Here is a 71,271-nt window from a genome sequence, read left to right as displayed (position 1 = left end):
TACTGGGAATAGTGTTTGCACAGGTGCCTGGGTCAGAGTTGGCAGCCAAAAATGTTAGATTCTCTTGTCCACATCAAAAAGTCTACGCATGAGTGGCTGGGCAACCAAGTGACTCTTAGGTTCACACCAGGCTCTCTGATTTAAAAGCCAGAAAGACTGAATGGGAGGATCCCGGGGACCTCTGTGCTGTCAGAGACTCAACACATCTGCGCCTCGATTACCACGCAGTGAAACCCTGCGGCTTGTACTTCCCCTCCCCATGGACCTATTGCAAACATAGAATTATGTATTAACCAAATTGTTCATTTGTCCTCCCCTTCAGGTAACTGGAGTATTTAAACAAGTGTTCTGGTGCTTGGCTTAAAGATGGCCTGAGCGCTCGGTGGGGAAAGCCTAGAAAACTCTTCCTCCACTAGCAGGAGAAGGAATAAGGCCAGCACTCAGGTGTCCTCATGTCTCTGTAAAATTTGAACTGGGGAGGAAGAAAACACTTCCGGATATACAGGTCATGACCACCCTGATTCGTGCACACACACACACACTCATCAAACCATCCCCTCCAAGGAGACTACACAATTGACCAGTCAATTCCTGGTGACTTCCTAGAGCCCACATCAAAACAGATCCTAATGACTCCCCTCCCCAGTTGTTGACAACGTTGCCAGGTGAAAACTCTGGGTATCCTGGAGGCTCATTTCCTCCCAGTCTAGTAGTTTAACTGACAGCTGAGTTAGTCCAACAGAAGAACAAGCTGTCATCACCGCTGAGCTCTCCCCTCTCCATCCTGGTCACTTTACTGAACAGAAAGCACCCTTTTTCACACAGTCTCATAGTCCCTGTCCCCAGGCCCTTTGCAGATCTTTACAAGGTGAGGCCCCTGCCCAGTAGACCAGGGATTGTGTGGGCTCTATTGCTTCTCTTAACAAGCCATGTGGGGCAACCAGCCCTGCCCTGAAGGTCCCCAGGAGGACACTCTGAGTATTTACTTCTGCTTTGTGCAGTTCTTCTATTTCTTCAGCCTCTTTTTATGGACTCTTCACATTACTGTCATGCTACCTGCTTCAAGCAGTGAGGCCTCCTTTTAAAGGGGCTAATTGGAACCTCTCTGTTTGGGGAAGCCACATACACAAGTGTCAGAAGACACATAGGCTCGTGGAGAGGACCAAAGGCATCCTTTGTGGAAAGACCAAAAAGTCAAGGAAGGAGCAAAGTCCCTCAAAGGCCACCAGCCTTTGAGTGTCTGCAGCTGAGAGAATGTGGGAACATGGGAAACCACAGAGGAGGAGCCACTGGACAATAAGGCGGACCTTTCCAGGGGTTAGTCCAGAGAGCATTGTTCTCCTACGGGAGCGCCGCTTCTCAGTCTCATCCCCCTTTGCTGTAGGAGGAACTTTGTAGAAGGGTGTTTCGTGGAAGCCATTAGAAGAGCCTAGTCTGATGGAGCAGCCACCTAGCGCAAACCCTGCGGTATCCTGCACATCGCACACTAGCCAACAGCAGAGTGAGCCTGGCTGTCAGCAGATGCCACCTCCCACACGGAGTGGGCACACAGTCACAGGTTAGTGAATGAAAGAGTGAGGACACAGGCAATGAGAGTGCTAGAGACCCAGTTAATGGAGTTTATGGGATTTTGTGTGTAGGACTCAGTCCATGTAAGATGATCATTGAGCAATGCGCAGTAACTAGTATAACAGCTAAATTGAAAGTGTGATACAAAAGGGATCATGTGAGATGCAGAAGCCATCAAGGTCAAACCAAAGAAGAGGACCAGCTGGGACAGACACACTGCCACAGCTCCCTAGGGCAGCAAATGTCAGAGGACATACTGGTAGTGAATGTCAAGATGAGTCTACACACGTGCATTATTACAATCGGACATACACATAGAGTGTGGACTTGTGACCATCTGAACTTGAATCTCAAATCTCTTTGTAGTTATTATAAAGTCCTGAGCCCAAGGACTTCCTCAGGTACTCATGAGGAGGCATAGCTGAACAGTGTGGTGGCAATGTCTGTAGGCCCACCCAGGGCATACAGAGAGCAGTCCAAGAGAGCAGCGGCCTCAAAAATGGGTCCTGAACGGGGCCGATTCACATCTGCAGGTCCTCCTGCATCTTACACAGGGATGTTATAACGCCGCAGTAGCCAGCCTCCAAGATGACCCTCCCACACCAAACAAGCCTCATCTTCTAGTATTTATGTCCTTGTCTCTAAACTATTCAATCAGGGCTGACCTGAGGACATGACAGTAGGTAGATGATTCCCAAGGCTAAATTATAAACGGCATAGCAACTTTCACTATGGCCTTTGGGATCACACACTCTAAAGGAAGCAAGCGGCCAAGTCATGAATTCATTCAAGCTGTCCTGTGGGGAGTGTACATGGGGATGAACTGAGGTCCCCTGCTGACAGCCAGCATCAACTTTCCAGCCACAAGTCATCATGGAAGCCAATCTTCCAGCCCCAGTCAAGCCCTAAGATGACAGCAGCCCTGGCTGCAACCCCATGAAAGACCTGAGCCAGTATGTAATTGAAATCATATGGTATGCTGGCTCAACGATTTCATTTATATGCAAAATCGAAGGGACAAAAAGAACAAACTAATCGAAAACAGACTTGCAAATGTAGAGGACAATCTGATGACTGCCAGAGGAGAGGACCTTGCGGGTCTGGGAGAATGGGGTGAAGGGTTAAAGAAGTGCAAATTAGTAGTTGATAGATGTTCACAGGGATGGGGAACACAGCATAGGGAATGCAGTCAGCATTAATGTAACGGCTAGTTGGAGAGCCAGAGGAGAGAAAGAGCAACTAGGGGGATTATTTTATAAACCACATAAATGTCTAAACAATGTACTGTATACTTGAAACTAATAATAAAAATAATTTTTTTTTAAAAAAGGCCTGAGCCAGCACAGCCAAATACTCCTGCCTTGCTGGCTGTGAGCTAATACATGATTATCATGTATTAGTTCTGAATTTTCAGAACTGAATTTTCAGAAATTTGTTAAAGATCAATAGACAAGTAGGACAACACGTATTTTAGCCATCCAGAACATATTTTTCACCCCATTTCAGACCCTTACCTCTATTCTGAATAGTTGAGAGTGGCAAATAAGTGATCCATGAGCCCACTACCCCAACCCTCCTCATACTTAAAAAATATAGGAGACAATTTTTTGGAAAACAAAACCAAAAACCTAAACAATATATTTATGTCCCCATAATCAACCTCATTTTATTAGTTTGCCTCAAATGGACTTTAAAAATAAACTCCCTCTAGTTAAAGTCCTCCGCTGAGGGAAGAAATGACAATCTAATTATTTAATATTTGCTTAAGCTCCTCGGCTTTGGTAAAACATGAATATTTACATTCCAGAAGTGTTTTGTTTTTTTTTTGTTGTTTTTTTTTTTTGAAGAATGCCAGCCAGCTCTGACTCAACAGTGGCTTTCAAAAGCACTGTTTTAGTATCAATGGCCAGCATGAGGCGCGCTTCTGTAAACAAGGCCACTTGATGAGGGATCACAGAAGACTTCACGCATCCTGATCAGCTACTGGCTTCTTTCAGCTGTTGGCCTGAGTCCCAGTTTTTGGTTTGACTTAAAAGGATTTAAATAGTCCCACCCATCCACACAAGCAGGAAGATCTGTTGCATCTATTGGATCTACTGGAAGTGATACCCAGTCTCCCTTTCTGGTCATGGTTAGGGACTGGGAAGTATGTGTGATTGACCTTTAGACATCTCCATTGTTTGGTGGAACAGTACTGAGGGGTTAAAAACACTGTGCAGGCCTCATAGCCAACTTAAACATCTGAGATGGGAAATTGTTTTGAGGCACAACCAACTTCTTAAAGTACTTTAGTCTTTACATGAATCCTTAGAAGGAGCCAGAAAAGAAATTAAAAGGTCTCTAACTCAAATTTTTTGCTTTACAAATAAGAAACATGAAATTTAGCAACATTTAGTGATATGTGGCTAAGATCACACTGTTATCCCTCATACAGCCAGAGAAAGTCAGTCTGGTTAACGAAATAGAAGAGGAATACGTGCATTCAGTAAAACAATGCTTTGAAAAGTGGTACCATTCCCATCCCAGTACACTTGTCCTCCTTCCCAGAGATAGCCACACCTATCATTCTCTTATGCATCCTTTCAGAAATGTTTAAGGCTGACGCACCATCAGTATCTGTAGGTAGGCTTCTCTTCCACAAGTCAATAAGTCTAGGTAATCACTCTGGTTCTAGCCCCAAACAATCTCCACTTGTAAATGCTGACGCAAACTCGTGTTGGCCAGACTCCACCAGGGCCCACACCCACTGCACATATTCACTCGCCTACCAGTCCCTCGTTAGGTGCTGACATGCCGCACGTTCATTCTTGTCTGAAGAACACAGCCCCATCAGCAATACATGTGTCATCTACCTAAAATGGGGCTAAACGGGCTTAAACACGAAAGCCCTGAACCCTGGATGTCAGGAACGGCATCTAGCGATGTTACCCATAAGAGTGTGTGTGGCAACTGTTATTCCACCAAATTAGGGAGAATCCTTTTCAGCTTGGACACTATTCCAGAAGTTATTTCTTCTTCCAAGAGGAGTTGAAAACACCCCTCCATAGCTGGCAGCCAGCACACAGAAGCAGACACGGGGGGCCCAGACAAGGCAGAGAACACAGAGCCTGCAGCCACCTCCAGACAATCTTCTTGCAGCATTAACGAAGCACAGCCAGAGTCCTCCAGAACTGGACAAAACACCTTCCTCAGTTACCATTGACAAGCACTGCCACCGACCTCCACCTCACCATCTAATTGGCTCCTGGACATGATCCCAAATTGCGCCATCTTAAGTCAAACCCCTTTTGCCCATGGTCCATTGTGATGTGAGTTCTGCTCTTGGAAACTCACATGCAATCAAACAAACACCAAACCTAAAAAATAAATAAATAAATAGTACATCTGTGCCTTTACTCCTATTTAAATCAAATCCAATCTAAAAGCAACCTGATAAATGTTTCTTTGTGAGGACTCTTCTGCCGGGTTCGACATACTGAGGTTTCTTTGAAGTCCAGCGACTTCTGGGCTAAAGTCACCTTCTCTTCTCTTCTTTTCCATTGTATCTCCCTGAAGCATAAGCGTATCAGTTCTCATCACTTCAAGAACATTGGAATCACATTCAAAATTTAGGTCAGCTGTCTCAAAAGTTTTACTGCTATTCAGTGCTAAAAAAATAATAATAATAATTAATAATATATGTGGGGAGGTCGAGCCATTCTGTGGCAACATCTACTTTCACTTGACCATTTCCTTGACCTGCCATTGCAGTTCACCACCCAAGTCACCTACAGAGGTAAATAAACAGTCTCATGATCTGAAGGGCCCAGGAAAATTCCCACCAAATCTCGCTCTAAAATTCTAACAGCAGCATTCATTGAAGACGGCTGTCAAAAGGCAAATGCTTTCTACAATGGCGATACGTGAACTTTACCAGCTGGCAAAATCTCAGCTCTCCTCAGGATGAAACTCGTGGTAAAACGAGCAGAAACTGGGCAGGAGCTTGGGATCTTAGTTCTCTGAACTATTTAAACCTCAGTTAAGTGGGTGTAGTAAGAGATGCCCTGCCTTTCACACAAGTTGTTGAATGGATGAATTGAGTTCAGTATAAACTACTGAAGCATAAAAGCATGAGTTCATTACTTTCTTGCCCCTAGCCAAACTATAGGAAAGAAGAAAAGGAAAGACCACCAAGATTTGGAAATAGGGGGCTCGTCTGCTGGACCAAGATTCCAATAGAAAGTAGATGCTCAGAGATAAGGTGACATAGCCTGGAGTGGGCTCGGGTGTGGTGACTCCAGGTCAAAGCTGTGAGACACTGTGGGGATTGTTTTCCCTGAGGGTGACCTTGAAAAGTCCAGGATGTTCCCAGTGATTTCTGATCACACATTGCCACAATGCTCTCTCCCCAACTTCTTCTACATCCTTGGCCAACCCCCTTCTTCAGTTCGTGCCACCCGTGGGGACACGTTCTGCGAGGTCACTCCCTGCTCTGTGGGATCATGTATCATTTTTAAATTTTCCATGATTCTCCTCCTCCAGAAACTGGGGGCAAAGTCCAATTTTACTCTAAAGATATCTTTTTTTAATAGCTTTGCAGAACTGTATTCTCCAGGCGTAGAGTACTAACCACTGGAGCTGTCTTCACACACCCTCCCTAATCTATTCGGCACATAAAAGTCACCATTGGTTTGCAATGAGTAACTGAGGTTATTGCAGCAAGCAAGGCTTGCATCTGGGTAGCGCACATCAGCACCTGCTGTGAGGGGCACTGTGCCCTCCCAGAACCTAGGTTCATAGTGACCCAGGGTTGGAAATCATCACTGATGTCATCTAATAATAACTACAATTTAAGGAGCATTTATTCTGTGACAGACACTCACCGTATATTACCTCATTTAATTTCATCCCCAAAGCCATGTTATGAGAAGCATCATCCTCCTAGTTGGCAGAGATTTTAAGAGCCTGTCCATTGTCACAGTGCCTGAGTGGCTAAGCTGGGATTTGAACCCTGGTACTTAATTAGCCACTGCACACCACATCATCTCCTTGGTCTGGCGCATTCTGGAGAGGTCCAGGAAGTAGATAGAACAGTGAGAGGTGAAGGACAATTTTGAGGCTAAAATTGTTGCCAGGTTTTTTAAAAACGTAAAATGAATTGAGGTAGAAGGAAGAGGCTGTAGGTGCAGAGAAGATCTCAGAGCACAGGGTGTTGTAGAGATGTAAACAAAACCTTTCATCCTCAGTATCTCGCGTATGCCTTCTCCCAGACACTCTGGTCCACCATTCTTGCTCAATGTCTAGTACAGAAATTGCTTCTGAGAGTAATTTTTTTTATTAAAATTTCTATTAAAATCACTATTTTACACTCAGGTTCTTCCAGGATTTGAGGGAAGTCCCTGCTCAGGCAAGAATGTATCACTTTTTAATGTGTTGGCTAAGTGGAAGGCCAGGGGAGGAAGGGAGCAATTAGGGGGATCGTTTTATGAACTATATAGATGTCTAACTAATGTACTGTATACTTGAAACTAATTAAAATAAATAAATTAATTTTTTTAAAAAAGAATGTGTCACTTAGCCACCTCTTTGTTGCTCAGAAGCTGAAAAGTTGACTCAGGAACGACTTGTCTGCCCAAAAACTAACCATCCTGGGCAGGCCAGGCTTGCAGTCCCCTAGGGCATTATCCCCTCAGGGCCATGTTCCAAGGCTCCCCTCAGTCGAGTGGCACCCAATTCTAAACTCACAGGCTGAGGGTTCCAGAGTTTGATGGTATCAATGGCATCCTTTAATGGCATCCTTTAATGGTAGCCATTAAATAGCTGATTCCAAACACTGAACATATTTCATCTGCAAGTTTAATGTGAGAAAGCAAACACCAGAAATTGGGGGGAAATGAGGATGCTATCCACTTTTCTGCCCCGGTCTGCACTCTTAAAAAGCACTTTCTGAGTGATTTCCACTTCCCGGGGTTAGCGGCTCATTGACCTTGAGTTTCTCTGGAAGAAAAATGTCTTCCTAGCAATGGCAAGAGTATGGAGAACTGGGCATCTGCATCACTGCTGGTAGAAATGTAAATAGGTGGTACCTTTCTGAGGACACTTTACCTGACGCCCCTGAAAGGCACAGCAGCTTCATTTCTGGGAATTTAGCATAAAGAAATACAGTAGTTCTTCACTTAACATCGTCAGTAGGTTCTGCAACTTCAAGTGAAAAGACATATTATAAAACCAGTTCTACCACTGGCTAACTGATACGAACAAACATGAATTAACTTCCTACGGCATCTCATCAATGTTATAACGAAACGACATTGTTTGAGGACCTGCTGGAATGAGACAGGTGTCAGAAGAGGCAAGGATATAATTGAAAATATATAATTTCAATTATATATTTCTTTATATAATTGAAAACTGGAAACGACTTGATGCACTATGGTAGTGACTAATTAAATGATTTTTAGCACATCGACCCAAAAGGAATATCATTTGTACCACTAAAAATTATCTTGTAGATATGTATTTATTAACGTGGAAAGAATCACTCAGACTCTATTTGAACCTTTTGGTATTTTGTATGTGCCACCTCTTCATGAATGACTTCCATACATTTCCTTAATGATATTTAAATAATCATTTCATTGTCTTTGTCTCTGTCAAACATCAGGTGGCATCCTCTAGTATGTTCCAGTATGTTGAGTAAATCTGATTTAAATACCTTATGATTGTATATGCTTATCATGCCCATTTTCCCCCTCCCTGAGTAGAAATCCCAAGTTTTGATAAACTACCTCTTCTAGAATTCATCATCTCCCCTGGATTCTAGTCCTGCTTCAGATCTGCCCCAGCTCTAATCTGATGATTTCAAAATACAGCCAGTCTAAGAGTAAGCATTTCACAAGTCTAGACAGGAAATCTGGGGATAAATGAATACTTTCAAGATAAACGAATACGTCTCTATGATCTAAAATGAGGGAGTACGCAGAGAAATCTCTAACTTTGTGGATGACTCTCAATTTTTCCAGCTAATAAAATGTCAAGCTGATGAGCTCCAAGGAGATCTGGCTAAGCAATGAGTAGTGGGCAGGAAATTATAGCTGTACTACTCTGGGAGTGTTTTATGATTATACTTTTTCTTAAAATGACTCCCAGAGAAGTCACCTACACTATTTTTATAAGATAAAGATACCCAACCTACCCATTACAACCCTGAGAAGAAGTGCAACCATTTACAGTGACCATTTCTTGGCAACATTCTCCCACTGTCCCACTGAGTCAAGGGGCAACCAAGCCACTGCTGTCATAAACAAACCATCATCCTGTGTTTACACAAAACTGAAGTTCAGCCATATTTGGGAAACGGAGTGGACTTTGGTGACTACATCTTTAAAAACACAGGTTGAGGCTCAAGGAAGTTTTCAGAAGCAAAAATGATTGATTGTGGAAATGTGTACGGGGGTGGAGAATAAACACTAGACTAAAAGGCAGAGGAGTAGAGTGAAAATCTTCTCGAGGACACTGACCATGGGTGTGTCTGGGTGACCTCTTTCCTTCCGGCCTCTGTTCCCTCCAGAATTGAGAGAATTTGATCAGGTAACGTTCGTGAAAGAGCTTTTCAAGATGGCTGGGACTTATGAAGGCCTCAGGAAAAGCCTATTACCCTTCTAATGGGAGGCATCCTCTGGGAAGGCAGTCCACATGTTGAAGATCTTCCACCAGAAAAGAGTAAAATGCTGGGATTATTAACATTCTCCTAAAAAGCAGGCGAGTATATAGGACCCTTGAGAAACCTCTCTCTCCAGGACCCTTGAGAAACCAACCAGTGCCCTGTCCCACCTCCAGATAGCTAGCATTTGATGGAAAGCACCAAAAGACTCCAGGCCAGTTTAGGGCGAGATGGAGAGCAGTGAAGGCCAGTAGCAAAAGAACACAGGCTGGACAGAGGCAGCTACCCACGGGGCCCTCGAGAGCATCCCCTTTCCCTGCTGCCAGCCCCAGCCGATCCAGAGATGTGAGTTCAGGGGAAACAAAGAGGGTGTGAGATGACAGGCTCACCATATACACAAGCATACAACACACAAACAAACACACACACACACACTCATAACAGTGGATAATTATGAGATTAAAATTTTTTAATGAATAAGATTAAGTCTGAAAAATCAGAACTAAGCTATTCTAATAACCCAATGTTAATGAAAAACTGGAAATGCAATAAAGAGTCATCAGGGGCTCCCTGCTCAGTGAAAAGGGAGTCGGTTCATCAAGACAGAGTTGGCTGTGGTTATCAAAAAAATAAATGAAACTATGCCATGCCTCTGCCCCCAAAAGGGAGACACTTCACTGAATTAATTACACAGTTAGTGCAAGAAGGTGTCTTTTTCCCAACAATACATATGCGACTGAGGTCGGAAGGAACTGTGACGAGGGCACCTGCAAGCTGGTAGCCTTATCTGAACTGCAGTCTCTTCGTGGCATGGGACACCAATGCTTCCTGCTGGAATCCCTCCCCTACCCTTGACATAAACTCTGAAAACCATCTCCTCAACTTCCAAGCACCCAGCTGAGTCTCCTTGAATTCCTGGCCTCTAACTGCAGGCATTCCTGGAGTCTTTGTTCGACTTTCTACTGTGATTTCTCTCCAAAAGCCCATCCATAATCATCGCTTTACTTACCAACACCTTATGGAAATCTCCTCACAATATGTATAATTTCTACTGCTTTGTATTTTTGTGTGTATATAGGTTGACTCTTAAAACTCATGCCCACCACTGAAAATTTAACACTGAGCATGGAGTGTGCTTTCGTTTCCTGGGGTTCTTCAGATGCTTGATCCAAAATTCCTCTGTGACACATGGGTCACAGAGAGAGAGAAAGAGATGTCTAAAGGTCCAAGTAGTTTCCAAATGTGTAAATATTAGAGCTTAGTCCAAAGAGCTGAATTTTAACCCAACATTTTGGCCTAAATTTAAAGATGGTTTATATTCTTCTAAGACAGGAAGGTGTCAGTGACTACAGGAAACAGAAAGTGGTGGCCATGTTCCAGTTGTCTATTGCTGAACAACAAGTTACTCCAAAACTTAGAAACTTAAAATAACTTGTGCGTTACTTTATTGCACAATTTTGTAGGTCAGGAATACAGGCAGCTAAGCGATTCATCTGTTCCATATGGTACCAACAGAGGTTATTTGGTGGCACTCGGCTAGAAGATGGCCTGGTCTGATGCATCTGGCACCTTGACAGGGACAGTCGAAAGGCTGGGCTCAGCTGCTGCTCTCACCTGGAGTGCTTACCTGGAGCCTCTCCATCATGGCAGCCATGGAGCAGCTGGACATCTTCTGTGGCAGCTCGGAGCTCTAAGTACAAGTAATCCAATCAAGCTATACTGGAGCAAAATCTGGGAGGTCCAGAAAGTCTTCTGCTTCGTTCCATTGGTCAAGCAAGTCACTAAGACCAGACCAGGTTTACAGGGAGGAGATTTAAATACCTCTTCGGAGAAGGAGCAAAGAATTTGCGACCAGCATGAATCTACCACAGAGCCTGTTGTGATCCCTTTCACTGTTATGTACTTGAGTTACATTCTCACAGGCCAGCTAGTTTGCTCTGTAGATTGCATAGTGCCATCCCTCACTACCACCCAGCAAGGCCGGACCCATGTCATGTGTAGGTTCTGTACTACAGGGATTCAGCATCACATTTAGGCCCAGACTCCCCTGGGGCCGGGAGAGCCATGTTGCAGAAGTCTGCAGGGAGCCCTGGAAGGGTTTCCAGATAAAGGCATAGACGGGACTGAGGCCCCCTTCCCCCACCTCCCTGCATGGCACCTGGCACCCCAACAGTCACCTTGTAACCCTGAGAAAAGGCCAAACACTCAAGAGTCACTGACTCTGACACCGTTGAACTACCCAATCTCTATACTTCTGGTAAAGTGAGAAAAAAAAAACAAACTATTTTCATTTAAATCATGCTGTTTGTTTTCTATCCCTTGCAGCCAAATGCACTCCTAACAGATCCAGATCTAGAGCTAAGGTGACATTCGGTTGCCATTCCCGTGGCCCTCCACATCAGCGGCACCCACAAGCGGTGTGGCTGGGGAGGCACGTACAAGCTACAGAAATGGTGTTTCCACTCTTGTTCCACAAACTCCCGGGGAGCAAGGAGACGCTGTACCATCCACCAATGGGGCCCTTCCCAAACTCTCACCAAGAGCAGCACCTTGCTCGTGGGAAGCATTTACAATTTTTTAAAAAATAGTTTGTTTCTAAGCAGAAAGAAATAGAGACTCTGCTTTGGGCTATTGGGGGAAAAAATAGTAATTTAAGAAACACTGGAGTCTGTTTTCAGTGAGCATGGAGAGGTTAAGAGACTCATGGTCCCCTCAAGGCCCTCCTCACCCCTACTATGTCACCAGATGCTGGAGATTTAAGGGGTGAGGATACAGAGAAAGGGAGACTGATGGCAACCTCTTCATACATTTTCTCTCCTGAAAGACTGTAATTTCAAGCGTGTCCCAGGAAATCTTTATTTAGAGAAAAACATGCTAAAACAAAAAGCTCCATCTATGTGGTATCTCATCAGAACACTTCACCTTCAGGTTTCTGAAGTCAACTCAGGCTTCTGACTTTGAAAATAAGTCTCCTGAACTTCCTCAAGAGTGGGCACTGCCAAGTAAAAACTGACTCAAAAAGACGTGGCAGAATCGAATGTTTACCAAGAAAAGTGTACTCAGCACTTGACATAATTCCCAAAGGCCTTTACTCTAAAAACATTTTTCTTAATGTCTGAAATAATTTAATCAGAGGTTCTATTAGTCAGAACCCAGCAAGTACCCTGTGTCCAACAGTAATATTCTCTAAAACTTTTAAACAGGAAACTCTAAGTCTGCAGAACAGAAAACATTCAGAACCATGCCAATAATTAGAAAGTTACTCCCTTCTCACACCAAGCTCCCGGTGTTCCCTACCTTATTGGAAAAGATGTAAAATCTATGTTTAGTGTATGTGCTGCCAAAGCAAGCATGAGATGTGAAACCTACAAGTAAAAGAGGGAAATTGAGGGTTCTTTTCACAATAAAACAAAGGAGGTCAAGGCTGAGGATGGAGCTGGCCGAGCCTGGCAGCATTCCATCTTCAAGAAAGAGGACACTCTGATTGCTGAGTGTCAAAGGGAGTGATCCTGGAACAGGACTCCAACCTTCTGCGTTGATTACAGAGAAAAAACATCCTTGTTGGTTCTCAGAACATCCCAGACCCCGGGAACACCAAGCAGTCAGCACAGTTCGCTCATTCATTCATCTGATGCCCTTGACATTGAGAAATCTGTAGACCTCTGCTTTCCGAATAATATTTATAAGGATGGATTCATTTGAGGGGTCCAGTTACACACATGGATAGATTAATGGGCCCTTAGGGGAAAAGGCCATAGGGACACTCCGGGACTAAGTGGCAAGCTTCCTGGATGGATGTGGAGGTGGAAGACAGGGACTTGGCTTTCCTTGTCTATATATGCCCAGAACCTAAAACTGTCTGTGGCTCATTTATTCATTCACTCACTCATTCACCAAGTATCTACTGGATGCTTAATGTGTGTTAAGTCAGTTAACGCATGCTAAGTATGAGTCCGTAGGACAAAGCCAAGGTGTATAAGGTAAAGATTCTACCCTAGGGAGCTTATAATCCATTAGAAAAGACAGACAAGGACACAGACAACTTTGGTGCCCTCAGAAGAACAAGGTCAGGGCTAAGAGTGGAACTAGATAATAGGATTAAAAACCTGCCTCTACCCCTTACTGCCTTTGCAACCAAGACAAGTTACTCGAGCTATTTAAGCCTCAGTTTCCCATATGTAAATTAGGGGTTTTATTAGTAGCTGTATCACAGGTGTGGGAGAATGAATGAGATAATGTCTGAAAAATTACTTAGAAAGAGCCTGGCCTGTCGTCTCAATAAGTGACAACTATTTCAGCTGTGGTGGCTGCCTGGCACTGTGGGGCGCATAGGAAAGGTGTCTTTGCCTGATCTGGGGGCGGTCAGGAAAGGCTTCCCAGGGAATACAAAAACAGGAAGTGGAAGTCAGCCAACTGAACAAGACGGAAAGGAGTTTCCAGATCCAGGAAACAGCACATACCAAAGCCCTGACACAAGAGGGAATGGTGACCTGAGTAGAAAGGCACCTGGTTCAGCATGGTTAGCCCTGGGTGAGGTATTGGCAGGAAATGAAGCTGGAGAGCAAAGCATCCACTCGGTGAATATCTGCTGAGCACATGCACTCTTCCAGACACTGTAAACACAGCAGTGAACAAAACAGATACAAACCCCGGGCTTCATGGAACATACATTTTAGTGTAATAGAGACAGAAGCAGACAAAATAAATGAGATAAGTAAGCGGACTGGAAAAGGCCTCAGTTTGAACTCTGGCATAGAGGCAATAGGCAGCCATTGAAAAGTATGAGGCAGAGGAGTGACTTGATCAGGTTGAGGCTTCGGAAAGATTGTTCTGGCTGCCCTGTGGGAGGTGGGCCAGGGCTGGCACAGAGGGCGGGGCAGCCTGGAGGTAAGGGGCGCAATCCAGTCCTAGACTAGGAAACCTCCAAGTGGGGAAAGACGTAAACCCGGGATGGATCTGGCCTAAAGAAGCAGTGAGACTGGCACACGTAAGTCTTGCTCTTGCTGTCTGGTTCCTGAATGCTCCACTTTGACGCCCCCTAGTGGCTGACTCTCTTGCGAAGCCCATTCAGACTTCAGGAGAGAACCTGATTGGTTCAGCTGGTCTCTGCCCCTATCTTGTAACATTTCTGGGCCCACTCAGGAGTGAGCTTTCTTCTTCAGAGCCTCTGCACGAGTCTTCCACGTGCTCTCTGCTCTAGGATGCTTTGTGGGATGCTTTGGAAAGATAAAGTCAAACCCAGAAACTCCTCTCAAATCACAGCCTTATAGAGAAGAAAAATGTGATTAATGGCATAGAAAGTTGAAAGCGCTAAGTGCTATAATATAGAACCAAATAGAATTCAGGACTGGGAGAGATTATGCCAGTTTGGAAAAGGCTTTGTAGTGGAGATGGCATTTAAGTAGAGCCATGAAGTAGGATTAGGGTTTGGAGAGGAAGGAGAAGCATGAGGAAAGCCAGCTGCAAGAAAGCCAACAGTAGCTGAGAAGCCCCTCTTCTTGCCCCTTCCTCTTAGTCCATGAGCTAGTCACTCATTCATTTATTCAATCAACAAGCACTAACCGATCACTGACTGGTTACCAGGCTGTAAGGTCCTCTTCTTTTCTGAATCTCTATAAACAGCTGCTGGACTATGTAGCTTTGGTACAAATGCCTTTGGCAGACAGAGAGTGAGACCACATCGCACCAGAAATAAGGGCTTGGACAATGTCCTTAGAAAGGCTCTGTCCTGCTTTCTGGGTCCGACCTCCTCGGAGATAGCCCAGTGGGACTCAAACACTGACCAGAACCCAAGCTACTTCACCTGTCCTCTTTCCAGGGAAGAAATTCTTGGTAATGAATAATTGGACGAGACAACAAAAGTTGCAGTATGATTACTAGAAATCACCAAGAATTGCTTATTTTTACAAGGTAAGATTTGGTCATCATTCCTGATGTTTCCTTCCATTTGGACACTCCTGGCCCCTCATCCCTTCACTGGTCCATCCCTGGGTGGTAGTGCGAGTGACCTTACCATGAGTTTCAGAGAGGGGCCAGGTGTGCATTTCTCAATCACGGGCTCCCGTTCTGCCTCTTAGGGGCCAGGCTATGGACAGGTAGCAAGCTTCTATGGGGCTCCTCCATGTCCTAAATTCTCCAGGGCCAGACCCCACACAAAGGAGGCCTGCGGGGCCCCACACTTCCTCGGACTGGGTGCTGGAGCCTGGCCAGCTCAGACATTCACAATCAGGAAGCTCCTTTCCATTCACCTACGACATACCTTCCAACACCAGCTCTGTCAGTGATACAGATGTTTGGGCAGCCCTTCTGACTACTCCTCTGCCTGCTCTTCTGCCCTTTCTCTGAATTGCTGCAGAGCAGCTGGGGAAAATAGAAGTGACAAGTAGTGAAATTTATGGGTAAAATACACACAGAATGATGGAAACGTTTGATGTGGCCAATGGGATGGCTTTCGGGTGCGGTGGCCCAGCTGGCCCTTCCCTTGGTGGCTTGTAGCAGCCCACGTGGGGCCCTGTGGCTGTCTAGGTTGTTTTACACTGGATAGTGGGCCACTTCCATAATGCAGACATAATAGTCTGTTTTGTGCTCTGCCACATGGAATCTTCCCTTTGGGGACCACTGCAGTTCATCAGTGATTGGTTTGCTTGCTTGTTGTTTTGTTTGTTTCTTTGTTTATTCTTTAGCATGTAGTTTTCTACTGAAGATGTTTGAAGTAGGATAGGGCTTGAGCAGGCTGTGGAGTGACCAAAGTAAAGACAAGGAGGGACCTTTGGAAACAGACTGCTACAGCCTGACCTTGAACTGCCTTAGCTGCACATAGATGTGGTTTGATTCCAGGCAAAGCTGAGTGAAACCGGATTAAACCTTTTTAGGTGCTGGGATTAAAATGCAAGGCTGCTGAGTTCCCATGGCACCGAGCGTTTCCAGCTCTGCACTGTCACCCCAGGGCTGAGTTGACAGAGCCAGATTACCTGCCCCAATTTCCGTCTTAGTCCGGGCTAATGAGTGCTAGGGAGGGATGCATCTAAAATTCATGTGGCTTGTCTGTAATCTAAGAGCCATGAAATGGTCAAAGAATTGCTAGGTGTTTCAATGTGACACAGTTCTTGTTAGATGGGGGTGCCAGAACTGTTTGTCTAAGGAATGTGGCTGAAAACTGTATGCAGTTAGGACAGTAATAAAGGGAGGAACACACAGATGAGGTATAGTAAAGAGGAGTCACTAGGATGGTGGTATTGAGGCCAGCCTGGGGTAGATGCTGGCCTGACAGCATATAGGGGGATTATCCAGTCTGGGAGAGAAGGCCAGTGGGCTGCTCTGGCAAGTCCAAACTCACTGATTTTGTAACTCTCACATGGAAGACTCAAAAGAGATGAAAATCCAGAGGGGTATGCTAGGCGAACAAATGAGCGAACGAATGAATGCCTGGTCTGGAGAGCGAACAATGTTAAATGAAGGAAGGCTTTCAGACCCACAGGCACCAGAAAACGAAGAGGTTAAAGCCCGGCCTGCCACTGGTATCACCTGCAGGGCCCAGGCAGCAGCGCCCAGACCACCTGCAGTGGAATCCGTGCAGGTGGGGCCGGCGTCTGCCGGTCATGACTGCTTCAGTGTCCCCAGATGATCCCAGTATGCAGCCCAGGCCGGGAGGCTCCCCCTTACCTGGTACACACACTCTCGACGCATCTCCCTCCACTTCAGAAATGCATTTATGTGGGAGAAGCACCACACAAGGCCTGATCGCTCAAAAGCTGAGGGAGGACCCTGTGCCTAGGAGCACATGGTGGACAGAGCCATGCTCACGGCCCCCAGGGTATGGGGTCTGCTGAGGGTGATTTAGTAGCTGAAGTAGGGTTTGGAGTGTGCTCTTCCTTTGGGAAGGAGGCAGGAGGCCACGGTCGCTGACTCTTTGGCCCAGGACTCCACATGCCTGTTGACCACCCTTTGAGGAAGTTCTGTCACCTGACGAGGCCCAAAGCACAAGACACCCAGGAAAAGACTCGATAAGAAATTCCAAATATGCTGAGTGAGGAAGAAAGGCACCAAAAAGAACCCAGTGCCTGGGAGACTGGGAGGCTCTCCCTGGGAATGCACACATTACTTAAGGAGGCATCGGGGATCCTAGCGCTCAGATGAGATGCACATGTGGGATGTCCCAGATATGGTCAATGTGGTGCTGTCACAAATAGCTGTTGGAGTAATTGGCCAGTAGAGTTTACAATCTCCGATGGTGGATTCTACACAGACATGGTGGGGCTCAAACTCTGAGCACACACCAGAATCCCATGGAGGGCTTGCCATGGGCATGCTTCACCCTATCTCATCGGCAGCTCTGTCATTTCCAATGAGCTCCTGGCAGTGATGATGCTGCTGTTGTGGGGTCTGCACTCAGAACCAGTGACCTCCGCCAATTCCCATCTCCCCTTCTTCCCCCAGGTACCCCCAAGGCTCTGCTGTTGTCACTGCCAACCCTCAGTACTGAGTGCCAGGAGCAACATTTGCCTTTGAAATCCACTCCAGAGGCCAGGAAAAGGCTTACATGTAAAATTCACTGTGAGTGGGGTGAGCGCTGTGATAATCTTGTCTCGACACCTGGGACTTCTTTAAAGGGGACGCGTGAGAGGTCAAGTCTGTGTCTAAGTCCTAAGGAGTGATGCCCTTCCATGCAGGACACTGTAGTTCCCTCTTTTGGACAGAGAAGCCTTCTCGCTGGGACTGAGCAAGAAGGAATTGTGAAGGAGGAAACTCGGGCTTTAATTTCAACATTTTGAAGTGTGGTCATTTTTTTTGTACTGGGACTAATAAGGGGAAAGTAATTTAATCCTTGAACTTCAATGTCTGCCTTAGGAACTTGATAATGGGAAAGGGCTTAAAATCGAATTTAGACTACAGAATATTTTTTTACATCCTTTTTGGATATTGCCAAGGCTACAAATACAAGGCCATGTTTCTATGCAACACCCACCTTCTCCTGCTAACACTTGCCAGATTTGTGGTGAGTGCCTGACCATCATGACTATGCTTGCTAAAGGATATTCGAGATTATCCTTGCAAAATAATAAAACGAAATAAAATTGAGAGCATATCTCTTTTGTTGATTCTTCATTTAATTTTCTTGCAGAATTTCTGATGAGCTGTGTCAGACAAGGCTGGACAATAATTGTATTAACCAAATGTTTCTGACACTTGGACCTCTAGGCCTTGCTGACCCTAAAGTGACTGTCACGCTGTCTTCCCCCAGAGCTAGCCAATTCCTAGAGCACACTTGTCAGATGCAAACCAACTAATCCAGAGCCCAAGCCTCAACCGCCTCCTCTAAGCCACTATCCACCTGCCCTAAGCCAAGCACCAGATAATGAGGACCAGCCGAAATCATTCGAATTCCCAACTCTGAGCCTGTTTCACTGCCTCGCACATTTCTTCCACATAAAGCACAATAAAGGCCCATACATTCCCCTCAGTCCCTCTGCCTCTCAACCCGCTCTGGTGCTTCCCCATGTGGCCCTGCGTGGTGTGGCGCGGCGTGCCCTTGTTACCCACAAGTAACGAACTATCTTTTCAGTGACAGTCATTTCATGATCTTTTGGCCTCACTATACCTGAATAATAATAAAATGCACATTTTAAAACAGTCGTCTGGGACAAGAAATTCATTAGAGTGAATTTTCAGTCTTGAGTATAACACGGTTTTGCAGCGAATTTAATTCACATACCGTTCTGAATCATTTCTGAGCCTTCTGGGGCTAAGTCTTTGTTGCCCACCAGCAGATTCAGAAATATCCTGGAAGCTGTTCCTGAGTCTCCTGGGCGAGCAGCCTCAGGAAGGTGAGAGGGACCATGCTGATTGGCTGCGCATACCCACCCCGGGCTGGCCACCAGCTGGTTGGGGTCTTGCAAGCTGAGAGAATGAGAACTCCCTTACTATAAGGGAGAGAGACCTTTGGGTCCTCTCCTCAGTGCTTCCTTCTCTGTGGATGGACCCTCATTAGAGTCCTTCTTGTCTCCTCGCAGATTCCAGAAGCAACTTTGGTGAGTTTGGAGAGGAACTGGACGTATGCAGCTGGCCTCCTCGGCAGCCAGGCTGCCCCCAGGAAAGCAGACACATGCTCTGCCCCATCCTGTGCTCTCGCCAGGGCCTCACCCCAGCGGGGCCAGCTGTTCTCCAGCTGTGCTGAGTTCTGGAATGTGGTGTCACAAAGCCCTATGCTGCTGCACATCTAAGCCACACTCTCCAGGATGTAATACCCCAAGTAAGCAACCCTCTATTTCTTCATCTCTAAAATGTGGGTTACAATATTCGCCTTTTTTTTTTTTTTTGAGGGTGAAATTGAGTAAAACATACGAACTTTTGCACATCACAGATGTTTAGATGTTGATTTCCTCTTCTTTCTTGCTCTTTTCTTCCCACATGGAAAGTTTCCTCTCCCCTGCCCTGACAGCTGGCTGGGTAGCTTCTAACCCCACGTAGCCAAAGGCCTTGGCCTGGTAACTGTGGGCTGGGCCATTTCTAAAGAACCAGTGGGCAGCACCTTAGGGAGTTTCTTTGCAGGAGGCTTTGTTTTGCCTTGCTTTGGTTTGCTTTGCCTGAAGAAGAATGAGGAAGTGGTTTCAGCAGGCACGTCAGGACAGAGACACACTTTGTGGCTGAGCCCCGTGGGAAAGAGGCTGCAGGCCCACCACCACCACTGTGGCCTCTGGGTGACCACGGGAGCCACAGAAGAGGGAGCTCGGTGAGTGTACAGGGCGGCTCCTGGCTCCAGGGTGACCGAGGCTGCAGCCCAGGGTGGCAAGCGGACACTCCATAACAGTGCCCTCTATGGGGTGACAGTGCTCTCCAGGAGGCCAGTGGCAGCAATGAGGAGCACATGGGTGGCAGATGCCAGTGGGTGGGGATGACAAGAACAAGAAAATCAAAATACGAGGACCATGTATGCGTCCAAGCAAACTATTGGCGGGAGTCATGAAAATAGCCAGTGCGAGTTTGGGAGTAGCAAGGAAACTCGGAAGAGTGCCACCGTTGGGCTTCCATTTGTCCACAGAGGCTAGTGAGTCCTGGGAAAACTCAAAGAACATACAGTTTATCTATCCATTCAGCAGAGCGAATGCTTCCGAAGCCCCTCCTAGGTGGCAGGGCATCATGCTAGGTGCTGGGGATACAATGACAAGCAAGAATAGTTCTGCTCTGGAGGGTCCTACCATTGGGATACAATCCTGTCCTCTCTGAATAGCCCCTGTATATTCCCATAGCATACAAAATACTTGAGACATCAATTTTATTTTTTAGTCCATAAGTTACTGTTGGTGCCTGTCACTCGTGTCCCCTGTCATCCTCAGTTAGTTCTTGGGGAGGTGGTGTTTGATAACACAGGGCTTGTTTTTCCTATAGGCAGTGCATATAGTGTGAAGCTGTCAAACTCCATTTATTGCCCCATCCTCCCTGAATTTGGGGGTCATAAAAAAATCACCTTTAGAAAATTAAATCAATAGAACCAACATAAAATGGATGAGATCGGCCACATTAAGGAAAGAAACCACCTTTTTGCTTTTCATTTATTTAATTTGGACTCAGGTGCACAGAATCAGATTAGTCAGAATCCTTGGTTCAAGACACACACTCTTCATTGGCCCATGAGTGCCCTGTTTCTTAATCTCTTTGATAATAAACAATAACAATCCACTAGTCAACATGAGATGTAGAACTCAATGAAACTTACATATTCCTAACTCATCCTGGTCCCCTACTTGTCACCCGATGTATTCACAATCTTAAATCTTGGGTTTCTCATTCTCTTGCTTTCTTAAAATATAGACAATTTTAAACTCTTACAATCACATGTGTGCCTTTTAAATATACATACATGCATCTGTATATTGTTAAAATATAGTTTTATCTCATATGTGCTCTTAAATATAGATAAATATAGATATACATATATAGAGATGTATGTGTGTATGTAGATAGATAGGTAGATAGGGTTTAGTTTGGGTTTTTTTCCACTTTATATAAAAGGGTATCATGCATTTGCGAGATGTATTATTTACTCAGTAATATATCTCTGAGATTCATCCACAGAATCACGTGTAGCTGTAGTTTGTTCATTCTCGCCACTGCATACAATCCCACTGAGCTATTGTATCTCAGTATATGTACTCATTCTCTTGCTTAGTGGTAGTTGGGTTGTTTCTATGTTGTATTTTTCCTCTGTATTATGGAAATTTTAAATATGCACAAACAGAGAGAGAATGGTATAAGGAACCCCCATCACCCATCACCAGTGTCAACACCTGGCCAATCTTATTTCATCTATACTCCCACCCAACCCGGGGTTACTTTGAGCAAATCTCAACTATGATTCATAAATATTTCCGTATGCCTCCTAGAAAGATAACAACTCTTCTTTCAAAATGTAACAATCCCAATATCACGTGTATTCCTTGATATTATCATAAATCCGGTGTCTGAAATTCCCCAGCATCTCCTATTATTCCTAACAGGATGACCCCACACTTCTGAATTGCTCAGGGGAGAAAATGCTTAAGGGGTGCAGTCAACGGAGCATCTAGAGAGTCATTGGCGGCAGTCAGCTTCTTTTCTAGGTCATTGCTGAAACTGCCAAAATCTGCAGGTGGGGCACTGCAGGAGGAGCCCCAGGAAGGAAGAGAGATGAAAGCTATACGGCACCCAAGCCAGGAGATCCGGAAAGGGCACAAGTACCCAGAGCCACTGTTTGCAAAGTCCTCACCTCTTGCTTTTTCTCAAACCTTGTTTCCACCTCCTTCACAGTTTAAGTTCCTGATTCAATGCTAAAAGTTCTCTGCCTGCCCATTTTTACTTCTCTCTCCATTTTTATATGCTTAGAAAACAGAAGACGAAAGGGAGAGAAGACACTAAATGGGAAATTATAAAGGAGTCAAAAACTGCCCATAATTTCCTTGGTCTAAACCATCAGTCAGCGAACATTTTCTGTAAAGAGTCAGATAGTAAGGATTTCAGACTTTGCTGTCTCAACTACTCAGCTCTGCCTTCAAAGGGCAAAAGGAGCGTGGATGATACGTAAACAAATAGGCCTGGCTGGGCTCTAATAAAACTGAATTCACAGAAACAGGGCAGGCTGGATTTGGGCAGAGAGCTGTAGTTTGTCTACCTTAGGTCGAAACAATACAACTGTTTTACTCCTGTATATTCCTCCTCTGTCTTTGATTATTAAATGCTAGCACTCTGAGATCATTCCTGGTATTATCCTTATTTTTCGGATGAGAAGACTGATGTACTATGAGATCGAAGAACTTGCCCAGGATCACTGAGGCACCGCATGATAGAGTTTGAATTGAACCCAAGAAATCTGTCTTTAAAATCCTTGCTTTTTTCCTCCTTTTCCAGCCGCAAACAAATTTTACTATTGTTGTCACTATGTAAATTGCATAAAACAATGTAGAATGTTTCCTTAACATTACAAATATTTTGGTCTCACATTCTTGATAATTATAATTCATCATTGATGTGTAATTTTTCATCATCGCATTCATGCAGATGCATTGAACCGTTTCATATGTCTAATCATTTCCTTTATTGAATTATTTTCTGAGATTAATTCCTAGAAGTAGCATTACTGGGCATTTCTATGACCCTCGTTAGTGGTGTGCTGGGGAGAGGAGGGCTGACCTGTGGCATTTGCCTATTTCTATGCTGTAAATGCTCCAACAGTGGCTGATTTTAAGCTACCGACATGAAATCTCAAAACTGACCTGGGATGAGATGACACGCTTGGCTCTTGCATGAAGGTGCAAGCTGGACCCAGCACCCCACTGGCTTGATACAAATTGCCTTTTTATTTCCCAGTACAAAATTATAAATGAAATTACACGGTGTGAGAGTGACTGTTTGAAAATGACCTTGAATATCACCTTTTAAAACTTGATAGTGTGTGAGTGCTTTGGTGTCTCAGCGTTGCTTTAATTTATTATATCTCTGATTATTACTGAAACCAATCATTTCCCCTGGTTCTTTCATATGTGTTTCTTCTGCAAATTTCCTGCTCACGTTCTTTCATTTATCAGGGTTATCGTGTCATAGTTATTAATTCCTCAAACTTGACTGACACAATTTCCTTTACATTTTGCTTTTATTATTTTGTCATGCAGAAATTGTAACATCGTGAAGCCTGTCAATCTCTTATTCTGGTGATTTTTCTGTTGGTAAGGAACACAAGAGAATTCATCTCATTTTCATCTATTCTACAAATATTTACTAAATGCCAGTGTAGGGCAGTCATGATTTAAGGTAGTAGAGATACAGCTATGACCAAAATAACATCTCTGTCCTCATGGAGCCCCCACTCCAGTGGAAAAAGCAGACAGAAAATAAGCAAGAAAATATATAATGGAAGGGGTGGTGGTGATAAGTGCTGAAATGCCCCCAAGCAGAGTACAGGGGTAGGAGAAATGGAAAGAGGTGCTCTTCAGAAGGGCCTCTGGGAAGGTCACACTGGAGCAAAGACTTGAGTGGGAGAAGGAGTGAGCCATGCTAGTTTTCCTGAAATTTGATTTTTTAAAATAATTTAATTGGATTTTATTCTTGGTGTATGATATAAGAGGCTCTGGTTATTTTTTTCCCAATGCATATGCAATTATCTCAATGCCCTGCTTTTCTCTTTATTTTCAGAAGCTTTGTTTACAGAGGTGAGGCTATTTCTCAGTTCACTGATATGTTCTAATGTGTATTTTCCTGAAAGTCTACTCTATTTTCATTGCTATTTGGGGGATCATCCTTTTGAAAAAAGTTCACCAATTCTTGCTGATTCTTTTTCTTTTGCATTCCTAAACCATTCTTAGCAATCTCAAAATGAAATTGCATCTTCCCGGAAAGACAAATTATGTCTTAACTATCTTTGTATCTATAACACCTGCCATAGAGCATAGTAGCCAAATAGACTTTTAATATATTTTTTGTTAAATGATGAATAAGTTTTTAGAAGCTTTTACCTCTTATTCAGGTCTAAGGGTACCTCACTCTTTTAAATAGGTCACAAGTTTCACAGAGCTACTTTCCCAACCCATATTTGTTTCTGTCATTCAGTTTCAGAATAAACTTTAATTAGTTCTTCAGTTTTTTCCTACAAATCCACGATAAATGCAGCTGCTATGTTGAAAAACTGAGGAAAAGAACAGGGTTCCTCACCCACTTCCATAAGTAAGAACAGCATTTGTATTTGAATTATTTTATTTCCTTTATGTTACTTGGATAGAATTGAAAGTCTTGATGGCCAGTCTTTAACGCTGTCAAACCATATGCTTTTCCAGTTCTGTGTTTATACCATCTGTGCATCCATATTCCCCCCAAAACGAAGAGGACCAGTGAAAGGGGGGCCAGTGCAATCTCCCAGGAGAATGTGGAGGCTGTAGGAAGAACAAAGTCACGTCAGGGATCAAATGTACTCTCGCCACCCAATAGGACAGTGCAGTGCCGGTTTAAAGGAAAGAAAGCCATTGGAGTTTGTTTTTCCTAAAACATGTGCATTGATTTTTAGAAAGTGTGTCCCTGACACCAAGATCAAAGACATTTGAGAATGATGTCTATGGCATTAGGGAAACAAGCAAAATTGACCAAAAATCCATCAGCAACAAACAACACAGAGTTGAGGAGGCAGCAGGTGTCAAGGGTCTAACTTCGTTCCACCCAGGAAATAGTGTGCAGTACAAGGTTGCCTGCTTAGGTCTCAACAAGCCAATTGTGACATGGCCAGGGTACCATTTGCCCTTTTCCAACAAGGAGATATGTCGTCAAGGTTCAATAAAGCAACAAAGGAAAAGAAAACAAACTTTGAAAAAGGGAGCTTCAGGTGTCGAGGTTATTGTACGGGCCCAACTATTTTATATTCTACTCCTCGGATTCTCTGTGTTATGAAAATATAGGAAGAGACTACAAATAAAAAATTAACAAGCAAACACAAGAATATTGCGTTAATAGACAACTTGATAATGTGGCCATATGTTTAAGCTCATCATAGTCTGTCTAGGCACCAGGAATCAACACAACCTCAGACGATTTTCTCCGAGTGATTCTTATACCTCACAATCCCATGAGTCTTAAAATGAGTGAAGCTTTAATATTCTGAGCAGCCATTTGAATGCACCTGTCGGTCCCGGTGAAAGCCTTTCAGCTGTGCTTTCTACACTCTGTCATGGCCAATCCAGCAAAGACACGCAGAGACACGGCTCGTGCTATAGAAATGTTTAAAGGTTCCCAGCATCAGGCCCACACAAACCGCAGGTTCCTTTTGGTCACTATTCTGAAACCCAACAGTGGATTCTGTCCTCTGTGGACTCCTCCATTTCCAAGACTGAACCACCACCACATATCTGAGCCATCAGCGTTTGCATATGCGTCCTAGGACAAGGGGCCCAAACTTTAGTATGAAAACAGCCTGCTCAGTTGCAATCCCTGGCCTCACCCCAGGAGAATGTGACTGGGTAGATCTGGAGTGTGCCCAGAGATTTGTATTTTCAACAAGTGAGTAATGCTGGAAGTGCACAAACTTCTTTTTGCAGAAAAGTTGTGTAGTGTTGTCATTCTCTGCCCTGAGGCCTCACAAAATCTTCAGCTTTCCAATTAGAAAGATATCTGCAGCTGCCTCCCCAGCAAACATGGAGAACGTGGAGCAATTTGTATTTATTTGGTTGCTGCAGACTGCCCAGAAGGCACAATGGGATTCCAGCTGGGGATGACTTTGGCTTGGCTCTTGGGCTGCCAATGGATCACATTACCTGCGTATCCCTCTCCTGCTCAGTGCTTAAACATTAAGGCATTGATTTGGTCAAAATGATAACGTGGGTTTGTCTTTCCTTCATTTTTTAAACGTCCTTATATGAACACTGGGTTGATTTGTCTTGTACTGTATTTCCTGTTAACTGATGACTTGAAGCCTAAAGCTGCTCTTAGCCCTGGATATCTCTCAGTCTCTGGCTCTTGGAAGATAGGTTTCTTAATTTGGGGGTGAAGAACCTCCCACCCTCCTGGAGGGTCATAAAGGACAGCTGATCCTGCCAATCCACGTAGAACCACCTGGGGTCGCAGGGCTTCTTAGAGTTTACCTCAGAATTATTTTCTCTTTTTCGAAACCCCTTCTTAGAGTTTACCTCAGAATTATTTTCCCTTTTCCAAAACCCCTTCTTAGAGTTTACCTCAGAATTATTTTCTCTTTTCTGAAACCAACTTGCTATTTAAACTTCTATGTGAATATAATCTCCCAAGGCCAGCCACCACCCAACCAAAACAATCATAAAATATGCTCTTAGTGCTCTACTGATAGGAAATGAAAGGGACTTGCTAAATAATCATCTGGAGAACTAGTAGCCTTGTTCAGCATCCGCAGAACAGTCAACATGTTGTTTTCCCCTTTAATGTCCCCAAAATACATACCTTCTTTGACTGTGGTATGCAGCATCTGAAAACTCAGTGTATTATGAACAACACATTTAAAATCCGTGTTCAAATCCTCTCTTATGACTGGATTGAAAATCAGTGGCACTTCAACGTAGTTCTCATTATTTTCTGAGTATTCCCTGAGTGAGGAAATATTTACTTAAACACGATGCATCAAACGCAAGCTTGTCTTTCCATCGCAGACATCCAAAAATTCTCAATTAGAAGGATCCATTGTACTTACATTGATTTCAAGATTCAGAAAGCTATGACCACTTGCCATTGTATTTGTTACTTGTTTGAGAGAATTTCTAAGCCTGTTAGTCACCGTAATAAGACACATGTTACAAGGAGAACCTACTTTGGACCATGGAAAATTTCATTTCTTAAGGCCCTTGATGAACAAAGAACCAATAGTGGGAAGAGAAATGTATGCTTTGGGGAAACTTGCATATTGAAGGCTAGGGAGTTTCCAGGAATCCAGCTTCCAGCAGTGTCCTCCCATCATCTCCAGTGCCAACTCTCATTCTGGAAGTAAGTTCAGAGCACAGGGCTGCAGACAGGCCAGGGAGAATAATTCTCGGCAGACTAACTGCCATTTGTAATGCTATAGGAATCTGAAGATGCTTTACTACGATGTATTAGCATAAATAAAAATGTCATTGATATGGATCCACTAGGACTGTTTTTTTTAATCTATGGGTGGGAAATAGGCTCCTTTAAGTAAATGGATAGTATGAGTAAGCTGACATGGGCACTTTAGTTTTGCAATGAGGACTTGCAAGCAAACAATTGTGCTAATCGTACATAATTTTTATCCGCCCAATTGCATCCAGAAAGATCTTTTTGATAGGTCTTTCAAAGAAGACAAACTTTGGCAAGTCAAATTTCAGGCTAGTTCTGAGTATTGAAACTATAATTTTTAAAATCTGTACTTTATAATTTAGAACATTGAATGGTCTCCCTTCCTCATACACAAATGGTTCCCATTTACAAGGTATGATTGTTCTACATTCAGATTGAGAAAACGTTCTCCAGAGATGAATGTTTACGAGAACAGAATTCTATCTTTTTATAGTAACCTTCCTTAGAGCCTGTGGCAGCCCAGACTTCCCTGAGAAACAGAAGAGGCTCTCAGATACTGTGGCTAAGTTTACTTTTAAGGGTTTGTGAAAATGTTTGACACTCAGGTTGCAGAGTGCGAAATGGAAATAAATTAACTTCAAAGTATTTTTCTTAACTACAACAATCAAGAAATAAATGTTTGATCAAACACTTGGAAATGCAACCTCATTGCCAAGTAGCTGACTGCAACTCAACTCTTACATGAAAAGTCTGACTCTCAAGAACTACTGCTAATTCTTAGCAAATTTCAATTTTATTTTTTAATTCTAAAAATCAAATAGTTTAGAATAGAAAAATTATTTTGAAAGAGGCATGTGTTTCACATCCCCAGATTGGATATGACGTGGTCTCTGAAAAAAAATGCCGATGGAGGTCTCACAACAGCTCCACCTGGAAGACACCTCTAAGCTGACAAACACCTTCATCCACTTACAGGCGCTGCCCCTCAGTCACACGGCCTTCCTGGTAGGCGCTCTCTATGTTGGTGTTATTGGCCATCCACCACAGCACGGTGGTCGAGCATGCGCCAGCTCCCAGAAACACCTTGCACGGGATTGTCAGTCTTGACCCTGTGGATGGCAAGACACAGCAGACTGAATGTCAGAACCAGCTGGGGAACAGGGGTCGCCCCAGCCCCTTGTGTCAAAATCTGAATTTTGTAGGGGAGTCCTTAGCCATCTCCTCAAACACTCCTCACCAGCCAATTCTTTTCTTAGAAGGAAACTTGTTCCCTCCAACAAGTCCCTTCACATAGAGCATCAGTTTTTATCCAGTGTCTCCAGTTCCTTCAACTGGTCTTCATGGTAGATGAAAACCCAAATGGGCTTCCCCAAGGCCCCTTGGCTCCTACAGGGCATTCAGAATTCAGCAGCTGCCTTCTTCCACAATTGATCCTACTCAAGCCCAAAAAATCCAGATTAATACATGGATTCTTGCTCTTAGCCTATTGCTGGTCTCACCTCTCTGTTTCCCCTGGCAACTCTCCATTCCCAGATCATGTTGGTTTAGAATTAACCCTTTAACAAGCCATGTATTGTATATAAATGGTTCCTTCTGTAGTTGTGCACCGTGATGTAGCCGGTGTCCCTGCCTCAGTCACTGTGAGCATGTTTTTTAAGTTATCAAAGAAGAGAAGGCGGGGGGGTGGGGGGAATGAATACATTCTTTCCATATGTTTCTTCCTCATAGGTGCTCATGCCTCCCTGTGGTGTGTCTTTTAACGCATCTAGCCCCACCCTGGCTCAGAATGCCAGCTCTTCTCCTTCCTTTATCACTCCTGAGGACCTGAAAGATTTCTCAGCCAAACGCAACCCATTGAATCCCGCCTTGTGTGACTCTGCCACTTACGTCAGTGGCTTCAAAGCAACAGGGTGGGAAACTCACCTCCACTCAGCTGGGGAACACCGAGAACTGCTCTATGACCACCAATTAAAATTTAAAATAATAAGCCCAACATAAACAGAAGAAACTAAGAGATAGACAGGTAGGTGGGAAGATAGATAGATAGGACTCTGCAGCCATAGTTTAATAATGAGCATAAGACCTAAAAACCATTATACAAAAATAAACCCCAATATGATACAGGCTTCGCAGACACACGGGCCTGAGTCTGAAGCAGGGTCTGACCTGGGCAGCTTTTTGCACTTCTGTGAGCCACCAGGATGCCCCGGGCAGCTTTTCCTTCTGGAAAATGGGAGAAAGAAGACCTTCCTACAGGGTTGCTTGTCGGGCTCGATGGCATCTCACAAGACAAAGTAATGTTCAACCAAAAAGTGCACGCTAGCCCTGATGGCCTGCGGCACAATGGGGAGAAAAACGGAAAGCCTTATCAATCATTTCAATCACCCCACCAGCTGACCAGTTATTTTAGCAACAAGAGACAGTCTCTGAGGGGCTAGCAGTGGCTGGGTTGGCCTCCTTTTCACATGGAGTCTTAGGGAAATGCTGAGCGTCAGCCACGTCTTGATAAAGTGAATTCTTCTAAACATACTCCAGAAGCTGGCTCTGAATGGGAATTATGTCTTTAGACCTTTCCCACAGTAAGTAATGGCTCCCAAAAGGTTCAGATTCTTACATTAAATTTTTGTAGGTAGAGTTTTCATGAAACAAGATAAACCTGCTTCAAACGATGCCATTTCTAACAACATTTGGTGCAGGGAAGTGTTCCCTGACATTTGTTATTTCAGCCTCTCACGCTGGGCTTCTAGGCTCCCCACCCAGGAACACTGCACCCAAAGGCACAGGCGCGGTCACAGACAAAGGCGTCCCGGGGCCCCGTGGCTTTGGCGTCTCAGGCCCCACTGTGGGTTACACATCCTTGCAGGCCTTACCCAGAGAAGCTAAAATGGTCTGGTGGGGGGAGATGATCACAGGAACCGTCTCCTCTTCTTTTTCTGAGAAAGATGTGGGAAAGAGATTCAATTACGAAAGCCTGCATTTCAAGCTGAGGTCCAAGGGCCATTGTTTGGCTAACTAACTGAGTTATCCTTGACAATACGGCCAGTCATTGTGGGATTTGACCTTTTTCTGGCAAAGGAAACAGGCTCTCCACAACTGAGTATCCTGGGTCAATGCCTTTCCCAGAAGAGAGATTACTGGAAGAAGCCACAGTTAACACACATTCCACTCATAGATGTTCTTTGCTCTATGATTAACAATTAACCATTCCCCTCCCTGGCTTCCCCAGTGAATTCTTAATAGGTTTTACCCCACAGTCTGCTTGCCCTAAAATATTTCCCTCTACTCCATCCTCACCTCCCCAAGTGTTTGCCACGGAATACTGATGAGTAACCTCAAAAAAAGAAAAAAAGAAAAAAAAAAGAATCACGGGGGCTTGAGAACAACTTGTTTGTAATGCCCATCCTACACTGAGCGATAGCATGACCAGGTCGGCCACTGCCTTGTTAACTGAGGAACTAACTCTTTGAGGGAGGCAGAGGCGGACATCCTAGGAATCAGAACTCAACTCCCCAATCAACTTGAAGAAATAGGGTACCTGAATTACAGCAAAAAAGACGGGTTGAGGATAGGCAAAGCGTTGCTTGCTCCATAACTGCTTGCTCTGTCCTCACTTCTTCCACTAAGAGCATTCCAAACCCTGACACGAATAAGCATTAGGCAGCCTCACAGTAGAGCCCAAAGTGCAAGTGGCTTCTAGACTGTGACCAGGATCCTCTCCTTCACACGGCTGCTTTTCAGAGGTGAGGGCAACAGAGAGAGGAGACGGACGCTTCAAGGACTTGATGCATCAATGGGTCTCAAACTTGAGGACTCGGCATCACCTGGGGGGCCTGTCAACCACAGAGTGCTTCGCTGCCCTGGGCCCAGTTTCTAATTTAGTAGATCTGGGACAGGGCCTGAGATTTTGTTTGTCTAACTGGCACCCAGGTGATGCGGCTACTGCTGGTGCAAGGATCCCTGAGACGCAGTGTGATCACAACACACCATAGGGTAATATGTGCGTCAGCCGCCCCCTGGTGCTCCTGTGCAGTATCACATAAACAGGATAATTATGGACCCCTGCAAAGTCATAGGAAGTCACAGTGACCCGCTAAGGGGAACCAGGGAGTTGAGATAAACAAATCGCCACAAGACAGTAAAAGAAATCTAAAGTAGAGATTTCAGTTTATGGGAGACACGATGTTTCCCGTAGTAAAATTGCATCTCTGGATTCTCCAAGAAAAAAAGTTAGTCTTTTCTCCTCATGGGCCAATTATTTAACCTTAATATATTTCCAAAGCTCTCTGGAATGCCCTTAATAGACTCCAATTATATAGTTATTCAGTATTTAATAAAAAGTGGCCTACTCCCCAGGTCAGAGTCCAGGGCTTAAACACTTTAATGGCCCTTGCACCAAGGTTGATGTCCAGCACGTAGTAGGTGTTGAACAAATATTAAACATTAATCAATACTGTTCACAACATTATTTTCAAGTAGGAATCATTTAAACCAAAAAGGGCACTCACTACTTATAATCCTGGTTTCAAGGCAACTAGATATGCCTTGGAGAGGACCAAAAAAGGGCAGTTTCTCTGGATGCCAATGCATAGCCTTCTAACTGAAAAACCCAATAAAATCCTAGTATCCTAGAATTACACGTAATGTTACGGCAACCATCTGGGGTGGCTGGCCCTGGAGGCCCAGTTCTCCAAGTGTGACGGTGTTTGGCTCCCTCTAGTGGCGCCCTTAGCCTCAGACTTGAAACCCTATCAACCACCCAGGGGTTGGTCCGCCTTTCCGCAAAGTAACATCTTTCTTTCTACATTCCAAAGTGGCACACGCATGTCTTATTAGTCTGCTGTTTTAAGAAAGTTGACATATCTGTTTTCCTCTCTTACCAAAGACATTCAAGAAATTCTATGTGGACCCTAGTTTGTCCTTTCAGTGCTTGTTATTGACGGCAGGGTGGAGGGGTACCTTGGTCGCGAACACTTACTGTTGATGCGGAGTTTGATGTTCCTAGTGACGTTGTATAGCGTGCCGTTGTGGGCAAATGCCACAACACAGCTGTAATAGCCCCCGTCCTCCACAGACACATTGTGTATGAGTAAGCGCGTCGTCCCTTGCACACTTAGAAACTTCTCGTTGGCTTGATCCAAAAGGACAGAATCCTTAAGGGAAAACGTTGTTCGAAGTTACACGATATATACTAATTTATATCTCAAAAGCTATGCATGGCATCGATTTTATCAATGTTGAATTTTCCCTGTTACTTACTTTGAGAATGTTGTGCTTTGGATAAACTTTTAACTCTATTTTTAGGAGACGGAGTTTGTTAACCTATGAAACAAAATTGCTAGATTTGTTTAACCACAGTGTTTAAAGCATATTTACTTAAGCACAATGGGGGGGGGACCTCTCTTCTTTGACAAAGCAAGCCATTTAAAATACAGATATATTTATGGCCTAACAGCTTCCTATAGATCTTAGAAGACTCGCCAGGAAGAGTACTATTATATAGTCATGGTGACTTAGAACACAATGCTGTAATTACCTTAAAAATTATTTCAAATTTAGGACTCAGTAGAGATGGAGAAAAAATTGTAAGAAAAAAACGAATGTGAGAAACGAAGCCACACTTTCATATGGACAAAAGAAAGATACCGTGGGTTCTGCAGAATAGAACCCTCAAAATCAAGGCCTCCCACAACACAGAAAAAGCTGAATGGGGTTTAAGAAAACACCCTAATGAGCACAAAATGTTCTCAGGGGCATCTCTTTCAAAACCACGATGACCGAAAGCTTGCAATAGTCAAATATAACCTTGAGTCATCTCAGATTCTTACTCCAGATGGGAACACAGACATAACAGGAAGAGTTTGCTTGCCACATGGCTCATAAAGTATTACTTTACAATATATTTCATTAAAAGGAGAGATTTTATTGTTCCTAACGTGAGTGGTCAAATGTGAAAAAAGCCAAATAGGACTCAGCACTACACAGTTCTCCCGAGGCCCGTGAGCCACCAGGGTTGCCTCGCTTGGCAGTGTTATGGGCCCTCCTGGGTTAGGGTTTTGGCTTCACCACCGACCAGCTGCATGGCCTTAGGTTCCTTACCTAAGTTTGTGTATCTCTATTTCCTAATCTGTAGAGGTAATAACAGTCCCTGCTTCACTGGGCTGCATATCAGCCAGTTTAGAATAGACTTGTACATAGTACGTGCTCGGTAATCATTGGCATTCTTAGGAAGGGAACAGACCTTATTAAAGTGCCACCACGATATCCCTGTCCACCCATATTTATTGAGTCCCATTTATGTGTCAGGCCCTGCACTAGGTGCTTCATACACAGTATTCCAGTTAATGTTCCAAACAATCTGAGCCAGTAGGAACAGCTACTTATTACTCTATGGAGGAAGCAGGTCCAAGAGATGAAATAACCTGGCCAAGGGCCACACGGCAAGTCAGTAAGGCAACAGGGTTTTAAGCCAACACTGGCCAACTCCAGATCTCATGCTCTTTCCTCAAAGGGTTCAACCTCTCACGTGTGCCCTTTACACAATTCCTAAAGCAAGAGATAATTCATTCCATAATTGAACTGGCTGATTCACGGGAGCTAGTTACTCTGCTCTACTTTCAGAAAATTGTTTAAAAGTTTCCAACCTTAAATTGATATCTTATCTATATCTTGAAGTTACAATACCAGTCAACTGGCTAACCTATTCTTTTTTTTTTTCTAAAGAGATACATTTTAATAATTATGACAAAATTATAGATAATAATGTTCATTGAGATTATATCGAAAAGTTAGGTTTATATAGATTGAGGAATAACATATATTTCTTAAATGAAAGGAAGTTCCTCATTTTTTTCTTTTACACAGTGGAAATATCTTTACAGCTTTTGCTAATCAGCAAAATAGTATAAAGTCAGATATATATATAATATATAATACTGACTTATAAAAAGTAGGAAATAAGTTCTTCTTTGTCCCCCAAACATGTTTTTAGCATTTCAATGTACATTCATACAGATTTTTAAATACATGTTACCATATTTTACATAAATGGAGAATACAACATACACCATTTAAAGTCTTTTAAAAACTACAACAATATTGTATTTTTCTTTCCATGTAAATACATATAAAATTATCTCATCTTCCTACTGTGCCCATGAGAGAAAATTAGTTTATCCAATCGCTAATGTGAACATTTTCTTGTTTCTACTATCTGTTTATAAACAATGCTGCAGTAAACATGTGAGTGCATAGTGCTACATACTTGTCTTATTATTTCCCTGTAAGTTTTTAAATGCACCTAATTCTTGATCAAGGGGTTAATTTTTATTAATGATTAAACAAATGACTGTACTTTCCAATATCAATCTATGGTCTATATCAGCGGTTTCCGTAAAGGGCCAGATCGATGGTAAGTATTGTAGGCTTACAGTCCACATGGTTTCTGTCCAGCTACCCAACTCTGCCACTACAATGTGAAAGCATGAAAATAAATGAACGTGGCCATGTCCCAGTAAAACTTTATTTATAGACCCAGAAATTTGAGTTTTACGTAACTTCACATATCATAAAATGTTATTCTTCTTTTAATTTTTTTAACCACTTAAAAAAGTAAAAGCTATCCTTAGTTTATGAGCTGTATAAAAACAGGTGGTGAGTTTGGCCACAGGCTGTGGTCCGCCCCGTCCTGGTCTGCATATAGGACCTGATGATTCAACCAGGCAAGACAACAAATTTGTGTTTCCATGTACCCCTTCCATGTAACCCAAAGGTTAGTTATCATGTGCTTTTTAAAAACTCTGTTACGATGTGTGTAAAGTTATCAAGTAAACCAACATTCTTTTCTAAATTTTAATAAACAAATGACAGAGTAAAAAGTGAATTTCTTCAGTTGTTACTTACTGGATTCATTTTATATTGTGAGTGGTCAAATATGAAAAAAGAATATAAGAATTGATGTCTATTTATAGAACATATTTATCCTGGCCCTTTTTTAATTAACTGGTTTAATATATAAATATATTTATATAAGTGAACGTGTTATTTTCAGAATGGGTATTTTATATCTTTCCTATGACTAGTAAAACACATTTTAATTAAATGGCAATTTTTAAAGATGTACCTTGTACCAGTGAATCTTCATGTCAGTTTTGTTACGGGTGAATTCACTCAGTTCAGGGCAAACTAATGACCCAGAAGTTGACAAGGTAAGAATTTGTGGGTATGAGATGAAAGTCAGGGAAGCTTCTGTCTTCTTAAAAACCCTGAGCTCAATGGACATTTCGTCACAGTAAGAGGCATTTCTGATTTAAAAGGGGGGAAAAAAAGATAATAAATGGCAAGGCAAAATAAGAGTAAAACTAAATGAAATTAAGAACAATTCTCCAATCCTATTAAATTCTGCATTCTGCATTTTTTTTTTTTGATTACTATTGCAATACTTCTGTTCCTGATCCTTTTGAATACTTGGAAGAAAAAAAAGCATGATAGCATAATTGTGACATATTTAGCCTTTTAAGCCGAATTTTAACCCCATCGAGAGCCACTAGAACATCCCCACATCCTCTTTGAAAGGGCCTAACCCCTTACAGATTCTGGGGCTCCTTGAGCAAACGTTCCAACTTCCTGGTCCAGGAAACTGTATCCAAATAAAGGAATTGTTTTCTAAAAGCTACTGTCTCCAAATAAAGAAAAGGACAGAGGATATTATTTAAAACTCTTAAGTAGAAAGACGAAAATATAAGTATCTCACTCAGTTCCTGGCTACTTAAGAAACACAGGACATCAACAAAGACAATGAGAATGTGTGTTATATAAGAGGGCACAGAGGGGCAAGAACTTGCATAGCAAAATGGAAAACAGTCTATATCCAAAGAAGAAACGAAATGTGAAAACTATATATGAAAGAAGAGAAAAAAGCTTTCTACCTGACTGCTAAAAGAATTAATTCAAATATATAAATCAATATCTATATTATATTCTATATCCGGTTGATGGACAGAAAAAGGAGATGAACAAACATTTTATGCACAAAGAAATGCAAAAGGTTTACTATAACCCTGAAAAACGCATAATCTTGCAGCAAGTCGCAGAGATGCGAATGAGGACAAATCAAAAGAACAGTACACACCTGATAGTAGTCTTCCTGGCAGGTCCTCGTACTGAGGAGGTGCCTGCCAGGCATGTTCTGGGTGCTCAGCATACATTATTTCATTTAATCTCCAACACTATGAGTTAGAAATTATTAGTATATCATTTTTACATGAGGAAAATTGGGTATACAGAAATTAAGTGATTTTCTAAGGCTGTGTAGCTACTAAGAGATCAAACCAAGGTTGGAAGCCCTTTAGAGTTCTGAGAATACCCTTAAATCAGGGCAATATCTCCAGAACCCAGAAACCAAGCTTACTAGACATACCAAGAGTTACAGACCTGTTCACATTATCGATCTGGTCTTCCCCGTGAGCAAGGTACTCCACGAAAATAACCCAAAAGAAAGAGGAGTGAGGAGTAATTTGAAGACCACGCATATTCCCCACCGCAAAAGGGCATAGTTGTTAGTGCCGTTCACCAAGTCAGCCCAGTTCTCCCGTCCTTAGCACACGGTGGCCCCACTGTGGGTGGGTGGAGCTACATGACAGTAGTCAGTGAGTTGCCTGTGTGTCACTGCTACACCAAAGTCTTAATAGCCAGGAGAGGTGCCCCCACTCCCACCCCCAAGTGTGTCTCCTTTTGGCACAGTGACCAACATTTGAAATAATGACTGATCCTTCGGCCTGGGTCCCTGCGCGTCTGCCCAGCCATCTTGGGCTCACTGCATGTGTGATAAATAAGCCTTTGTTGTTTGCAGCCACTGAGATCTAGGGGATGTTTGATTCGGGCTCGTAACCTTTTCCACCCAGACTGACAGAAGAGCCATGTGGGCTCTAGATCATGAGATTATGAAAATCACAGGAACACAGCAGTTTCATGTCCTATGACTGCAAATGCCAAAGGGTATTGTGGCGGCTGCTGGTGATTCTCATGGGATCTGAACTCCAGTCTTAGACTGGAAGAGAATTTTAGAGCTCAGCCCAGTAAACTGTCCCACATGCTCCTAAGGCTTGACCCACAGTTGGATTTCCACAGCCCCTCAATTCCAGATCTGTTCTATAAGAGCAGAACATAAAATAAGGGTATTAGGTACCTTTCTTTTAATTCAAGTATAAAAACAAACTTTAAGACAAACGTGACTCAGCCCTTGTCCCCCTGATTTTCAGTAATCAATAAGTATTGCCTTTGGGAAAGAAAGAGAATTTCTTTACATATATTGACCACCTGCTATGGTGCTCCCCACACTAGATGTTTCTCATGCTATGGTTTCGCAGAACCCTCTGCACAAACCTCTTTACAGAGGAGAAAACGGAGGCCTATAATTGTCAAGTGAAAAATGAGAGGGTTCAGATTCACATCCACGTTCTCCTGACTCCAAATTCCATTCTTTTTCTACCGCACTATTAATTTTCCCTAGTAGTGCTCCTTAGGAAAAAATAGGATGTTTTTGCACTAGAAAGGAAAGAAAAACTATGCATTTATAGCTATTGTAAAATCAGGTGAAGAAAAATAACAGCAGGGCAAAGAGATCGTGTGACAGGAGTGCCGTTCTAGAGAAAGCTATTAAAGAGTTGACATTTGAGCAAAGGCTTGAATGAAGGAAGAGGGAGCCCTGAGTACGTCTGGGGAAAGGCTGTCGGTGGGAGGTATTTCAGGAGCAGTGAAGAGGACAGAAAATAGATTCTCATCTGTACAATGGATTTTGAAATCCAGGTCACCAAAGAACTGTGAGAGAGTCCGTTCTTCAAGGAGCCCTCACCCCACCCTCATCCCAGAAGGGCTTACCTGACGGTGCAAATGTAGGTGCCGGAGTTCCCCTGCAAGGCTGGCACAATCCAGAGAGCACCATCCTCGACCCGTACTTGTGTCTCTTCTCCTCCTGGGGCCATCCCAGCAGAATCATTTTTCCGCCATGTCAGGTTGACGTGGGGGCTAGCCGAGGCCCCCAACCAATACCGCACCTGGGGGCACCTCAGGACCACTGGCTCCCCTTCCACCCCAAAGGTGGTTTTGAAATGCTTGCCACGAAATTGGCAGTTTCCTGAAGGCACTGAAAGACAGAGAGAACACAGTCAGGTTTTGGATCCAAAACCTCCCTTTGATGGGCACATCTGAGAACACAGTGTGTCCCTTAACAAAGCGTCCTATACCCTAGGGACCCTATTATCCCCTCCTGTTATAATGGCTTCAAAACTCTCAAATAACAAGCTTAGGGCTGCTATCAATTACAATTTATGTTTTGTTAGGAAAGTTAAATCAGGTTCACACAGTGATGAAAAAAATAAAAATTTTGGCCCTATTTTTCACTTCTTTGTCATTAAAGTATATCTGACTAAGTTCAGATACAAAAAAGAAAAAAGAAAAAAAGAAAAAAAGCTTAGTTGTTGGGACACGTAGTTAAAATCCAAAGGCACCTTTTATCAAGGACAAAATCGCCACTTCTTTGGTTCACTCCTTTGGCAGGAATGGCGGATGCCAGAGCAGGAACCCGGCAACGGAAGACATGGGCCAGCGGAAGCAGTTGTCACTCACCAAGGCATGAATAGTTAGACCTTGCTTTTTTAAAATTCTTTGATTTCTTATTTGCATCTCATCTTTTTAATTATTTTATTGAGGTAACGTTACGAGTCAGTAACATTATATAAATTTCAGGTGTGCGGCATTATCATTCAACACCTGCGTGCTCTATTGAGTGCTCACCACCCAAAGTCTAGTTTCCTTTCGTCACCAGATGTTTGACCCCCTTTACCTATTTGCCCTCTCCCACACCCTCTTCCTCTCTGGTAACCACACCTTGTTTTTGATAAAAACAAAACCTCCCTAGGTAAACACCCGCTTTCCCCAGAGAAGCTGCAAGCAAGCCCCTTTTGTATGAAAGAGTCACTTCTCACCTGTGCGTTCCTCGGGCTGAATGGTGAAGGCAGAGACACCCACTATCAACAGGTACAAGAAGAACATTGTTCCCGACAACTTCCAGAGGACTGAGGAAGTGGAGATCTCAGGCCTACCACCCTGTAACCTAGAGGGAGACACAGAGGGGTCACCAGGAACCACAGATACCTCAAGAGAGGATCTCTTGAATATTGTCCCAGGGGCTGGTTCTGCAGGCTTCACCTGATGATGGAAGCCTTTTCGTTTAGTAAGAAAACTCAAAATTGTTGGATTTGCTCTTCTACGGTTATATTCACTGAACATGCCTAACATCATTAGTAACAGCACTTACTAACTATCTTGGAATAGGAGTTCCATATCCTAAGTGTCTCTCCCTCTTGAAGTGTACCCCATCGCTCCCTGCCCCTCAGCCTGAGATGACCTTTCCCCAGCTAAGTCCCCTGCTCTATCCTCAGTTCTTTCAGGTATTTCCTCAAACATCACTCTTGGTAAGGTCTTCTCTGACCTTCCTGTGCAAAATCGCACCACCCTCCTACCCCAATACTCCATATTTTCCTCTCTTGCTCCTTTGATCTCTGTGGCATTCACCATGAGCCATGTCCCTCTCTAGAATGTAAGCTTCATGTGCACTAGCATCCTACTTTATTTTATTCACAGTTACATCCCTAAATCCTATTTGTTGAATAAATGAATGAATGAGTAAATAAAGCACTAGAAGTCAAATGATCTTCATATTTTCTTTGTCAGATATCTGTTCCTATAGTCATTGTGGATTAACTCTTACTTTACATGCAGTTCTGACATATGCTGAGGGATTCTACAGACTGCTAACTCTCTGGTCTAGAGCATCCCAGAGAAAAAGCAAAATGAGGTCCAAAAAGTGAATAACATACACAAGTTTATGAAGCATTCCTCCCCATGAACCTCCACAAGCTGGTCAAGTACCTCTGTATCTCTCATCAGTCCCTCTCATACTATATCAAAATTGCCTGTTATATGGACTAGCCATTGTCACAATAATACTGCAAAGAAACCACCCCCAAACCAAATGGCATAAAACAACAATCTTTTATTCTTGCTCACGAGTCTGTGGGTCAGATGGAAGTTGGCTGACCTAGCTTAGGCTGGGTTAGGCTTGGCTCTAAGCTTCAGCTGGGATGAAGTCAGCTCCACGTGTCTCTTGCCCTCTTTGGACCAGTGACTTCTTGGGAGATGATCTTTTCATGTGATGGCAAATGCAAGCAATGTGAGCAAAAGTACTTAAGGCCTTGCTCAGAACTAGCTCACTCTTGTTAGCCTACATTCCATTGGCCAAAGCAAGTCATGTGGCCAAACCTGCTATCAGTGGGGTGGGGAAGTGCCCCTACCTCTAGTAGGAGGAGCTGTGAAGTTACACAAGGAGGGAGAAGAAATGAGAGCAATCGTGCTATCTACCACACCTATTCTTGTCTGGCTCTCCATGGATGGAGACAGCCTTGAAGACAGAGGACCGGTCTTATTCACAGCCTTCATGGTCTACACAGTGCCCAGTCCCAGAAGGTACCAGGGAATATTGATGATTTAAAGTATTTATGATTTTTAAAAGTATTTATGATTAAAATTTGAGAGTGATGAGTAAATCCAGAAAAAAAATCCCTACCACTATCCCTCCCCTACTTCCTTGAAGGAGTTTGGCTTATTCCTTGTTCCTGGAACACATATCATTCTGAATGGCTCACAATAAAGCCAGGTGGCTCTTAACTGGCCATGCCAGGGTTGGCAAACTGAGGAAGTGATCCTTGCACTCCAGGAATCTTCCCTCATCAGCTGAGAGCATGGGCTCAGAGCCGCAGTCTGAACTCCCCCTGTAGTGGTATAAGGCCAGGGCCAAGCAGTGAAGGACCTGAGACTCTCCCTGGAGCTGGGTATCTGCCCCAGGGCTGCCTCCTGTAAGCTCATCCTGCATCTACTTGGTCTTACCCTTCACATGTTTCTGAAACACGAATATTTCCTGTAACTTTATCTCTATTCCCACCCTCAGGGTCACCAGGCCACTCGTTAGCATAAAAGTCAAATCGACATTGACCAAGTTGCTTTGTCCCTTTTGAACACACACTTAGCTTATCATGTCCCCAACTGTACTTCCCCAGTAAGGTTTCAAAAGAAGTAGAAGTTAGATACACCAGGTATAATCAATACCATAAATGAATGAAGTCGAAGATGCTAATATAGGAACTTATATAATAGTGACAGCTACTTTGCTAAACACTGAACATTTGTTCTTTCATTTTAACCCCATGATGTGACTATCATGCCAGTTTCACAGATGATATAATAGAAGAGATTAAAGAGGTTAATATCTTATAACTAGTAAGCAGGGGATGAAATCCCAGGACTGGTGATTCCATAGGCCTTAGTCTTTAAAAATATAGTTTCTGTGACAGATGTTACTAGTTTCCACCTCCAATATCTGTTCTCTCCACTTATCCAATAATTGAACCCCTGACTCTTAACTAAATGCATCAGCACCCCACACAAAGACTACATTTCCCATCCTCTCTTGCAACTAGGAGTGGCAACATGACAAAATTTGGGCCAATGAAATGTAAGTGGAAATGTTTGATCTTCCTGGGAAGGCTACTTAAAAGTTTCCACTAGTCTTCCTTTCTGCTGGCTCAGTGTGGATCTGATGGCTGGATTGCAGCCACCATCTTGGGCCACAGAGTGTTGTGTTCTCACTGGTCCTCTTTCTGGTACTCAATTGTTTCTGCTGATTAACTCTAAAAGGTCATTTGAAAGGCAAGAGGAGCTGTGCAGCCTCCCCGTGAATAAAAGGAATCCCTCTCCCCACCCCGACAAGACTCAGGTTCAGGCTTAGCCTCAGATTATGTGAAGGTTTTGATCACGTATGAAATTCTTTTTAAACCAGAAAGTCAGGCTGCATCCATCCAGGGGCAGTTACTAGCTGAAGCTTCACAGAGCTACAGAGCTGGAAGAATCAGAGAAATCTAGTCCTATCGCTTTCTTTTTCAAGTGATCAAAGTGAGTTGAACGTTTATCCTCTTCTCAAAATCGCACATCTGCTCAGGGTGAGAAGTAGAGATGTTTCAACAAGGACCCTGTTCCAGTAAAACAAAATTCTAAAATGTTGCCCCCCTCAAGTAACGGCCACTCCCCACCCACCCCTGCACGCACCCAGGCTCCCCAGCCAAGAAAATTGTCCTGGCTTCTTCTCATGGACTTTGGCAAAATAGCTGCTTTGCTGTGACCTTTCCAGGAAGTGGCTTCAGACAATTCAAGCACAAACACACAGCAGTGACCATTTTCAATAATCAAAACAATAATCAAAGGTTGGAACCGAAATTGCCAGCATGCGGGAAACAGTAAGTCTCCCTTTAGCAGACCCAGAGGATAAAGAATTGGTCTTGCAGAGGTTTGCAGCAAAACACTTTTCTCCTGCCCTATTTTCTTTGAATTACAGATAATTTGACATTTCTGCTGGAAGAAAGAAATTTTAAGGGCAGATGATTACAAGTTTTTGAGTTACAAGTCTATCATTCTTTATGTGTGTCAAATAACCGTGTTTTACCACACTCAATGTAAGAACAGAGGAACAAGATGAAAAAGCAGGGCCAGAAATTAAAAAAAAATAAATAAATACGAAGGGGGGACAAAAAAAATTTTTTGAGGGTTTAAGGGAGGAGGAGGACCTTGTTAGGTTGGAAGGGTTTGTTGCCCAGCACTGAGCCAGACAGGGACTGGGCCCCATTCTCCCTGGTAGCCTCACTAAGGCCCAAGTAACCGCTTACCTGCCTTCGATGCCCAGGTGTCTGCCTCCTGCTCATGGATGGTACAAATTACCTAACCTTTTAATTTAGTTTTGAAAAATTCTCTCCCCCAGCTCCCATGTGCTTGTGTGTGTGTGTGTGTGTGTGTGTGTGTCTTAATTTACCCAGAAACTTTTCTTTATTTCTATCCTCACCTCATTTCTAGAAGTTTTCAGGCAACTGAGTCTCTAAACTCTGAGTCATGTGGTACAGCCATCCATAAACAAAAGCAAGGTGACAGATCCTAAATATTAACAAAGTCAAACATCCGTTGGGCCTTAGGCATATTACTTAGTCACCTCTAGCTTGTGAAATAAATTCCTAAAAACCCAAACATGCTTTGGGCACATGGTACAAAACCTTGTGAAAGCCATGGGGAAAATAAGTATTTATATCGAAATTAAACTTGGGAATTTTGTAAAATTCAAAGCTGCAGCAAAATTAAAAGTAACCTGAACTCAATGTGTGGAAAGCACAGACGGGTAAGAGTTTGGCAAGTAGACCCTCTAGTGAAATATCTGACCAGGTTTGAGGCAGCTTTTGTTGAAAATTGTCCTGGTTCAAAGCAGAACCCTCGATGAGTTGTCCACAAATTATTTCTCTTCTTTAGAAAAGAGAGAAGCTAGTTCACCACCCCCTCTCCAGAATTAAAGGAGTTCAGAGCAGCATGATGGGACTGTTTCTGGTCTGCATGGCCAATGGTCATGTCAGAATGACAGCATCTCGATGTCCTTGACCGTGGTGCAGCCTGGGGAGACAGATTGCTTACTGGAAGCCGTGGTGTAGGAAGACTCATCTTTGGCAGAATTGGGCATTGGGCCACACTGGGCTCACTGTCAAAGGAGAAGAGCTACAGAGGCAAAGACTTGGCTCCAGCAAGGGCTACACACTTTCTTTATAATTTTACTTTCTACCAATATGTGTCTCATCCCTCTAAAACCACTCCTGCCCTATCAAACCTTTTGAACTTGACCAACTTCTTCCCCAAAAACCATTGACTTAGAGTTTCAGTAAATTAACTCAACTCATCTTCCCACTTACTCAAACCTTCTGTTTATACTGCACTCCCAGTAAGCCTGAGTCATTCAGCAGGCTGGACCATCAACCAAAGACACTTCCTTCACTTTCCTCCTGCATCTGGCCCTCCAAGACTAACCACCCCACCCCCCACCTGCCCCATGAGACCATTCTGCTAGCTCAGAACAGTTGCTGTCTTTCTCCAAAGTGACTGACATAGGAGCAGTACCCAAGAGGCCTTTGGCACCCAGAGTACTAATCCACTAAGCTTCAATCTCCCAACCTGACATTCATGGAAGACGACTCATTGCTCTGAACAACTCCAAAGAGCAAAACTCATCCCTATTATAAACATGAAACAATAGAAATAGACTCAGACAGATTAAGCAATTTACCCCAAGGCCATAGAGCCATTGGAATGACAAAGTAGGGCGTAAACCTGGGTCTACACTATCCTCAGTCTTGATATTGATTCTCTGCTCTGTGGAATCACCAGACCTGGAGCTGGAGAGGGCTCCAGAAATCATTAAGCTTGGCAGCCCATCTGACCAGTCTTCCCAAACGCAGCATTCTCCACAGCTGGCCAAACTACCCCTGATAAGATGGACACTTCCAGTCTTGAGAAGCACTCGTGATCAGAAACTTCTCTGTCATTTTGCAATGCAAATGTGTCCCCCCACAAGCTCCACTCATTGGTTCGATTCTACCCCAGGAGGCAGCTGAGAAGAAATCTATCTGCACCTCCCAACAGTCCTCAGATATAGGGAGCCCACACAGGGGAGTACCATGGAAAACACGTGGGCTGTAGAGTTCGTGCCAGCTGGACGGTTCAGTGACAGCAGACAGGTTATATGGCCTCTGTGAGGCTCAGTCTGCTGATCAATAAAATGGCTGTGGCCTGGCATGCATCACAGGAGGGTCAGATGGAATGCGATATAAAAAGAAGTTAACAGAGAGTCGGTTGGCAAAGGGAAAGCACTCGACAAGTGGTCACTCTCGTCAGCAATTTGCAGAAGCAGACTCAAAAACTCAGGGAGGTAAGTAACTCTCTCAGGAACATACAGCTGGCAGACCTGAGTGAGAAGTCAGAACTTCCCTGTCTGCATTCCGACTAACTCCTGTTAAAGGTCCAGCACACGGCACAAGAACTTTCTGGGATCAGTCAACAATTTAGCTAACACCAGTTACCATACCAGAAAGGTGTGCAACTTTATCTAATGGAAACAAATAAGGCTGTGTGCACATCCATGTTACGGAAGAATGTTAACACATAAACACACACAATCATAAATGCACACATGTGCGTGCACACACATACACACACGCATGCGTGCACACACACACATATCCAAAGCCCACTTCACTCTATTAACTAGCTATGTGATCTTGGGCAAGCCACTAAGCCATTTGCGTAATCTAGGTTACAGTTTCTTCATCTCTGAAATGCAAGGGTTGGGCTGCTGAGGGCTGTATTATACCTTCCAGGTGTATAGCCCTAGGGTTCTAAGTCAGTATGGATTTGAACTTAGGCTGCAGTCCTGGGCACAGCTTCTATTTCTAAAGCATCAAGCCAGAGGCTTAATCAGATAACCACTGAATTGAGTCCACTCGCTTCCTTAAGTGCCCCAGCCAGCAAATGGCAGAGCCAGAGCTCAAGACTCTTCTAAAGATGCCACAACAACATCTCTCATCCCACATGGTTCTCAATTGTGTGACCGTGACATTCCATCATCAAAAGGTGGAGTCCAGCTCACCTCCCTTGAATGTGGGCCCGCCTGTGACTCGAGTCCAACAACAGAATGATGCTGGGTGAACTTTAAGGCTAAGTCAGAAAGTGCCATGCAGCTTCTGCCTGGTTTCCATGAGAGGCTTGGTTGGGGAGAAGCCAGCCACCATGTAAAGGGTCCAACTCCCCCTGAGACCACCTTGCCAGGGAGGTCAGGTGTAAGGGAGCAGGTTGATATTTTCAGCTGTGCACATCCTCACAGGAATCCCCTCAAAGTCACCAGCCATGTGAGTAAAGCCATCTTAGACTTGCCAGCTATGAACCACTGTTTGAATTCAATTGAACCCCATGGAGCAGACGAATCACCCAGCTGAGCCCCTCTCATATTCATGGGCTACAGAATATGTGAGTTAGAATAAAATGTTTGTTTTAAACGACTAACTTCCGGGGCAGTTTGTTAGGCAACGGTGGGTGACTAGAAATGCTCAATCCAAAGCAGATTTGAGGTAGCAAATTAGAAGGAGGGAGGGCTGGTGGAAGACAACGCACAGAGAAAGAGGTGGTGGCTGATCACCCAGTAACAGGGGAAACAGAGAAACTACTAAAACAGATGCAAGAACCAAAAACTACAGCAATCAGGGCCTTCAGAGCAGTCACAAATGGTCCCCTCCACCTCACTGTGGCCTACTGAAGATATCAGGGTATCACAGCAGGAAACAGTTGATGTTTATGAGTCCCCTGAACCACGAAGAACAGTTTAAATTTTGTTGAGAGCCCTCTTTCCCTAGAAGAGGATAGCGCATAGCATATGTGATGAGGATAATATTATAATTACCTTCCCATGTGTTTCCCCTCTTGCTATCTCTGATGCTTCTGCCACCATGGCCCCAGGAAAGGGGGAGAGCAAAGGCATCCTCAGGAAGGAGGGAAGGAAGTAGATATGACATTGGGGAAGTTCCTATCTGGGGGGAAAGGGAAGTAGAAGAAAAAGCTTTGGGGGCTCCAGGGTGAAGGGAGGACAGCCACAGATGAAAGCAGGCAGATTCTGCTCCCTCTTCTGGCTTCAAAATCTCAGTGCCAAGAGATGAAAGGTAGAAGAGAGGGGGAAGCTGACAGCAGAGGCATTTTTGCTCTGCTTTCAAAGTGGGTCCCTCCAAGAATCCCAGTGCAGTAAAAAATAAGGAGCACCGACCCAGATGAGGTGCTAGGGAAGAGTGGAAACAATGGCATGGTGTGTTTAGGTAGAGACGGTAGGTAGTAGACGGTCTCTATGAGTTCTGTTTAGAGAGTGGCCTCCAGGCTCTTGTTCTTCGATAGAGGGAACTAGTGATGGTTTCCTGCTCACCGCAGTTCTTCGCCAGTGGGAAAAATAGCCACGTGACCCCCTGTGCTGCCAGTAGAGAATGGGACGTAAACTGATATCTGGGCCAATGTGGGGCGGCCGTGATGAAGGGCAAGGTGACCTAGAGCTGAGACTGCAGGATACTCAGCCCCTAAGGATCAGCTGTGGAAACATGTCCTTACCAGCTGGTGAATAACCACTTACTAAAGGCCCAAGCCCTCCACCCTCTCGACCTTGGCTTTCCTGATGCTCCCCCACGATCCCCGCGTTCCGGCAACAGATAGTGCAGCAACCATGCCGACTGGTTGGTGCTCATGCCTTGCTCATCAATAAATATTTTGATGTCACCTACACAGGTAGCCAACCAAAGCCAGAGAAGAAATGAGGACACAGCCAAAACACAGAGGACCTGTGGAGTCAGCGAGAGGCACATCAGGGCCACATCAGCCACATCAGCCACAGCATCAACTCTGATTCAGCTGAAAGACAAAACTGTGGGTTTTCCCAGCCACAGACCTCATTAGTAGATTCAGGAGGACACCACATCAGCCAGGTCCGGGGACAGCTCATGGAAGCCAGTGAAGACCCTCACGCTAGTAGATATGGACTAGCTACCCTCCACATCGCATGCCCTGGGGACTCAGCTTCCCTTCCTTCTAGCCTTCCTGGCTAGAAGAAGGTGGTGAGGTGAGAAACTCTGAGCATCTACCCAAAATAGGATGACTAAAACCAAGAGGCAGAGTCGAGCCCGCTGAGATGGGATAACATGTACTGGTTGGTTTAATTCCTTTTTCCTAATGAAAAGTGGCCTCAGGAGATAGATGAAGCTCTCATTAGAAGAGTTAAGGGTACTTTTCTGTGGCATTGACCTGCAGTGATTATAAATTTTCACCATGCTACGTATAGTTCCGAAATATTTCCTTCCAAAATTGTTTCATTATCAAAACAGATGGGATTTTGTTTTTATGCTAGGAGATCATCTTCCACTTTCCGGAAAAGTGTGCCCACCTGAAATGGCCTGACCTCTGAAGGTCACTGAAGGTGGCAGCTTTTTCCAGCCCTGTGTCCAGCATGGCCACGACAGCAGATAAAAGTCAAGCACAAAAAAAAAGAAAAAGAAGAAGAAAAATAAAAACCATGTGATTTTCACCTAGACTGTGTGGGAAAATCCTTTGCTGAAAAAAAAACCCAGAAGACAGCCCAGACTTATTGGATTTCCCAAAAAGTCTCGCCAAGAAACTCTTTCCTCTACCCTGGGGCTAGGGGCAACTTTTGGGTTCACTCATTCGTCCTCTGTGGCTTCGCTCAGCTTTTTGATGCTCAGCCAGCTTATTCCCTGGTGGTGAGAATCCTGCTTTCTCTCCCTGCCATTTCAACTGATCTACTGAGCAACATGATGTGGTAGAGAGACTCGTGTCCAGCAATATCCGGAACTTTTCTACTTTGTGGTTCACACAAGATTTCTCTTCTCTGCATCCTTAAAGTTAGGCTTGACCACGTGACTGGTCATAGCCATGAAAAGGAAGCAGGAAGGACATGGGTCACTCTCGGGCTACCCATTTCTCTTCTGGGGCCCTACCTCCCCAGCCCTTTCTTCTCCTGAGCCCTTGTTTATCAATAGTGGCCAGTTAGGATGGTCAAGCCATCCTAATTCCATCCGTGGATCCACTCACGAGTTCCTGAATGTCTGTTTCTCCTACCATTAAACAGAAGAAACACTTATTTCCCACCCATGCACCTGTTCAAAAACGGTCTGAGCCTACCAGATGGTCTCTGTAAGTTCTCTTTTGAAAATGACCTCAAATGGCTGTGACGAGCCATCACGGTCTGATGCAGCTGACCAATGACGATGATGCAGCATGAGCAAAATATCCTCGTGTTATACTAAGCTACTGCAAGGTTTTAGTTGCAGTATAACTTAGACTGGCATGCACAGCAGTCAAAGAGAAGAATTAGGATATTATGTTCACTTTCTATGGCTACGTAGCAAACTGCCACAACACCCATTTATTAGCTTATCTGCTGTGGGTTGAACGTCTGCCTCGGCTGAGACGAAGTCTCTGCTCAGGGTCTCACAGGTAGCTAGCGAAGTGCAAGTGGCTATTGGCAGAATTCAGTTATTTATTATTGTACAACTGAGGTCCCCACTTTCTTGCTGGCTGTCAGCCAAGGCCACTCTCAGCAACCAGACGCCACCCAGCATTTCCTGCCCCACGGCCCTCTCCACGACATGACAGTTTGTATCCTCGAGGCTGATAGAAGACATTAGGTGTGGCTTCATATCTCTCTGGGCCCTAGACCTTCTTTTAAAGAGCTCACTGGTTGTGTCAGACACGCCCAGAATGGTCTTCCTTTTGATAAACTTCGAGTCAATCTGTTGGGGACCTAAATTACATCTGCAAAATTCCTTCGCCTTTGTCTTCCGTGTAAGGTAACCTATCATGGGAATGACACCCCATCATATTCATCTATCCCGCCCTCATTCGAGGGGAGGGGCTTAGACAAGGGCATGAATGGGTGGCAGTCATCTTAGAATTCTGCCTACCACAGGCCTTTATGAAAACGTCCTGATGAACATTAGTGCTAAAAAATTTAGGCTCCCTCCAAAGCCTCAATTAACATCTTCCTTGCTCCCAAACAAGAAAACCTTTGCCCAAATATTCTAAAGTATTGCTACTCAAAGCACAGCCCGTGGACCACCAGCGTGGACATCGCTTGTGAGAAATGCAAATTCTCAGGCCCCTCCTCAGACCTAGGGAGTCAGAATCATCTGCATATTAACAAGACTCTTAGGAGATTTAAGAAGCACTGATCACTAAAACTAGCTTCTTCTTCAGTAAAGTAGGCTGGTACCTGCATGGAGTGAGAGCACACACAAAACTAAATCCATGTGCCCTGATCACCCCAACCCTCTCAGAGTGGTTTCTGAAATTTTGCTGTCAGAATCTCATAGTCTGATGACGATGGTCATGATATCAAAGATGATGATGACAATGACAAGGATACCGAAGATGGTGATAATAGCTAACACTTACTGAAGATCCACCATGTACCAGGCAATAAGCAAAGGTTTGAAATGTATTATTTCTTTTAATTTTCCCAACATTTTATGAACCACATACTATTATTTTTGTTTTTGAAACTTGCAGAAATTAAATAACTCCTCTATGGAAACACAGATAAGAATGGTGGGGCCAGGATTTGATCCTTGTCCCTTTAACTTAGGGTTATAGGATCATATTGTCACAAGCTGTCAAAGCTCACAAAATGAGAATCACAGGCCAACTCAACTTGTGAATGTGCATCATTCAACCAAAGTGTTGGTGTGATTTTTCACTGAATGTCTTTTCCCAGGGACAAGCTCATCCCAGTTGGCCACAGGCCCTCTCACTTTCAGCCTCACCGATTTGACTTACTGCAGCGGTTCTCAACCTTTTTGGCTTTAGGGACCGGTGCTCCTATGAGAATCTAATGCCTGAGGAACGGAGGTAGAGCTGAGGCGGTGATGCTAGTGCTGGGGAGCGGCTGCAAATACAGATGAAGCTTCGCTCATTCGCCTGCCACTCACCTCCCACTGTGCGACCTGGTTCCTAACAGGCCATGGACTGGTACCGGTCCATGGCCCGGCAGTTCCCAACCCTTGACTTACTGAATGCACTTAGGTGTGCAATCTCCAATTAATTCCAAGGATTCTTAAATTTCCTCTTGACATTTAATGAAAAATTTAGATGACATAAATACTTGCCAGAGAGTCTTAAAAATAGCAAAGAAACTTGCTCTCTAATCCATCCCATTTCATCTGATGAATGAAACTAACATCCGGAACATGAAGTTATGTTCCTAAGTCACGCACGAAGATAATATCCAGGTTTTAAACTGGGCTCTTTGCCCCCAAATCAAGTGCCATCATCATTCACTTCCTCTTGTTTAATAAATTATTTATGATACATGAAACAGAGGTTTCAACTAAATTAAAGCATGCTTCAGAAACATTTGGATTGAGTTTAATGCAGATACTCAGACTTCTTTCCTGATTGTGCTAGTTGGTGAGTCAAATACCCATTTATCTGATGAGAATCATCGAAACACAGGTTTTGAAAGGAGAAGTAAGTCTCTGAGTAGTTTATGAAGGGTAGGACAGTGAGGAGGGCAAGAGGTGGAACAGGCTAGTGGATTTCAGCCTTGGTTATCCATCGAAATATCCTGGGAAGCTTTAACAACAGCTGATGCCTGGGCTCCAACCCCGAGCTTTCTGATGTAATTGGTCCCAGGTCCTGAGATTTTTAAAAGCTCCCCCACCCCCATGATTCTAATGCTCAGCCAGGGCTGAGAACCCCTGGAGCAGGGACTCTGAGAGGCTAGAGAATCAACATCGACACGTCACAACTTTTCTTGCAGCCCCACTGGCTTCAACCCATCAGCTGGCCACAGAAACTCCCATGTCGCTTTCATGTTTTTGCTACCTCTTCCCTCCTCCTGTAAGCAACACTCCTTCTTGGGCAGAGAACAAAATCGATGGGAGACTGAGGTCAAGTTTCCGACATGGATGGACTCACTCATTCCTGCTGTGCCTACTTCTCCATCTGTTAGATAGAATAACCTGATCTAAGACCTCACCCCCTCTAGCACTGGTGCAGCCCAGAAGGTCTCTTTGAGTTCTGTTTTGAAAACGGCCCCCAAAGATTCTTGTCCTGAAATAACTCACTCGTAGTTTTGCCACTGGACATGATACCTCCTCTTACCTCCTAAGGATTCCCAAATTGATTCCCAAATTGTGGTCCCCGGACCAGCAGCAGCAGCATCACCTGAAACTTATCAGAAGTGCAAGTTCCCCCCGTCCCGCACACCCACCTACTGAATTAGCCTCATGCTTTAGTAAACCCTTCAGGTGATGGGTGCCATGGCAGGTTCAAGTTTGAGAACCACTGGCTGAAGGCACCGTCACGATCAAGTGTCCCCATGTAGAAGGCAGGTGTCGATAACATAAAAAGACAGCTGGAATCTGGGCTCCTTGACCTACTTCAGCTGTCGTGTGGCTAGAAGCAACTCTACTCTCCCAGCGCCAGGGCAGAGGGACCGTGTTGAGGGCAAGGCCTGCTGTCAGAGCAGGGAAGCTGCTCCCAGGCCAACCGGGAACAAATGGGGCAGAGACATCTTTCTTGCCTTTTAGGATAACCAAAGAGGCTAAAAAAAAGTGGAAAACAGAACAGACAAGACTGTTCAGGTTTGAGGGAAGGGCTCCCTCTATTGTGCGAGTGGGAATATCACAACAAGCTGATGGAAAGGAGCCCACTGCCCTCATGGGAGGGCCGTGCTGAAACAGGCCAGGGAAAGGGCGAGCTCAGTGGCGGTGGGAAGGGGATCCGCGGCGTTCCACCTCGTACTCTGAGCTGCTAGGAGGGACTGGAGCCACTCAACTGCCTCAGTTTACAGAAGAGGAATCTCAGAGCTGAGGAAACTTGGCCAAGCTTGCATCACAGTAAAGGCAGAGCTGGCACCAGGGGGAAGAGGACTCCTGAGGGAGCTGGGGCAAGAAGAGGAAAGCGGGGTTCAAGAGGGAGAATGGCTAGCGGCAAGAGCAAACATGTAGGCAGCACCCACCGTGTGTCAAGCTTGACTCTAAGTGCTTTCCTTGATTCAGCTTCACGTATGCTCCCCTCCACCCTGTGGCCCTCCCCTTGTCAAGGTCACTGTGTGCAGATGGGGAAATTGAGGCACCGAGCTGGTAAAAATAAATTGTGTGTTTTACTTAATTATAAATGAGGATAAAACTAATTTTTTCTTTTAAAGAAAAAATTCTTTAAAAGAGTTCTTTAAAAGAAAACGAAGCAAGGGATAAAGATAAGCTTAACACATACTGATCATTTGTTACCGACAAGCTCGTGGTCACTGGGCAGATGACCTCTGCTCAAATGGTACTCCTTATTCAGTGGAGTACAGAATATTTGAAAGACAGGCTAACTCTCTTTAAGTAACATCATACAGCTAGAAAGAAGTAACCAGTCCCTTTAGCCCCAGGCTCACGCTGCCCCCCTCCCTCCCGCCCCCCGCCCCCTTCTCCAAGATCACAGTGAGTGCTGGTGCTTGGCCAGCACCAGGAGCTCAGCGTTAGAAAAGTACACTCACTTCACAAAAGAAAGCATTGCATGCCTCAAGAGAAAACCACAGGACTCCTCCAAGGCAAAAGCCTCTAGTCGATGTGTGTCTCACGGGCACAGCCCTTCAGAAGGTGGAGCCCTATTGGCAGCATTCGTGGCCTCTCACTGCCTGTCGCTTTGGCTCACAGAAGGTCCCCAGAAACCCTCTGGTCCAGCCCCTTTTGTGACACGTAGAGAAACTGAAGCCCTAAAAAGTCAAGATCACCTTCACACAGGTGAAGAAGGTCACTGTGATGAGCATGTTCACCCAGAGGAGGCACCTGAGGTCCAGAGACATCGGGACAGCTGCCTAAGGTCTCATCTAGAAATGGAACCCAGGGATTCTGACTCCCACTTCTCTCTCTCTCCTTCTCTCCCCTTCTCCCTCTCCCTCCCTCTCACGTGCCTCTTACCTACAGCCGTGCATTTTTTTTTCACCTTGTTGCTTGTCCTGTCTCTGGGGAGGGCTGCCAGGCCTGACTTTCACCTCAGTGGAAGCTCCGAGTTGGGACAGGGATTTATATCCTCGATCTCCAGGGATTTCCTAATCTGGTTTGTGTCACTCTCTCCAACTGGGTGGCGATGGACACACCTTTTCCCTCTCACGGGGGAGCACCCCGGGCTATAGTGCTGGGTATGTGATCTCTCAGATGGGGAAGTGGCCAAGGAAACTCTGTGTAAGTTTCCCAATTTTTTTGTGACTCGCTAAGACTTACATCCTTCCAGCTGAGAGATGGTTATAAATGGTGTGTACTTTGCCCCAACATGAGGGAAGAGGGCCTGTCGGTTTTTATTCAGTGGGATAGTGGCTGTTTTCTCTCTTTGGCACCTTTCTGGGATCAAAGGAAGGTTAAGCTCATGAGTCCCCAGCTCCCAGTCTTAAACGATTTTTAATTGTTAAGTGAAAGAAAAGGGTGATTTTCCAAACCTTTATTACAGTTTGTGGAATTTACCTAACTGAATAGTTTGTACTATGAAATGAAAATTCGGTCTTAAGTCATGTCTGTACAAAATATATGTCACCTAACCTCCCCTAACAGACCCAAAGGTAGCATGAATGACGCCTCTCTTCCTGTCACAAGTCACCCCTATCGGGTTAGAAAGGGCCACAGGAGCTTGTACCACAGACACACAGGGCCAACTTCAGCCCTGCTTCCCCACATCACTGATTCAAAGCCCTGCTGTCCAGCCTAGATGAGGCTTTAAAAAGCTTGTAGTCCAGTGCCCTCTTTGACATGGACAGGAAGCCATGGGGGCCAGGGAAGGGCTTGGCCAGCTCCAAGGAGGCATGGGGCCATGACTTCAACCCTGTGGGTCCCCGAGTTCTCTTGCCTACATGTTGGGACGTGTGACATAGTTTAGGCAGAGGTGTAATAGAGATCCCCCTGTTGGTGGATAGAAGGAAAGAATACTTTTCAAAATGTCCTTTAAAAATCTATGTTACTAACCTTCATGAGACTTCCTATCTGATTTATTCAGATATTAAGATTCTTCCAGATGAAAAGCCAGATGCAGAAACTCTGTTAGAGAAATCTTAGGAATTTCATATCCAGAACAAATGGCTCCAAGTCAAAAGGACCCACCGGCCCTAGTTTTATCCTTTTGCTAACAAGAAAGGCAACTCTCGGAGGTCATGACTCAGACTGGATAAATGAAATCTGAGAAAAATCCAGTGTTGAAGCTAGATGGAAACTTAGAGATGTTCAAATCCATCATCCGGTTAAGAAAGCAAACTGAGGTACAGGCACCTAGGGGGACCACGCGTGAGGAAGCTGTATTAATTTAATGATGTATATAACAATTAAAGATCAATAGTGTTCTCATGGGAGCTGGGAATACCCCCAAAATGGAGTTAGTTGGGCAAGGGGTAAACGCTACATTTTCCGTGTTTATTCTTTTTCTGAGGACCAGTTGAGGGGCAATGTTCGTTTCTGTCCCATAACATTGACGTGGTAAGAGTAAAGACTGAGCTGTAAATTCGGGGTCAAACTAAGTCGGTTTCAAAGGTGTGAATTCATCCCAGCAGAAAAACCTCACCAAATACCATCATCATCCCAGGATGAAGGGCATGAGAATAAGCAATCACCCTCCCGGTGATCGAAGACATCAAGCGCATCGGTCTCAACTGACCTGCCTCACTTGGGATCCTAGCTATTAAACAGCACAGGGCAGCCCACAACTTAATATAGCCAGAGAGGAAGTGAAATCATGCAATCTGCCTTTGGCCGTGCTAAAGCATAACTGCTGATCTTGTGATCTATAAAGAGGAATTTACATAACCTCACGTCTTGCTGTTGGAAAACTCCATCACGAAGCTACAAGAATTGCTTGAATAGTCCTTTCAAGACGGAATGCCTCACACCCAACAGTCAGCCAAAAATCCCCAAGTCTGTGGTTGTACTCACACGACAATGGCTACCTGCCCGATACCCCTCCGCTCCCCACGGCCTATACAGTCCTGTTCTCACCATCGCCAGCACATTTGGTTCAATTTCTCCACCAACTGATGGGAAATAGACAAGGCACAGAACGTGCCAAAGGATCTCGAAATCCTTTGAGGTTTGAGGTGAAAGTCACCCAGGATGTTTACTGCAAGGATTGAAGCAATGAGTCTTCACTTTTTAGACCCAGGAGGCCTTTCCAAAGTCTGTTCTGGTTCAGAAATCAACAGCATCTACCGAAAACCTTTGTGGCAAGATTCCGACCATTTTTCCTTCTTTGATGTGGAGGCCAGAGGATCAGGAAGGTGAAGAGGGAGCTTGGAGGAGAGAGGGAGAGCATGTGTTGGCCAGTATGTTAGGTATTATAATGGACACTATTTGTCCCTGGTTTCATGGAACATCCTGTCTTATTATCTTCATAAATTCATTTACTTGCATCAGATCAGGATCCTCCATTTTGATTCAAGAAAATACATCGTGGAGGAGACACTTTGTGACGTGACTGCTGCCTGACCAGCAAGCTGGACCCAGAAGAGAGGTTACTTACCATATATGCCCCTTCGAGACCGTCTGGTTATAATTGATGTTCATTGTGACATAAGTCAGGACCCATCCCCTGCCTCCCGCTACATGCTGGTTCCTGGTTGTCCTGACCTGGTCACACATGTAAAGTAACTTCCATACCTGGCAGCATTCACCTGCTAGAACCTGTGACAATTCCCTTTTTTGCCCTAGATAATTCTTTGGCACCTGCCAAGCAATATGGGGATCCGGGTCATCTTGCAGCTGCCCAAGATGCGCCTCACATGTGAATGTCCCTTAATAAACTCTGTTAATCACCAGACTGGGGTGGACAGCCTCTTTCCTCTGGCTTTCCCTGCCCTCCCCTTACAGAGATGGATTTTTGGTCCTGGGGGCCTTTCCCTGGGTCTGTGTGTGGTAGCATACGCTAATTGGACTGATAGGGTCAATTTAGCAATCAGACCCCATAAATGTAAAACTTCTAAGGTGCCCAGCTCTGGTCAGCTGGACAATAACAGGAAAAAAAGAAAAGAAAAGAAAAGAAAAATACCTCTGTGTCTTATAGAAACTGGAGAAAAGTCATTCCCTTTCCATAATAACTTATGAATTAACGAAGTCAAAATTAAATATTGACTGCGCATGGACTTCAGTCTCTTTATCTGTCAAAACAGGGCTAAGGTCTGTATTAGCTTCCTATTGTTGCTGTAACAAATCCCCACAAACGGTGGCTTTAATACAACACAAATTAACTCTCTTCCAGTTCTGGGCGTCAGAAATCCAACACAGGTCTCAGCGGGGTAAGATCAAGGTGTTGGCGAGGCTGATTCCTTAGGGAAGGTCCAGGGGAAAATCATTTTCTTATTTTTTCTGGCCTCTAGTGGTTGTCATCCCTGGACTGCTGTCCCCAACACATGGCTTTTTCTCCTGCGTCTATCATCATGTGGCCTCCTTCTTCCTCTGGCCTTCTTGTCTTCCTCTAATAAGGACCCTCATGAGTATATTTGGGGCACAATCAAATAATCCGAGATAATCTGCCCCCTGAAAATCCTTAACTTAACCACATCAGCAAAATCCCTTTGCCATAGAAGGTAACATAATCATAGGTGGTGGGGCTTAGGGTGTGGACGCGTTTAGGGTACTATCATTCAGCCTCCCACAAGCTCTACAGTGCCTTCAGGTTCATACTATTTGTGCTTTATGGTTGTAAGCAGAAATGTAGACAGCGGCTCTAGTTTACTCTGGATTGGAACATGATTCCCTTCAAAGGTGCGAATTCATCCCAGCAGAAAAACCTCACCAAATACCATCATCATCCCAGGATGAAGTTTGTCAGGTGAGTATAGGCAGAGTACGCATAGAGCCACATTAGAGATTTTATTTTGCCATTTGATTCAGAGAAAATCCTATCTTTGTTGTGGAAAGGCTTTTTCTTTCCAAGCTTTCCTTTTGCTTCCTTCTCCCCACCTTAATTTTCAGTGAAAGACACCGGGAAGGGATGACCCTGACACTAATGGCTGCTGCCCATTCTCTCCCTCCAGCCTCCCACAGGACCCAGCACATGAGTGGGAGGGGAGGAGGAAGCTGGTCCATTCCATGCTTCCTCTCCCTCCCCAGGGCGCTCTGGTCCACCCCCGGACCCAATGTCACAGAGTCCTCCGCTCTTCTGCTCCTCCATCCACGCACCCTGGCCTCCCCTCCACGTGGCGCCCAGGAGGCTCCAGACAGGCCCACCTACTCTGATTTAAGGCTCGCTCTCTCCCTTGCATGGAATGGACGCCCTGCCTCCCTCAGCCTTGCCCCCCACCTTCCGGGCTTGGGACATGTCACTGCTGGGGATGTGGCCTGTCCAGGAGAAAATCCCTAGCAGCCGACCTCACAGGACACCGATAGGCCACGCACTGAAGTGGGGCCACACTCTGCTCAGTGGGAGAGATAAAGCAAATTCCTTTCCTTAGAACCAGAAAGGGGGAAGTTTTCCTCACAATAGAGATTCGCTCTCTATTGTGAGATTATTCACCCTACTATTATTCTGCTGCTGAGCACCAGCTCCAGCGTTCACCCACCGAGGGTGTGCAGAGGGACATGGCTCGCCACCAGTCCCAGTTGCTTCCAGATCTGGTCCAAAATGAAAGAGAAGACCCCAAGTCGTGGTGTTCTCACAGCCACAGTCAGGTCTCTCTTAAGTCCCATGTCTTTGTTATGCACCTGGAGCTGAGAGATGCGGTCATGTGCGGCTGATGAGTTTGTGCTCACACTGCCCCATGCCAAAGCACAGCTCCAGACTGACGCTGGAGAGGTAAGATCTGCAGACCTTGTCGTGATGAGAGCCGATGCTAGGTTTACTCCCACCAGGCTTGGCCGAAAGAGGTGGTAGAATAACCAACCCTCAGACAGCAGCTTTTGGATCCCCACCAATCCCTACGACCAGAGCTAACCTTCAGCATCCACCCACCTCCCAGCGGCCACCCCAGTGCGTTCTTCACCCCAGCACATTCCCCTCCTCTCAGCCTCCCACTGCCCACCAATCCCACCAGCCGTTCTGGTCAATAGGGCATTGGCTCCCTGTGACTTTAATACTTAACACTTAATTATGACTTTAGACTCATAATAAAGGTGGTTTTTTAAAAAGTGGTCTCTGCCCTCAGATTCTTAGGGTGTGTGTGTGTGTGTGTGTGTGTGTGTGTGTGTGTGTGTGTGTGTGTGTGTGTGTGTTTGGTTTGGGGTTTTTCCTTAATAAAGTGCTACCCTTCATTCTAGCTCCCCCAGAGCCATGCCAGGCCCCCAGCACCACTGCTTAACCAGTAACTACTGCTTCCAGCTAGCACCTGACAAGGCTTCAGCAGGTCAGGAGAGAGACCCCGGGCATTGCAAAAATATTTGAATAAATTCAAAAGGTGCTCTCAGGATATTAAAAATTAAAGATGTATGCCAAAACTGAGTGACAGGCATTAGGTTGTATTGTAACTGTTTATATTTCAAAATAAATGTTTTGGGACTCACCCAAACCTCACTGACTCTATGCATAACTCACTTAGAGATAAAACTCCAAAGTCACCATTCACGGCCTTTTGTGACTGTGAGTCTTGGATCAAATGGCCTTTCTGGTCATCGCCCTCACCCACAGTGCCACCACCTCCCACCCTAATATATCCCTGGCTTTCACAGCACTTTCCAGTTCCCAGACAGTTCTTTCCTCGAGTCACAAGAACTTTCCATGCTTTATAATAATCTCTCAGTAACATATAGAACATTTTGTTCAGCTGACACCTGAGGTCCATGCTTCTGGAAAGCAGGGATGTGATGCAGGGCCCCATATGCACCCTCTGCCTTCTCCTCCGTGTATCATGTTTTATAAAACACAGCCTAGTCCTCCTGACAGGCACCCAAACCTCACACAGAGCCCTGGCTTTGGTTCGCTGTCTTCAAAGCATCCATGGGCCGGCTATCAGGGCAGGCTCAGCACTGGGCTCAGCAGGCTGTGGCAGCTGGAATGAGGACCTCGGCCGAAGGTAATCACAAAGAGAAACCCACGTTCCTCAATGTCCCTGTCACAGGCTAGCACACCAGCTTCACGAGAAATGACATTCCTTGTGGGTCCCACGTCATCCCACAAAAGCTACTGCCTTCTGCCCCCTTGACTGCAGGCCGTGGCAGCCAGCCTCAATCCACAAGCTGTGACCTGGCATGGGAGAGGCTGGCTGAGCTTAGAAGACAAGGGCGGTGACACACCACTGCAGATTTTATGAACTGGACAGTGTGGTGAAGAGAGAGACTTTAAAATGGACCGGCAGTGAATATCGATGCCTGGCTCAGAGCCATCCACTCCCCTCTTCTCTGAGAACCACCTTGTTTTAACCACGGTTTTTATTAACCATGTCAATACTCCAATGCTTTGACATCGGGGGCTCGCCAAGCCCATCAGTCACCAAAAGGAGGACCTCTCAAGTACAAACCGACCAACCTGAGCCCAGACCCCAACCCCTCAGAGTATATCCTCTTCTACAGGTTTAGTTCCCCATTTGGGGGTCCATTTCCCCCTACACAGAATGCTTTCAGAAGCATTCCAATCTCCTTTGGGTTGAGAAAAGTAGGTATGAACAAATTTTCCTACACCTTAGCAGGGATAGCCCAGGATTCAGCAAAGGGCAGACCAGTGCAGAGGGTAAAGCAAGCGTCCCACCTGTAGAAAGGGGAGAGACAAGTCGATAGGGGCAGGGAGTAGGAAACACCCTGGGTGGGAGAGGGTCCGCTGAGACCAAGTCCCAAGGGCTACAGTTAAAGCCTTGCTCAGGTCCATAGCAGCAGACACACAAGTCCAGGGGGCTTGTTAAAGCACCCACTCTGAGCCCCCACCCCGGACTCCTGAATCAGAGACAGGGAAAGGGCCGACCAACAGGAGTATAGCAAGCCCGCCAGATGGTTCTGACGTGGACAAGACTCTGAGAGGCGCTATCGCAGTGGTCCTGCACATGAGAGGCTTTTGGCAAACGCTGACGCCCAGGCCACTCCCATACCAAGCAGATCTCGAGAGGAGTGGACTGGCAGCCAACACTTTTGAAGCACTCCCACGGTTGTAAATGTGTTGCCCACCAGGGCTGAGGGCAACGGCCTGAGGCGTTGCGCCCCTCACATTCTTCAGGGCTGTGTCTTTGGCTCCTGCAGGCAGAAGAAGCAACTGAGTGAAAGTAATTCCAGAGCTGAAGACAGAGGTGAAGCTAAGGTTGCTGGGCTGATCAGAAGGGGCCTCACGGAACAGCAGAGTGTCCAGGGGCTAACCCCTAGCCTCTTCTCAGCTCGAGCAGGGGAATCAGACTCCAGTCCCCACTAACCGGTTCAGAAAGACCCAGGTCTGGGTTCGCACCCCTGTTCATTCATTCATTTTCATTCATTCATTCGTTTTATTAAAAGTTTTTGAGCCCCTGTTCCAGGCCCAGCACTATTCTAGGCCCTAAATGCTCACAGTCTAATGGAGGAAATAGAATTGTAGGAAAATGACAATAATAAAGATGTGAACAAATGAATGTCAATTCATAACAAGCAAGATGCTGGTTAACCAATAACCAATATTAAGGTCCCCTGTACAGGACAGTCTCCTCCATGTGGTAGAGCCATTCAAATGACAATTCTCACTGGATTTGGTCTCGACAACCAGCATTACCTGTCCTCCCCCCAAGAGCCTGCAGCGTGTCACCCCATTACCTTTGAGACATCTAAGCCTTGACCTGCCTCCACTAATCCAGTAAAAGTTGGGGCGTCAATAATGCTGACACTTTTGGAATAGGGCTAGGGTGAAATTTATTCTGAGTACACTTGTATTATAAAGGGTTGCTAAGTAAAAAACAAATAATTTATAGCAAATACACATTAAACATTTATGAAAAATAGTCACATACTATAAAGTGATGATGCATCGATAACAAGTCATACTTATTAGCTCCAGGTGTGTCTGCTCAGAACACTCTGTTAGCCTGGATTCATTTCCAGAGAGTACTTGACCTACTTCCAGCTACTTTTTTTTTAACACTTTTTTTTAGTTAAATTTATTGGGATGACGTTGGTTAATAAAATTATGTAAGTTTCAAGTATGCAGTTCAATAATACTTCATATGTATATTGTATTATGTGTTCACCACCCAAAGTTAAATCTCCTTCTGTCACCATATATTTGACCCCTTCTACTTCTGTCTACCTCCCCCGTCACCTTTCCCTCTGGTAACCACTGAGCTGTTGTCTGTGTCTGAGTTTTTGTTTGCCTTGTTTGTTGCTTTCTGTTTTATATCCCACATATGAGTGAAATCATATGCTTCTCAGCATTTTCTGTCTGACTTATTTCACTTAGCATGATAATTTCAAGATCCATCCATGTTGTCACAAATGGCAATATTTCATCTTTTCTTGTAATTTTTGAGAAATATTCACATTCCTTCACTAATTCAAGCAGATCTGATTCTCCAAACAATTGCTGAGAATAAATAGGTTCTTCCCTGAATCATCAGTTCACGTCTTTCTTACCTGAATCATAGATCCCTGCTTTTCTTACCTGAATCATGGGTTCATGCTTTTCTTCCTCTTCACTCCATTAATGCCTCAGGAGGATGAATAACCCAATGGTCATCCTGGCCACTCTCCAGTGACCAAGGCGACCAAGAAGATAGGGTTAGGATCACATGCAGGCAAACAGGCCCACCCGACTCACCTCCTGGGCCTGTACCAGAGGAATTGGCCCCGGGCAGGGGTGCTGAGGGATTCCAGTCCACGTTGCTGTGGTTCTCGCCGAGGTGGGAAGGAATCCACCAGTTCTCTCGGTTTCAGTCAGTCCCCTGGGGATCTTTGAACCTCATGAGCTCCCCAGCCCCACGCTGTGGCTCTGCTGGATGCTGAAAGGCAGATGAAGCCATCCAGGCCCACTCTAACAAGCCCCAAGGAGCTGGCTGAGCTTTTTGGCTGCCTTGGGCCAAATACTGGTAGAACCAAGCAAAACAGCAGCTAGGGCTGCTTTACTGCAGCTGTCCCCACCTCTTTGGCACCAGGGGCCAGTGCTCCTATGAGAATCTAATGTCTGATGACCTGAGGTACAGCTGAGGCGGTGATAAAGAAGTGGCTATTAATACAGATGAAGCTTCATGCACTCGCCCACCGCTGACCTCCTGCTATGCGGTCCGGTTCCTAATAGGCCATGAACTAGTATCAGTCCGCAGCCCAAGGGTTGGGGACTTCCGCTTTAGTGGGACCGTCATGTGTTTCGTCCTTAGGCTTGGAAATCTGTAGACCCACAGATTGTCAGGGTGGGAAGAGGTCTGGGCCACCCCCGGGGCACACTTTTCCCTCTGTAGTTGAAGAAGCCGCGGGTGGTGAGATTTCATCCAAGTTCAAGACTGAGGGCTGAAGCCATCCCCTACTCCCCGAGGAGCATTCGAGCTTCACTGGCTTTGACAAAAATTCTGTACATGGCCAGGCCATGTGACCTGTCAGTGGTGGCCTATCCCAGAGCCATCTCTAGATCTAGGCAGACTTAGGTTTCTAATTCAGCTTCAAACCCTTGGCAAACATCTTAACCCCTAGTCTGCATTTCTACAGCTGTGAGAAGAGGGTCATGGTAAGAGCTGCTCTCACCCATAGAGCGTTTAGTAAGTGCCCAACTATATTCCAAGCACATTATTCACATATTGACTTATGTTATCATTCCAGCAGCCCTAAGAGGTAAGTATTCTGATATAGAAGCTGCCTGTCTAGCAGATAGAAAAACCGAGGTGTGCAGACATTCAGCAAGTTGTCGAAGGTACCAAAGCACATGGGCTAGATTGTGTCTCTCTCCCCACTGCCCCCACCACCACCAAAAAAAAAAAAAAAAAAAAGACAGTTGGAATCCTGATCCCCAGTGTCTTAGAATGTGATCTGAGTTGGAAATCGAGTCTTTACAGAGGCAATCAAGTTAAAACGAGATCCTTGGAGTGGGCCCTGACTCAATATGATTGGTGTCCTTATAAAAAGGAAAAATTTGGAACAAGACAGACATGCATGAAGGGAAGACGATGTGAAGACACACAAGGAGAAGACAGCTGTGTGAGTGGTGTGATGCATCTACAAGCCGAGGGACACCAAGGACTGCTGGCAACACCAGGATACAGAAAAGTCCAAGAAGGACCCTCCCCTGGGGCTGTCAGAGAGAGATAGGCCTGCCGACGCCTCCAGAATTTAAGACAGATGGCTGTTGTCCCAAATCCCCCACTATGTGGTAACTAACACACACAGGAAGTTTATGCTGGACCTGAGATTTCAACTTAGGCCTTCTGGTCCCAGAGGCCATGCTACTCATCACCATGCCACAAGGTGGCTGTCAGGGGGACAGTGGCCTGCTCAGTGCCAGAACACAGGGCAGCTCACATGCATTGGTAGTGGAGGTGGTTAGCTAAGAACTCCACAAAGATAGAATTGGCATCATTTATGGCTTGGCCATCCACATTCTCAGAAGATTAAAATATACAAAGAAAGATAGCAAACATCTCTGACAATACCAAAACCGTGCCCTAAATCCCCAGCGTGTAGCAACACAACAGTCTAATCCAAAACGTCATGTACTCTGTAGAGAAGGAATGGGCGTGTTGATCATTTTCTTACTCTAACGATATTTCACTTGGGGGAACTGAGCCCATCACATTCCATCAAGAAGTTAATTGCTTTGCTATGGTTGCCAATTGGAAAGAGGCCAGAAGCCAAATGCTTTCCCAAGTAAGGCAGGTGAGAAGCCCTCTTCCAGCCTGCCCCACTCAAGCCTGGTCACAGCCCGGGTTGGCTCTGGGTCACAGAAAGGCCCTGACTCGGGGTGTAGGTGCTGGACAGAAGAATAGCCCTCGCCTTGCCCCAGGACTAGATGCTGCACCACTGAACTTGAACAGTCATCCCAAAAATGGGGGCACCCATGAGCGAGGGCTGGGGGGAAGCGTACAAGCAATATCAGTCACTATTCAGTGAAACCTGAGAAACATTTATTTAGCACCTGCTGGGTTCAGGGAGTTGAACTGCAACGGTGAATGAATATGACTCTACTAGTTTGTGGCCTTGGGCACAATTCTAACCCCTCTGTGCCTCCGTTTTCTCCTCTGTGCAGTGGGGACCATAATAGAGTTTGTTTTACCACCATTTAGGAAAGTTCTATGCACAAAGTGAAGTGCTCTGTCAATGTCAGCTACTAACTACACCACTAACTCATTAAAGCACTGGACATGAAGAAGCAGCCCGAAGTGGAAGGATGTGAAAGTACGAAGAAGGACCGCTAGCGTGAGAAATCCACCTACACACAGCTCTCTGTTTATCCGAGAGCCAAGTGATGGCCTGCCCTGCTCCCAGCCCCTGCTGCCAGGGCTCCTACCCCACACCCCATGTGCAGAGCCCCACCCTGGGTGCTGGGACCAACCTCCTGCAGTCAGACAGGATTTAGGGAGCCCCAGGCTACTGGCTCAGTGTCGAGTCAGCCTCACCCAGCCTCTGACCTTGTCCCCACCCAGCCCCTCTCCCAGGTCAGGCTGGGACCTGCAGGAGCTGCTTCCTGGCTATGCATAGACATCTAGGGCCAGGGACCTGGTGTCGAGAGGTCAGAGGCCAGGACTCTGGTCCAGGTGTTTGGAAAGTAGTGACTTCTGTGGAGACGAGATGGGTAAGGTGGTAAGAAGGTGGGTGGGAAACAAGAGGGAAGTTCAAGTTGATAAAATGAGCCCCATTTCCCCTTCCAGAGACAGCCCTGGGCATCTGCTAGGGCAGCCTTTGTGCCTGGCCTGGCCTTGGGGGATGGACTGGCAAGGAAGCAGGCAGTCCCCACATTCGCAGACTCCTGGTTCTGATGACTGAGCTCTTGACTCCTCCTCACAGCCCCACCATGCACCCCAGTCTCATGAAAGGGGCCAAGGGACCCTGTACTTAGAAAGTACGTCCTATGTCCTATGTCAGGCCTTGGGTCTGATATTCAGCACATATCTTTCCATTACAGGGCCCAGCCACCACGCACAGCTCACTTTACCGAGGTGAGAAGAAAACTGGGGGTGGGGGACAATGAGCCTAAGTCACACAGTTCACAAGGAAGAGAGCTAGGCTTCCACCTGAGGAGGACCTCTGAACTCCAAATCCTACTCCCTGCTCCCAGATTCTGGCGACAGCATGCGCCCCTCTCCTGCCAGACATGTCCCATCCTGTTATGGAGCAGAGTGGAGGCCTCTTGCCTGGCCTCTGTCTCCTGATTGTTTCTGGAGTCTCTCCCAGCTGCCAGAAAACTGCAGGCCCATCTCCGAATGCCACCCCTGCACCCCCAGCTGGTCAGGCTTCATTCCTCTGAGCCCTGGACTTGCAGTGGTGAACTTTAATTAACTGGACACTCAGATTAGGTAGACGGAGCTGGGAAGTCTGAGACTTCCTGGTTTGGGGGTGGCAGCTAGGAAAAGGGGCAATGAGTCCATCAGAAGGCTCTGACACCTCAACAGTTCTGGATCTCTGCTCTGGACATGGTTGGGGGCCCAGAGCAGCCCCCACTGAACTGACAATGCTTCTCATCTTCCAGAGAAGCTCTTGGCCACCCAAAGCCCCCTGGACACAGCCCAGTGACCAGAGTCACAGAGAACTTGGCCTCAGTCCAGTGGTGAGAAATGTTTGTGGTGATCTCTTTAGTGGACAACATTGGGACATGGCCTGTGGCTACAGGACACAGGTGCCACTCTCTGCCATCAGCCTGCTGGCCTGAATCATCCTACCCTTTGACCACAGGCACAGACCCTCACTCGAGGCCCTCTTCCTGCAGACACCCAGGCCTGCCCGGCCAGCTCTAAGCGCCCTGCTACCCCCAGCGGGGTTGTCACCCTTGCTTCCTCTCTAATCACTCTCAGTAGGCCTACTCTCCCAAACAAGTCACGGTTGGCTTTTCTCCCTGTGATGCCAAAGTTATAAACACTGGAGCATGGGAGCCAGGATATCAACACAGGGCCTGCTGGCCGCCTCTCTAAATAAGCGAGAAAGACCTCACTGTGTTCTTTCAGGGCCTCATCCCGCCCTGAGAACCAGAAATACTTTTGAGAAAGAGGTATTATTATGACCCTCATACAAATATAAAAATAAACATGTCTTTAAAAGACAGGAAGGATGCAAGCAGATCTTCTAACGGGATCAAAGAAACAGTCAAAACAGCACAGATTTATGTGGGGAAAAAAATGTTGGGACTTGCAAATGGAGACAAAACTGGTTTTTCCAACAGAAACCAATTAAATCTCTACCAGACAGGACACAATTTACATGCCTATCAGTTTTCCTACAGCTTACAAAGAGTTGTAGAATAGCTCCAAAGTAATGAACGAGGCTAGATTCTGAAATCCCACCCCTGAAAGGTATATGACAGATGGTGCAGTTATCTGTTAAAACACAAACACGACGTTTTTTATTTCAACACAAATCAACGGAGCTCTGCCTTTGCTCTCTGACCCTTTCCTCATCTGAGTCAATCCAGGCCAATCCCCTGCAATGTGCCCAGACCCCCTGGAGTGGGGAGGGGGTGAGAGACTAAATATACGAATGGACAATGGCCAGACCAGATACAAAAATAGAATTCTGACCCACAATCTGTGGCAACCAATCCAGCAATCTCCAGCATCTCCAGCAATCAGTCTAGGAAACGAAACAACAATGCCTGTATCAATTGGCCCCAAATGGCCAGGATGTGATTAGTAACTGACAACTGCCCTGATATTTGTCCCCCTCTTCCTTGCATTTCTAACTTAGGACTAACCAGAACAAGCCAAATATGCCCCCTAACCAAACACATAGGATGCCCAGCATCTAGTTAGCACACCTCCAGCCTCCCCAGGCCAACCGCCCCCCATCAGGGCACACCTGAGCCTTCCCTTTTTCCACCATCAAGCTGTCCCAGTCCTCTGCCTGCCTTTGAGTCTCTGCACAAACCAAGTGATGGTGGCCGACTCCCTCACTATAGCCAGCTCTGGATAAATAGGCTTTGCTTTTCTCCTTTAGGTAGTCATTTATTTCACAGGGCATGTTCTGTACAATGGAATATAAAATTTTTGTTTATGTCCTATGACAGAAAAGGCCAAAATTCAAAATCTGAAGGCTCAGCTTACCCACGTGTACTGGAGAGAAGAGAAGGCTTACCCGTTCATTCTCTACAGCAGTGAGACTAAGACAGTTACACTCGCCCATCATCTTGTCACACAGGAAGCGTGTGTGGTACACGGGTGATCAGCATTAGGAGTCCCCACCTCTCCCTAGTCACTGAAGACTGTGGAAGGGAAGAACTGAAACAACTCTGCTATGAAAAGCATTTGAACACCTCAGCCCTCCCTTATCTATCTGGACCCCACACGAAATCCCAGTCTCAGGGTCTCTTCCTTGCGTATTCATGAGCACAAGGCCACCACCCAAACCTCATCCTGATCCTGCTCTAGGTCCCTGCAGTTATATCAGATACTGACCCATTGCTGAACTTGCCCTTTAGGTCATAACAGCAATTGGGCTCTTTTCTGAGAGGCCTTTCGATGGTCCACCCTCCCATTCCAGACTCCTGGAGATCCTCATTCCCAACACCGTGGCAGGTGGCCCTGAAACGAGTGTTCCTCTGAAGCTTTCCTTACAAACCTGGGGTGTGGGGCGAGTTGGGGGAGAGAGGTAGGAAGGCATAGAGAATGGGGAAAACGGGATTGCAGAGGTCCTGAAATTCTAACACCACTCCCAGGAGTGAGGAAAGTAAATGAATTATATTCTCACGTGCATATGTTACCATTTACAAATGGCATGGAGCTTCTGTTGTTGATCCACAAAGCAAAAATTCATTAAAAGCATTGGTGAATCATTGTGGGTTTTTTGTATTTGTATATTTTATCAATTAACAATACTCTAACTACTCTAAACACCATTACTGTCAGCAGGTAGAAGACCAAAGCTTTTTTAGACTTACTTATCACTACTACTAGCATCTGAGCCCCCACCCAAGACCTGGAGACTGCAGATTCAACCAATCCCCACACCCTACTCCCACCCCAGCCCCTGGGCTCTGGCTTCCTTTGCCTTTACTGGGATGCCTGTCCCGGGCCCAACCCTGTCACCTCCCAGCCCTCAGTCCTTGAGCAATCTGCCTCCTCTCTGAGTCTCCTTCCTCAAGGATAATGCAGCAATGCCTCAACCAAGCCGAAGTTGGGGTTCGATCACATGGACTTTGCAAATGCTCTTGAAAAATGTTCGGAAAAAATAAACCCTGAAACACATAAATCAACAAATAAACAAATAAAACCAAAGCCATATGCATAGAAAACACTGTTGCCTGTGAAATGCCACATTTCTTCTTGCCATCATTTTTCTGGAAGGGGTTGGGAGTAAGGGAAGCAGTCATTACTACAACATTTGCATTTTATAAAGGGCTATTCATTAAAAAAGAACTGTGGCGGGGGAGACTAACTTGGGTTTGATCCCATCCCCATTACCAATAGTTGTATGACTTTGGACTATGAGCTTCTGACTCCTCATCCGTGGATTAAGAGGTGCTTATAAGTTATCGGGAGGGTTAAAAGAGATAATTCATAGATTACCCACCTAGCTTTGGTGTCTAACTGTAGTAAGTACTTAGAGTAAGTTCTTAATAATTTATTATTATTAAAAAATTCATTTTATTAGATCTTCACAGGACCAGATGTGAGAAAACCAGGCACTAAAAACTCTTCAATTCAACAAGAATTTAACCGAGTGTCAATTTAGCACTGTACCAAGCATTATGTAGAAATGAGGCTGTTCTACCCAGCCCACCACCCTCGGCAAGTCTAGAATCCCAGTGGTCCAGATCCGCATGTCCCTGGAGACAGGACCCATGAGTCCCTGGTTGTGTGTTTTACTTCCTCATGCAGAGTAAGTTGTTGGCGATAAATGAATCAGAAGACTTTGGAGAGAAATACATGACAGTGATTTATTCAAGGATCTCAGGACCTGCAAATCGAAAACACTAGCAGGTAACACTCAGTATGTTTTGAAAGAGAAAGAAAAGTTCTTTTTGTAGTAAAACGCACACGTTCGAGAAAAGTTAGTCCTGCATTCTCAGCCCACTGATTGGCTCGGAATGATAGCCTTCCAGATGTCCAGCAGTCTGAATGAAGAAACATCCTTCAGAGGCTTATCCATGGAACTTAGGTCCATCCAGGCACTGATGCACAACCGAAAAGTCCAAAAGTTCCAGGATCTAGGCCACGTAAAGCAAGATTGGAAGTGTTTCCTCAGGCTCGAGCATCTGCGATTGTTATAATTTAGCAGCTTGACCATAGTGACTCCATTTTATTTCTACACTTTTTCCTCCTTGCTCATTTGTACACTAAATAAGACACGGGAGGAACATGAGCAGCCGAACCAGAGAAGCCCAGGCACTAGGACCTCGATGGTGTCCCTAGTGGAGGAAGAGGACATAGTTCTTTCCCACCTGGACAAGGTGTAGGTGGCCTCAGCACACAGTAGGAGCCTCAAAGATCAGAATGGGAGGTGAGGAGGGGTAGTCCTTCCCCAGACAGAGCAGGTTGGTCCTGGAATTCAGAGTCCCCTCTGAACATTTTTAAAAGAAAGGCCTGGCAGTGGACCCAGCCAGTGGTACAGGAGAGCTTGATGCTTTAGTGGACTCAGAGTATTTTCCCAAAATGAGAATGTTTAAAGGCCCGGATGATTCCCAAGCAGTGACAGTACCACACTACTTCTATTCCTGGCCCTATGCAGTTTCAAGGCCCTTTATGCTCACGCTTTCTCATGTAACCCTCCCCAAACTTCCGTGCTGTGTTCTCTCTCAGAGAAAAACAGAGGGAGGTCAGATGGTTTGCCTAAGGTCACCCCCTCAGTAAGTGGTGGTCCTGCCTTTCTGATTTAGAGGGCAACACCCTTTCCTAGGCAGGTTGTCTCTGGAGGAGCCCCTTTCTCAAGCTCCTGCCAGTGTAAGAAGCATAGAGGAAGCTGTTTAGGAATGCAGAATCCTGGACTCATCCCCACCCCCAGAGTTTCTAGTTCTGGAAGTGCACGGGGCCCAAGAACCTGTATTTTTAACTTGCCTACGTGAGTCTGATGTAGATATTGAACCATGTGTGAGAAAAAATATGACTGTTGTTTAAAAAAAAGGTACAATAGGCCCAAAACAAAGTCACTTGTACCGGGCTGCATGTCAGCGACCAAGACACACCAATACAGATACCGATACCGTTTCCACCTTCCCTAGGAATGTAACCTTTAACCAGTCAAGGTGGAATTGCCTGGTCAACCCCAGTGAGGTGTCTGCTGATGGACCCCTCCCATCCCCTAAGGAGCCAGACCTCCTCTGAAACAACACATTCTTTGGTAATAGTTTCCTTTTTCCATCTCTGTCTGCCTTTATAAGCCTTTCCTTTCAGCTAAATGGAGTTCCTTTCTTCTTGCCGGATGGGGTACTACCTGAGTCATGAATCATTTAATAAAGCTGATTGGATCTTTACATTTTATGTAGTTGAATTTTTATAATTTAGTGCTGTCCTGGATCTCAAGGAAAACCATTCAATGAGTCTATCACTCACTCTTCTCCTCCTCCTCCACCTCCTC

The 71,271-nt window shown here is 45.1% G+C and overlaps 1 protein-coding gene across 2 annotated transcripts; it reads right to left on the bottom strand.

Annotated features, from left to right (window-relative positions):
- Positions 1-24,412: 24,412 nt before the first annotated feature.
- On the bottom strand, positions 24,413-53,701 carry IL1R2 (interleukin 1 receptor type 2). Of its 2 annotated transcripts, none has more exons than XM_011370119.2 (9): positions 53,641-53,701; positions 39,199-39,326; positions 38,093-38,357; positions 35,337-35,517; positions 32,193-32,367; positions 30,088-30,150; positions 28,191-28,326; positions 26,630-26,772; positions 24,413-24,606 (listed from the first exon to the last, which is right to left on the bottom strand). In XM_011370119.2, exons 1-9 carry the CDS (start codon positions 53,652-53,654, stop codon positions 24,425-24,427), a joined length of 1,287 nt encoding a protein of 428 aa, XP_011368421.1. In that variant the 5' UTR covers positions 53,655-53,701; the 3' UTR covers positions 24,413-24,424. The 2 variants fall into 2 exon arrangements, with proteins under 2 accessions (XP_011368421.1, XP_011368422.1); XM_011370120.1 differs by lacking the exon at positions 53,641-53,701 and adding an exon at positions 40,283-40,435.
- Between the last annotated feature and the right edge of the window lie 17,570 nt (positions 53,702-71,271).

The sequence above is a fragment of the Pteropus vampyrus genome, unplaced genomic scaffold (genome assembly GCF_000151845.1).
Source record: "Pteropus vampyrus isolate Shadow unplaced genomic scaffold, Pvam_2.0 Scaffold160, whole genome shotgun sequence".
Classification (NCBI taxonomy): Eukaryota; Metazoa; Chordata; class Mammalia; order Chiroptera; family Pteropodidae; genus Pteropus; species Pteropus vampyrus.
The sequence above is the reverse complement of the archived record's forward strand: the minus strand, read 5'-3'. Positions and strand labels throughout refer to the sequence as shown.

What these genes read in the sequence shown, in the direction of transcription:
- IL1R2 (XM_011370119.2), bottom strand. An exon ending in TCAGCCCGAGGAACGCACAG is followed by an intron (nt 38,358 to 39,198) that starts GTGAGAAGTGAC and finishes TCTGTCTTTCAG; the next exon opens with TGCCTTCAGGAAACTGCCAA. An exon ending in GACCATTTTAGCTTCTCTGG is followed by an intron (nt 28,327 to 30,087) that starts GTAAGGCCTGCA and finishes TGCCATCCACAG; the next exon opens with GGTCAAGACTGACAATCCCG.